Below are 72,089 nucleotides of genomic sequence, written 5' to 3'. Positions count from 1 at the left end.
ATAGGTGTGCAGGCACCAGTCCTGGAACTGCCGGCCCAGCTTGCTGTCCCTGGGCTGGCTACCGCTCGCTGACCTCAGCAGGAGCGGTGGTGGCGGCTTTGGCATGGCAGGCAGGTGGGCAGGTGAGCAAGCCCCTGTTCCGGATGGAGAGAAAGAGAGCAAGTGAGTGCTGTGCCCTGCCTGGTGTGGCGAAGGCGAGCAGGCAGGCAGGGAGGAGCCGGCTGGTGAGCAGATCGCCAAGCGTGGGGCCCCCCAAAGCACAGGGCCTGGGGCAACTGCCCCTCTTCCCGGTGACTAGGGGCAGCTCTGCAGCTCTAGACACCCTTGGATGAGACTGACAGCAAAGTCGTGTTCTTGTTACTGTAACTTGCTACAGTGAAGTTCTGTTAGTAAGTAGCAGACCTTGTTCTCCCTGTAAACCTGAGAATACCTCTGCCTCTCTTCTTTAGTAATTTGAAATTTTGCATCAGCACATGTTTTACACTAAATAAGAACTGAGCTAGGAAGAGTAAAAACTCTTCTATTTCCTGCTACCTTTGGGTTTTTGGGGTGGGGCGGGGCATGGGATGGACACGCTAGGGCCCAGATGTGACTATATTATAATATTGGAATTCACCATTGATTTCATGGGCAGCTCTCGCTTGTATCCCCTGAACCATTTAAAAATAGTTTCTCATTGTATTATTTATTATTGTATATTATTTATTAAATTTATATCCTGTCCTTCCTCCCAGTAGGAGCCCAGAGCAGCTCCTACATATACAGATAATGAGATCTATTTATCACTCCTTTCCCTAATTTTCTTTTTGCTCATTTCTCTCATAGGACGGAAAAAACAAAGCAACAGAGAAAAAGACACAGAGATATAACTGGCCACTTTCTACTCCCTTCCTTATCCTCCCAGCACCTTCTCTCTCACCTAGCCTGCCTTGCCAGGTGATCAGCAGTGTTTTGAATTCTCCTAGGCCACACCCTCCTCTTAATTGGCACCTCCCCTTATTTTTTTCCAGCCAGTTCAATGTTCCAGAGGAAGGCAATGGTAAACCACCTCTGACTACCACTTACCATGAAAACCCTATCCATAGGGTCGCCATAAGTCAGGATTGACTTGAAGGTGGTCCATTTCCATTTTCAATGTTCCATAGCTACTGAGCATGCTCAGTTCTCATTGAGCTTCTTTGTGTCTGACCCCCATATTTTCCCCCTCTAAATAATTTTGAATTGCTGCAAACCATGTATTTCCCAAAGACCTGTTGATACCTCTATCTTGTGCCTGAATGAGACTTGGGTTTTTTTTTCTTTTTGCAACATAAAGATTGGTACTCACCCCTGAATGCCACCAAGAAAGGGAAAAAGCAGAACCTGCAGCAGAATGGGTAAGTATGGACTGCTTCATTTCAGTATTCCAACCATACCTTCTCTCCCCCCATACCAACCACCAACATCCAACACTCAACATATTTTATTAGCATGATCTTGAAAGCAAACTCAATTATCAGTTTTAGACATTTGATTGCATAACAAGTGAAAAACCATGATAATTAATAAAATGTTGGCCTATGTGAAATATCAATGGGGAAGTGAAAGCTGAAAGCAGCAATTATTATAATAGGACAATGATGCCTATGGGAGCATTATGTTGGAGGTGTAAGTCAGTTAGAGGTACTTTTGCACACATGTGGTGGAATTGTGGTATTGGAGGAAAATGAACAAGGACATTAGAGAAATAACATGCACCAATTTACATATATTTACAATTATATCACTTAACAATGCAGAACTTGATAATGCAGAACACCAGGTTTCCCAAATATCTTTTGTTTTGGTTTCTCCTGCTACTGAAATTGAGGGTGCTGTCCTCCTCCCCTGCGTCCAGAAATTAAGCCATGGTTCATCTTAGCCAGGGGATGGGAACACATGCCAATCTGAAGGCTGTTCTGGGCAAATGTCTGAAGACCACATTTCAGTGGTGGCTGGGGCCAGAGGCAAAAGGGGCCAGATCAATTAATGTAAACAATATCTTAATACAGTAGTCTAGTTTCTATGGACACAAACTCCTCCCTATTCTCCAGTCAAGCAAACTAGAGGCATTATCAGGACACAGCCAGGTTATTTTCTTTCAGTGAAATCTGAAAATTGTTCCACCCTGAATCTTTTGCAAGGCAGTTTTGACCTCCTGGTTCCTCAGTGTATAGATAAGTGGGTTTAAAATGGGGGTAATGACACTATATATTAGAGTTACCATCATGTCCCTTTGAGATGCATTTCCAACAGAAGGGAGCATATAGTTAAACAACACTGGCACATAGAGCAAAGCCACCACCATCAGGTGGGATCCGCAGGTTGAGAAGGCTTTCTGTCGACCACCTCGAGATTGCACTTTGAAGAGAAGGAAGGTGATAATGTAGAAGTAGGACAGAAGTGTGATGATGAAAGGACCCATAGCAATGCAGCTGGTGACAGTACTGAGGAGCATGAGGTTGAGGTGTGTACTGCCACAGGCCAATTTCAGCAATGGCTTGATGTCACAAAAAAAGTGCTCAATGTGGTTAGGTCCACAGAAGGAGAGACGGGCAGTCGCCACTACATGCATCAGGGCATGGAAAAAGCCAGTGGACCAAGTGGCTGCTGCCAACAGCCAGCAGACCTGCTTACGCATTACTGTGGTATAACGCAAGGGGTTGCATATTGCAACATAACGGTCAAACGCCATGACTCCAAGAAGAATTCCTTCACTGCTTCCAAAGAAATGGAAAAACTGGAGCTGGGCCATGCAGCCGCCAAAAGAAATGGTATGCATTTCTGACAGAAAACCAGCTAGCATCTTCGGAACAGTGACTGTGGAACACAAGATGTCAAGGCAAGAAAGGTGCCCAAGAAAAAAGTACATGGGAGTGTGAAGCTTTGGTTCAACTATTGCAACTACAACAATAGCTCCATTCCCCACTACGGTGGCCAAATACATCAGCAGGAAGATAGCAAAGAGTGCACGCTGAAGCTCCCAGAGATTGGTAAGGCCCATCAAGATGAATTCACTCACTTCTGTTTGGTTCTCCGTCACTGAAAAGATAGCAAAATGTAATAAAGGGAGTTGAGGTCAGAGGAGAGTGTTAGTAACGTCCTCTACATGTATCAGACATCTACACCGACAGGAGATGAAACTGTACCTGCAATACTTGTATCTGTAACAAGATGCTATTAATATGTAATGCAGCATTAGTGTCTATCAGAAGATGAACTATTTCAGGGTGGGGAACCTGTCACCTTCCAGACATTTCTGGACTCCAGTTCCTATCAGTTCCATCCATTCTGGCCAATGTTCAGGAGGATAGAAGCTAGAGTCCAAAAACATCTGAACAGCCACCTCTTCTCCACTCCTCAACTATTTGAAACAACACTACTGGTCTGCATGACACTTTAAAAATATATTAGAAAGTGGGGAAGTAAGTAGCATATTGGCTCCACCAGCCTTTCCCAAACTCTGGCCCACAATACAATGACCAAACTGTATTTCCAAATGTGAGTTGACAACCTTTATAATTTGTGAAACAGAAATTGGTCAGAGGGATCTTGTAGAGTCATGCATTGGTGCTATGTTTAACTCAAATTACAAAATGAATAGGGATAAAGTGGGTGAGTTTTTTTACATGAATGAAACAAATTGTACCATTAACAATTCATCTGAATTTGCATCAGGAAGTCCCTGATGTCTCGCATCGCTATGTGGACTCAAAGTTGAAGCGTTTTTATCATGGTCACAGCAATATTGCCCACAAACAGCAGGAGAAGTTATTTCTCTTTTACTTATCCGGAAATGGTAACATTTGTTGCTGTAGCTATATAACTGCACCCACTGCTCTGAACGTTGTCAAGCTCCAGTTCATCAGAATTGGCAACTATGGCTATAGATTGCATCCAATTATGGTAGAAAATAATAAAGAAAGAGAAAGACAAAGAGCAAATCCAGAATAGATTGGGTTGCTTTCTAGCACTACAGACAGATACAGAGAGGCTGCAGCATATCCCTAGCATCTAGCCAGAATATTTTTACTTTTGCCGCAAAGAGGTGAAAAGAGGAAGTAAAATGATAAAAAAGCGGGAACAAACAATCAAACTTAAAGCAGGTTACAAAATTTGGTGAGTTTTTCTTCTGAATAAAAGTGGGGAATAGGAAAGAGATAAATGTGTTGGTTAACGAATGGCCCGGGAATGGCTGGTGGACACAGATGTTCAGTATGTGGAAGGAAAATCAGTGGAAAGCTGCTCATGAAAGAACTCTTATGTTTCTAATGATTAGTGAGATATAAATATTCAAACATACCTAGCTATGTTAAAGTAAAGAGGGAGTGCATCCAGTTCTGGCATATCTTTAGAGATTTTCCTAAACAAGTAAATAACTTCAAGTTTCCCTGTATGAAAACACCTGGATTGAGCTACCTGTTAATCCCCTCTGGAGTGGATTATTTGCCTACAAATGTTATCCCATTGGTAAAATAAAAAAAAGTTTTTGCCATTCTTAGATTCCCCATTATAGTCAATGAAGATGGATGGGGGGAGATCTTTGGATTGAACAGATCTGAATTGGAAAGAGAAGAACAGATCCAAAAGAGAATGGTCTGCTTCCCCACAGACACGAGGTGAATAATGTGGCCAATGCATGTCCACATAATCTAGCCAAAAACTTAACTCTCTCCCTTACTTTTGTTGGAAAGGGGGGAAAGGAGCAAAACATAACAGGTGTTCTGAGCTTTCTATGGACTAGTGAGATATAAATATCACTTAACACTTACCAACCATATTTTCCAGTTGATGAAATTAGCATCCAGATTTTCAACATGATCATGAATGCACAATGATATTAAAAAGCTCTAATGAGAATAGAAATCTGAGTGCCTTCTGGACACAGCATGTGCATTATTTAAGATAATTTCAGAGAAGGCAGATATTGCTGCAATAGTTTCACTGAGCCTCTGCTTAGTAACACATCTGAAGCACAGCAGAAAGTATTCTGCATATAGCTATGATAATTCCTGGCAACTGCCTCCAAAAATGGATGATAACTCCATTTCATTCATTAAACACCTCACAATGGAACAAAGGCAGCGCTATGTCCATATTCATAGTCCTCACAGAAACAGACACCAAGGCTGAACCTTTCACAGTACAATATATAGACTCACATATACTTTTCAACATCTGGTTCCATAAATAAGCAGAATGGTCCCTGTTTTCTCCTCCAGTATGCCTCTTTCTTACCAGTGTACTAGAAAATCTGGAATGATGTTCCCTGCAATCAGGATCTTCTGAAATCCTTCCTGCCTAGGATCAAAGAATGCATACAGATAGCATTGTTCAGGATCAAGACATGCTTATTCCATTCTTTGTATTTTATCACCATGAATGTTGGCCACTATAAAAATGCAGCAGTTGTGGGTTTTTTAGTCCACATATAGCTTTTCTCAAAAGCAGACTATAACCTTGAACATGTAAACTTTCATTCTGGAAAGAAAGAATGGGACAAGCACAAATCACTTGATGGCTTATATTGCGTTTGTTCAATCTGCATACACTTCCTACCTTGATGAGTCCACTTGTCCATTAAGATAAGAATAGGCATTAATTGAAGATTAGAAACATGTATGATGGAAGTTGTATGTAGCTGAATGGGACAAAAGAAACGCTGCTTGCTGTGTGAACCCCACATGACTTTGTAATGCTAAACCCTCAGCAACCCTGTGCCCAGATTATTAAAGAGTATTGATTGTCATTGGGGAAAACAAGTGCGATCATTAAGTTAGTGGCTCTTGATTGTTCATGTGGGAATTGAATCCACAAGCCTATTGTTTTAAGAATACAAACCCTTTGTGTTTTTGAGTCTACAGCTTGTGCTTTTGAGAATCAGCCAGTTACCATAATTGTTAGGCCAAAACACAGTAAGGTTCATTCAAAATGGAAATGTCAAATGTTTTGTAAAAATAGGTTATTAATTACATATCATTTATGTAATTCATAAAGCAAACATTGTAAATGAATACCAATTGCCTTTGCTTGGCTAATTTCTATTCCCAAATGCAATTGAATACATGAACTCTTGCACCTTCCATATCTGTGTCTGTGCAGAGCGGAAGTCTCCAACATTCCCCACTGGAGTCAATTATCTTAAACCAGTTGCTGGAAGCCTCAGGAGGGGAGAGTGTTCTTGCACTCGGGTCCTGCTTGTGGGCTTCCCCCAGGCACCTGGTTGGCCACTGTGAGAACAGGATGCTGGACTAGATGGGCCACTGGCCTGATCCAGCAGGCTTTTCTTATGTTCTTATCTTGATAACTGATGTCCACTTCTCACTTCTTTTCCTTGTATTTTAGCTATGAGGCTGTTGTCTTTCTGCTGAACAACAGAAGTAATTTCCCTTATTTCTAGTCAATGCTATCAATTATTAAAAGCTGCAAATTAAGCTGCTTCATTATTGAACTACTGAAATATACTTAACGTTTGCTGCCATTTCATGGCTCTGCTTTTGTAACTTAAATAGCAACTAAGACAAAGAATTTATCAGATGTGAGGCTTTTCCTGGCATCAATGTAATTGTTTGGGGAAAGTGTCATCTTTGTAATTCTTGTGGGCCAAGATGCCTGCTAAAAAGGCATTGGGGGGAAAGGACTAAAAAATAGGTTGTTGTGACACTTAGTTTATTCCATTCCTATTCAACACACAGAACAAATTAAACCAGAACTATCACTAGAAGCTAAAATGATGAAACTGAGGTTATCATACTTTGGACACATCATGAGAAGATATGATTCATTAGAAAAGATAATAATGCTTGGAAAAACAGAAGGAAGTAGAAAAAGAGGAAGGCCAAACAAGAGATGGATTGATTCCATAAAAGAAGCCACAGACCTAACTTACAAGATCTGAACAGGGTGGTTCATGACAGACCGTGAGCCTCCATCTACCCGTCTCCTGTCGTTTAGCATTGCCAGTAACCAAGATGGCGGCCACAGTTTCCCTAAGGGGATGAAGCCTCTGCCACCATCTTGGTTGATGGCACATGTGAGTGCTATGTGCGCACTTCTCTGCCATCAACCAAGATGGCGGCAAGGGCTTCAGCACCTTAGGGAAACCTCAGCCACCATCTTCATTAAGGGCAATGCTAAAAAGCAGGAGACAGTTAGGTGGGTCAAGGGAATGGTGGGCAGGTGGAAGCTCCTGCCCTGTGATCTGCAGCAGCAATCCCGCCGCAGATCATGGAATGGGAGCAGAGGGGCCCCTCAGGGGGCCCTGTAGCCCCAGGGGCCTTCAGTCAGGGCCCCACCTGGTCACCCTTTAGAACCGGCCCTATTGGAGTCCCTCTTTGAAGTGTTTTTGTTATTAAGTAGTGAGGTCAGAAGCACTGGATCCTTCCTTGGAAATGTTTTTGTTAATCCATTGGGTTCTTTATGGTGCCACTTTTAACGTGATTTATTCCCATTTATAATTTGCATAAAGGCTCACTAGATTGTCCTACATAGACAACAGAAGGACAGCTGAAGAAATATATCACATTGGCTGATTTTAAAATATCTCACACAATAGCATTGCCTGACTGACTTCCGGGAAGGGTGACTTAGCCTGTGCCTGCTTTTGAGACGGGCTCCTGCCTCAAAAGAAGCTTATTCAGATATATCAGTCAGTTTTTTCTTTTTTTTTTGACTGATTAAACTTCTCCCGGGTAGGGAGAAACGAAGAGATTAACCTCAAAGCCTATTTTTGTTGGGACGACCAGATCTCATTAATTTATGGGACGAGGTCCAGCCGACGAAGGTGGGACGGATTTTTAACAGCAAGCTCTATCTGATAAAGCGAACGTTCACCTTATCTTCTAAGAGAGAACGCACTAACAGGCAAGCACCCTTCTTTCTATATTTTTCTTTTACTTGACTTAAATTGTTGCTGTTTAAAAGAGATTTGCCAGATTGATCAGTTTTTGACATCTCACTGGGGAGCCATAACTTCTCTCTGCTACGCACTAATTAATAGCTTATCTCTGTTTTTGTTGCAAAAAGCTGTCCTGGATTTGCATTCTAAAGATATACACAGAAGAGGGATTTCTATTCCAGATTTTTATTTTGAAAAATATTATACTGTTTTGAGACTACTCTCTTTTTGGTCTATTTTATTTTGACGAATCTGTTTCTTGACGATTGCCATTAATTGTTTCGATCCTGGGAACTGCATTTTGTTTACTTAACTATTGGAGAGATAAGGCTGTCTGCTCTGTGTATACTGTGATGTCACCAAGTTTGGAGTATTAACCCAATTGTTGCTGAAATAAGAAGTGGTTTTCCTATATTTTTCTTTTAAAATGGCAATTAAGAAAGTGGCTGAAAATCTGGAAATAACTATGTTTCAGAAAATAATGGATGAGATTGAGATAATGAAAATTGAATTGAGTAAAATGAAGCAGGAGATTAAAGATATAAGGGTCCCTGTGAGAGAGGTGACCCTGGAAGGGGTCCCTGTGAGAGAGGAGACCCCGGAGATTGGAACAGGGGTCCCTGTGAGAGAGGTGACCCTGGAGACTGGAATAGGGGTCCCTGTGAGAGAGGAGATCCCGGAGATTGGAACCAACGTGGAACAGGAACAAGATTTGGAGTCTATGGACTTTAGAAATAAAATCTATTGTTTGGAACTCAATGTTATCTCTGAAGAAATGAATGAAGATTCTAGAGATAAAGTTATCAATGGCATGGATAATCTTCTGGACTGGAATGATGTGATGGAGCCCAATATAGAGAAAATCTATGGAATTAACTGCAGCCATGTGACAATGGAAAAACTTTTAAGAGATGACCCAGTGTATTTTGAAAAAAAGAACAGAGATATGATTTTACAGCAGTATTTCAGCAACCTATTCAGAATGGATGGCAAGAAAATATGTGGGATAGAGGTAATCCCCATCAGACTCTTACTATATGACTATGGCTTTGACAGCAAGATTATTATGGAATACTGATAATGGAAGATTGGATATTGAAATTACTGGACTTAACAAGACTACTGAAGATGGAAGATGGAAAATGGAACTAATAGAGATAATAGAACAATGGCTACTGAAATTATTGAACCTAACAGATTCTGATGTGATGGATTAATTGAAATGTTTATTTTGACTATGGTTATGACAATAAGATTATCATAATTAGTAATGAGATGGATTAATCGATATGCTTATCTGGAAAAAAAAATTGATAGATATATTTCTTAAAGAATTGAAACCTCTCTTTGACTTTTTGTGGAAAGAATAAAGTAATGTTTATGAGATTTGATGATTAAGTAAGATAACTACTGGAGGAAAGTGATTTTATAATATGACTTAAGAGACAGGATTGTTATATATTATAGACTTATAACTGATTTGATCTTTGACAAATGGGAAGTCAATATTTTACTCTTTATTTTTTATTTTTGTTTTTTTTTTCTTTTTTTCTTTTTGTTTAACTATTTTTGATTTTGTTTTTTGTCTTTGAATGTTTTATGATTTTGTCTTGTATGTTTTATGAAAATCTGAATAAAAATTATTGAAAAAAAAAAAAACAATAGCATTGCCTGACTGAATATGCAGATTGATTATTCAGAGCCTGGATTTGTTGCAGGGTTAATCCCTGGATTTATGTTGCTCTTAATTTATGATAAGTAGACATTTTAGATAAACACTGGAATAAAACAGGAATGTAGGAAGCTACCATATACTGAGTCAAACCATTGGTCCATCTAGCTCAATACTATACCAGAGCCAGTCCCGAGTTTCAGACAGGAGTCTTACCCTGTTGTAGCTGGAGATGTTGGAGACTGAACCAGGAATTATATGCACACAAAGCATGTGCTGTACAGTAAAGCTACTGGTTTCTATGTATGCAAGGAGTGTGAGAGACAAATACAATTTTCCAGGGGGGATTGCAGCTCATTGATGAAATAATTTGTGAGAACATTTGATGTGCATTGCCACTTTTTTTTCCCTGGACCTGTGCTATAATAGCCTGTGCTACAATGGGCTATTCATAGGAACCAATCTGCCCTTGACATTCTGTTTCTTTACTTTATTGGGTAGGTAGTATAAGTTTTGGTGTTGGTTTGTTGATTTTAAAAATGCTAAATACAAATCCAGAGATGAGTCCCACTCCAAAGAGCTGAAGTAATAGATGCAGTTGTATTAAAGGCATTTCTATATAAATTGGCTAAGGCTGTGTGCTCTAGGTGGTAGCTGAAAATGTGTAGATAGGTTTAGTAGATAGACTGAGTTTCTGGTACAAGGCAAATGGGAGGAATGGCCAGTGAGATGGGTGGAACCATGCACCTGGCCTGCTGGCAGTGGCATCACTAACACTTACTGGGAGGGAGAAGAGGGTGAGGTGGTAGGTAGGTTGGTGCTATGTGGGTGCCCTGGCAGGAGTACCAGATTGGCTCCAACAGTGCTCCTGACAAGTGATGTCCAAAAAGTGAACATACTATCTATCTTTGTGTGGGAAGATGGTGTATATTCATGCTTTTCAGGATAGCTATCTCCAGTAGATTATGAATATATTGATTTACGATAACTATATATTCATTCTACTTTTTCTGCTACATGCACAGTCTAATGAGGGAATTTATACTATAGCAGAAAACAAATGTGCCTATCCAGCTACAGTTAGACATGACTAAGCCTCATAGAAACCTATCAAACAACTTGTCCATCAATGGGACTTCAATTAACCATGATAAACAATGGAATTTGGGTAGAGGTAGATTTTGGCCACAGGTTATTAAATACTTCTATTTTTTCTTATTATTAATTGCTCCTTATTGTTCAGCTCAGGCTTCAGCAAAATAATGTAACACTTTGGGAAAAATATACAGCTCAGTAAACCAGCACTGGAGGCTAAGATAGAGAAGATCTCCACAGCCACCATATATTTTCCCTTAGTGCTCAAATAAGATGGAACAAAGGACAACCAAACACTGCAAAACACCAACATGCTGAAGGTAATGAACTTCGCTTCATTAAAACTGTCAGGTTTCCTTGCTAGGAAAGCCACAATGAAGCTGACACTGGACAGGAAACCCATGAAGCCTAGGACACAATAAAACATGGTTGTGGACCCTTCATTGCATTCTAGTACAATTTCTTCATTCATTGTGCTCGTAGCAAAACCTGGGAATGGTGGAAAGATTGCAAGCCACACAGTACAAATACTGGATTGAATCAACGAGCAGGAAACAATGATGGTGTTGGCCAGTGGTTTCCCCACCCATTTTCTTATCCTGGATCCTGGCTTGGTAGACATGAATGCTAGAACCACAGTCATGATTTTGCCAAAATACAAGAAACAGCCACGGAGATGACACCAAATGCGGTCTGTCGAAAGAGACATATCAGTTTCTCAGCTTGGCCAATGAATAACAAACAACAAAGGAAGGAGAGCAGGAGGGAGATGAGAAGAGTATAGGTCAGCTCCTGGTTGTTGGCTTCGACTATAGGAGTTTCCTTGTGCTTAATGAAGATCCAAAACACTAAAGCTGTGATGAAAGTAAAGGAGAGAGCAAAAGTAGCCAAGCTGATCCCTAATGGTTCTTCATAAGACAAGAAACTGATAATTGTAGGAATGCATGAATCCTGGTCCCTGTTAGAATAATGATCATCTGGGCACTGAAAACAGTCATTCATGTCTGGGGAAAAAAAAGAAAACGTGAGTTTCTATATATTACAGACCTAAATATAGTATATATCAGTATTACAAAGCCCTGAATGAGGGCTGCTGAATCTGAAATATAATTCTGAATCAAAATCTGAAATATAATCCTGCATCTTCTCATGTAGTTATATTTGAAAGATGGCATGCTTAGAAAGGTCCAGGTGCAAACAAGAAGTTAGGATCCAACTGACCAAGGAATCTCAACCCCTATATTTGAAAGTATATTTTCCTTTCACTATTAGAAGCCAGGAGGTACTATTACCTAAGTCTTCACTACTCACAGGAGGATAGTACCTTTATTAAGACCAATTAAAAATTTCACAAAAGAGTGAGCAAACAATTGAGTTTTCAAGTTTGCTCATTATTTTGTAACATTTAGTTGGTTCTACTACAAGTATAATCTTATTGTAATATTTGGATTTTTTTCTAATGGCCCAAATACATGTTTTGTAAACCTTGACTGGATATTCTGTAAGACTTTTCTCTCTCTTTTTGTACACAAACACACATCAGTGGTTATATCAGAATGTAGTATCTTACCAGCAGCCATCACCATGGAACTGTGGGCAAACTTTTAAACATGCTAGATCACAGCAAATATATTTGAGTTTTTATCACTCTATACACTGTTATTTCTTACCTGTTTGGTTTGAAATTTCCCCTTCTGGACATGGAAGGCAATCATAGCAGCAAAATTCTTTCCCTTCCTTCTTTGCCCTTCTATAACCCAGACAGCAGTTGTCATTACACAAAGAAAGGGGTTGTGACTGATCATAGATGAAAGGGAAGTTATCAGCAAGATTTAAAGAAAATTCTTTTAAAATGATTTAATAATCTTAGGTAGTATCTAGGGTTGCCATATTGCCCAGATAGCCGGGTTTTACCCAGATTCTATGCATGCCACCCGGTGCCCGGCTAGCCCCTTACGTGGCCCGGATTCTCAGCTTTAATTTTTTTAAAAAATTAAGTTTCTAGGTGGTCCGGTTCTCGAGATATACATAAAAACGTCAGCCACCCCCCTCAACTGTTAAATCTTTCTTTAAACAGTACTGTACTATAGCACTTTGTAGCTTTAACCCCGCCCGTTCAGCATTGCAGCCAATCAGGGATTGTGTTTCAGTTTCATTGACCTCAGGCAGTGTCTAGAAAACAAAATGGTGGTTTCACACCCACCCACCCCCGTTTATCTGAAAATCTCATAAATTGGGTAAGTATATACGTTTCAGTTTTTTTCCCTCTTGTGTGCAGGAGTCAGAGCTTGGGCAGTGTTTTGAAATCCTTCCCAATACTTGCTTTTTGTAAAAGCAATGCTAATCCCATATGCCCAAAGTAAATCCCATTTAATTCAATAGGACTTACTTTGAGTAGACATGTTATGAATGTGCTGAAAATCAATGGGACTTTGGAGTGAATGTAAAAAAGAATTGTGTTTGTGTTCTGACTCTTTCTGCCCCCTTCTCCAGTCCAATTTTAAAGCAAGTAGGCAGGGCTTACTTAGGTATTACAGTTTTTATTCTGTAGGAAAGTAATACTGATTTTTTTAAAACTAATACTGATTTTTCTGCAATGACCAACTGGTTTGACAATAAACTTTTATATGGGCTGTATGTATTTATACATCTGCAGTGTGTGCGTGTGCGTGTATGGAGTCTTTTCAACACCCCTGTGAGGTAGGATTGGAAACCAATGCAGCTCGCAACAAGAAATAAAGCCATTTAAAATCCAATGACCATAAAACAAGTATAAACAGTTGCAAAACAGCGTAAAGTGGCATGATTCGGAATTTTGGATTGTGTGAATGAAGTTGCTTATCACTTGAGGTTGCAGTTCTGTCCCTGTTAGAGTAAGCCTCACTGAATATGCTGGGACTTGCTTCTGAATAAATAAACTTAGGATTGCACTATAAATATCTTTACAGTTTGTGTAAATAATAAATATATTTGATAGTCATGCTTATATACATATTTCTTCATTTATCATATTTTTGGTTTTTGGTTAGGAATCCTGACTGGTTGTGAGATGCTTAGTTTTTTGCCTTACTCATAGGAATCTTGTTGTGGTTGGTATGGTATTACATTTAGGAAAGTGTTACTGCCTTCTGTGTTTTTTTTTCCTATTTGCATTTCACTTATCTTTAACCTCACTCCGTTACAGCCATAGAAGCAACAGCAGCATATGCAAGATAATTAACTCCCATTAGTGATAAGAACAAGAATTTATAATTATTATTTCAATTAAAACAAGAGGCTTCTCAATACTTTGAAGAGGACCAGATATTTATTTTCTTTCTGAGCCCAGGACTGGGTCTTTCATGATGCCCGGGGAGCAGGAGAGTAGTCGATAAGACAGACATCCTAGCATTGGTAATCTAATTAGCAAGGTATGTGTGGGGTTGTTGCACACTTCCAGGCCCAGTTTCATTTTGAGTATGGAGGTGGAACCTGTGTAGATGTGGTTGAGAAATTTTGAGTTAAGCAAAGCTCTGCTTTTATAAAACCTAAGAAACATACAGATACTTTGTCTGAGTGCCTGCACCAGTGGAATACTGGAGGAACTTGTAAAACTTGCTGCAACAGTATTTAGAACTGAGCATGTGGTGTGAAACTCCTTTTCCTAACATTTTGGCTTGTTTTTCTCCACTCACCACATATCTGAAATATATTGTATATGTTATGGTTAACCGTGCTGCTGCCCTGACTTACTTTATGTTTGTTGCTATTTTGTGTTTTTATTATGTTTTTATATTGATTGTGTATTTTTATTGTTTTTATTATATTTGTAAGCTGTGCTGAGCTCTGTTTTTAACAGCAAAAGGGCAGGATATAAATTCTCTTAATCAATCAATAAATACTCCATAGTGTTGGAAACTAGAGTCTAGGCATTTAAGGCTGAAAATGTTGCTTAAAAAAAAAGATTTCTCCCATCTTTCCCCAGTTTTTGGTGGTAATTCCTAGGCACAAAAACAAAACAACTGGACAATCCAAATATTAATATGCAAATATTTGCATAATATGCAAATAATATGCAAACAATTTGCATGATATGCAAATTAGCCTGCCCGGATTTGTGGAACTGGAATATGGCAACCCTAGTAGTATCTGACTCCTCACACCCTGAGCAGGATAACTCATAGTAACAACCCAAACTACTTGGGGGGGGGGAATGCCCAGGTACATTTTACCATATGTGGTGGACATGTCTGGTGACTGAGGAGTTCTGAAAAATGTTATTTCATGAGCTCCAATTCAGAATGAGACAGTTATTGATTCCAAATCCGTTTTTCATTTTTGATGATGAAGAAAAATAGATATTTTATAAGGGTCTATTAGTTTCCTTTTTTATCATGTCCCATATGGTGCTGGCCCAAACTGGAAATTAATAACAACTAATCTGATGGAGGAGTGGTACTGTCAGATTTTGCCAGTGGCCCTTATGGAAAACATATCAGTTTAATGAAATAAAAAATCCAAAGGGGGGGGACATGTTTTATGTGAAATGGTTTTGTTTAATTAAATATATTTTGGTTAAAGAACATGATTGGCTTCCTTCATCAACACATGCAACTTTATGGAGGGAATTTATAGGCTGACTGATTTTTTTAATACTTCAATTGTTGATTAATTATATGATAATTCCCTGATTATTTCAATTAATTTCATGAGTTCATGTATGATTAATTGTGCATTTGTGGAAGATTTACTGTTGTCTTCTTGCTTTGATCTTGTGTTTGCTGTAACCAAAGGAATATGTGCGTATTCAATTTTTGTCAGCTATTGTATTATTATCTTTTGTGTTAGAACTGTGTAAGTTGTTTTTGATGTTTTGTAGCAATGCATGTTTTTATTTGATTTAGAAAGTCTTAGGAAAGTGTGTGTGTGTATAATATTCAGAACTTTTCTTTGAGAGTTTGTCTTTTAGAAAATGGGTTCATGATGTCATGGTATAATGGTGTGACTTCTAGAGGAGAAAGTTGGACACTCTGGCCATTACTGAAATATTATTTAACCTTATGATAAAGATATCTGGACAGTGTCCTTTAATGCAATCTGTCAATGTTGTGTGTTTATATATTTCTGGTCCTTCATAACCTTCTGGTTTTCCTGTAAAAGATTTAGAATTTGTTTTTAATATGTTTTATTGAATTATTACAAACAGATAAGTATTTAAAATTTATCATCCCTTCCCTCCCTCCTCCCCTTATAATTACATCCCAGCAACTTTGTCTCCTATTCCTTTGCAGGTTACAAAGCAAATGCATTGAGATATGACTGTGGTTATTCATCAATATAGTTAATTCTTAATCCAAAACTCCTCTCCACAATTGTATATGAGTTGCTGGTAGGTGCATTTTTTGGCTATGCGTATTTACATAGGACCATGTTTTATTGTTGTTATGTATTTGTAATTCATATTTTTTGATTGCTGATTTATTGTATTATTTTATGTTGTACACCGCCCAGGGAGCCTTTGGCTAAGGGCGGTTTATAAATTAAATTAAATAAAAATAAATAAAATAAATAAATAAATATAGCAAAGAGCAGGGGTGACAATGGGCACCCCTGTTTCATACCTCGTTGTATGGAGAAGAGAGCTGAATCTTGGCCATTCACCCTAATCACTGCTTGGCTGTTCAAATAAAGTCTGTGTAATACATCTATAAATCCTTTGCTAAATTGCATTTTCTGCAATAGATCAAACAAATGTTTCCAGTTGACCTTATCAAATGCTTTATGCACATCAAGGGAGATGATTGCACATGGTTTACCTGAATCACATGGCCACAACAATGGCAGAAGCCCACATGCATGACTCCATTATGAGTGACTATCAATTTCAATGGGAAGCCCCATTTGTAATGAAAGCCACCACCACGAAGCTTGGTAGTAATTTCTTTGAAGTTTCTTTTTTTCTGCAGAGTCTCTGCACTTAAGAACATAAGAACATAAGAAGAGCCTGTTGGATCAGGCCAGTGGCCCATCTAGTCCAGCATCCTGTTCTCACAGTGGCCAACCAGGTGCCTGGGGGAAGCCCGCAAGAAGGACCCGAGTGCAAGAACACTCTCCCCTCCTGAGGCTTCCGGCAACTGGTTTTCAGAAGCATGCTGCCTCTGACTAGGGTGGCACAGCACAGCCATCACGGCTAGTAGCCATTGATAGCCCTGTCCTCCATGAATTTATCTAATCTTCTTTTAAAGCCGTCCAAGCTGGTGGCCATTACTGCATCTTGTGGGAGCAAATTCCATAGTTTAACTATGTGCTGAGTAAAGAAGTACTTCCTTTTGTCTGTCCTGAATCTTCCAACATTCAGCTTCTTTGAATGTCCACGAGTTCTAGTATTATGAGAGAGGGAGAAGAACTTTTCTCTATCCACTTTCTCAATGCCATGCATAATTTTATACACTTCTATCATGTCTCCTCTGACCCGCCTTTTCTCTAAACTAAAAAGCCCCAAATGCTGCAACCTTTCCTCATAAGGGAGTCGCTCCATCCCCTTGATCATTCTGGTTGCCCTCTTCTGAACCTTTTCCAACTCTATAATATCCTTTTTGAGATGAGGCCACCAGAACTGTACACAGTATTCCAAATGCGGCCGCACCATAGATTTATACAACGGCATTATGATATCGGCTGTTTTATTTTCAATACCTTTCCTAATTATCGCTAGTATGGAATTTGCCTTTTTCACAGCTGCCGCACACTGGGTCGACATTTTCAATGTGCTGTCCACTACAACCCCGAGGTCTCTCAATGAATATGAGGACCTTAGCTTCTCTGTACTGTAAATCCTGTTTATTTCCTGAGGCTTTCATGATTTCTTCTTTTACAGAGAAATGAGCCATTTTAGCTATGATATCTCTCGAGTGCTGTCCTGCTGGGGCTTTGGTGCTATTGCTCTATGAGCTGTTCTATCTCTCTTCAAGGCCTAAATCTGGGAATGAGGCTCATAGCCAGTTGAGAAAAAAGGCTTTTATATCATCCGTTCTGCTAATTCTGGAATTCCTCTTACCCATAATTTTTCTCTTTGGCTTCTGTCCTCCCAGGATTCCATCCTTAATTGTAAGTCTGTGGTGGAATTAAGTTTTTTAATGGCATTTTTCTGTCACATACCCAGTTTGAATGCAGCATCAGCCATTTTTGTGAGCTTTGTGAGTTTAGATGACATGTCTTTGATTTTGGCTTTTACCAAGGTGAACTCTTGTTTCCATTCTGCAGCTAGCTCATTCTTGAACTGCCATAGAATATCTTGCACAGGTTCCCAGTCCTCTTTGGAGAGACATGCTAATTTATGCACCCTATTGGGGCCTATATCAGATTCATCTTCGGCTGGTTCTGCTGTATCTCATGCTCCAATGTAGTTTTTTAGCAATTTTTCTCGGTCCTGATGAGGAGGTGATCATGCCCCACTATTTCTAAGCAACTTTGGGGGATTATTCTAGCAATAACAAGCTGTTTAGATGTTAAAACTGATGGCTGAGGTGGGAGACGACATGTTACACTGCCATCTTGGGTGATGATGTCACCTTCCCCCTCACAGATTTAGAATCTTGATAATTTAGTAGGCAAACCACCATGAAATGATATTTAGGGTTGTGTCAAATGTTCGTAGGCAAACAATATTGACACACAAGGTGGTATTATTCAAGTCAATAGACATGTCTAACACTCAGTCTACTCTGAGTAGGACTTAGTTGAATGCAACCCAAAAATTGTAAGTCCCCTGCTCCCGAACAGCTGAACTATTGGGGGGGGGCTGCCTCTGAAAGTCTGACAATGAGGCTGCAAAGGTGCAGAGTCAGTTTCTGTTCAGGCCCACTCATGTTGCCTCAAAGTTTTGCTGTGTGAAAATGGTTACAAACCATGCTTTAAATTGGTGAAACACAGACATAGAACTATTTTAGTGTTGGACCAGTGACACACATTTTCACATTGGGTATACTCTGAAATATATATGGAACCTACCTGGTTAAACCAGCTGGGCCATACAATGGCATCCTCTGAAATGATGAAAGCTTTGTCTAGGGGGGCTGTTGCTTCTATTGTTCCAACTTTAACTCTAAGAAATGACTGGTTTGGGAATGTAACCCAATTAATAATATCAAACCCAGTTACTAATTTCCCATTTTGGTTGAAGGAAAAACTTTCTCCAGCACTGTTGTTAAATGAGATTCTTCCCAGAAAGCTGAGAAGCTAAAAAGATAAAAGAAAGCAAAAAATGTGATCATTTTTCACTGTTGAGACCTTTGGTTGAGGGTCCCCTTAAAGGCTTTATGAAGGATAGCAGCAGCATCAGTAATAGTAGTTATTTATTAGATGTGCATGTTGTCCCATAATGTTAAGCTCTCTAGGCAACTTATGTACGAGCAGACCACCTAAATTGATTAAAATGCCTGGGTGAACAGAAAGGTTTACCCAGTGCCTAAAAGACCACAAAGATAGTGTCAGTTGAACCTCCCTGGGAATCTATTCCATAACCAGGGTCTGCTACTGAAAAGGCCCTCTCTGTGGCTACCCACTTTGCATCATTTAGTGAGAGGACTTGGAGGAGAGCCTCTGATGAGGATCTTAAGGTTTTGGAGAAGTGGTCTTTCAAGCAGCCTGATCTCGAGCCACTTAGGGCTTTAAATATTAAAACTAGCACTTTAAATTGGACCTGGAAAGAGATTTAGAGCCAGTGCAGCTAACAAAGCACAGTACCGTACATTTATTGACTTGTTCTCTGCCCTATGTGCATTGCCTTGAAATAGTGTAAACAGGAAGTTATGAAAGCATGGATAATTATTGCCATGTGGTTTCCATCCAAGTAAGATTGCACCTGGTATTATTTGTCAGAGCCACTTCAAGCCACAGAAGTCATTAATGGCAATGCTGGCTCAATAAGCACTTCCAAGCTGCAGTTGTGCTCTTTTAGGGGGAGTGCAACCCCATTTAGAACAAGCTGAACATCATTTACCTGGGTGAGTGATCTACCAACTAAAAGCACCTCCATCTTGTGTGGATTGAATCTCAGTTTGTTCACTCTCGTCCAGTTTACTGTTATATCCAAGCAGTGGCTCAGAACAGCCATAGTTCATGACCTTTTATATAGGATGACAACCAAATCACCAACAAATCACATAGCACGTTTGTGGAGACACCTATGATTTGAAGGGAGTTTTGAGGGGATATCTTGAAACATTGTAAGGATTAATAATCATTTATACATTAAAAGCATGGGTTGTATTCAATTAAGTCCTACTTAGAATAGGCCCATTGAAATGAATGAACCTATTTATTCATGTCAATGGGTCTACTCTGAGTAGGACTGTCATTGAACATCACCCCAGGTTTTTGTGCAATGGGTCAGTCAGTAGAAACAGATGTGACATGTGGTGGCTGTGGAGGGACCTGTGGGAAAAACTGCAATCTCAAGAGAATCCGTTGCACTTGTTCTGTGTGATAATGCTTCTTTCTCCCACACACACTGTGGCATGTCTTTCTCTCTATGGCACTCCATTGTTTCACTCTGATGTCCCATGAGTCCTGTGACACCCACCTTTCTTTCCCCTACCTGCTCCATTTTCAGCTCCCCAGTCTTCCAGATCACTTCCCTTTCGCAGCTATCCTCCCCACATTGCTTTTTATTTAGATAGTCAGAAGCCACTCTGAGGCATGGAAATCATATAGAAAAAGGAAGTGAGAAACATCTTAACTCCTCCAACTGCCTTCTTCTGCTCTATGGACTTTTTGGAGTGGTGGGGAGGCCTGCTCATGATGAAGCAGGCAATAAGTGGGTGGGGCCAAATGCTTTGTGGACACCATTGCACCCAAAGCACCACATTGGCAGCCCCAGGTCATGATGGATATGGACAACTTTATCTTCAAAGTGCTGAGGATTCTTCTACATCTCCCCCTAAGCCAGATTTCAAAAAGCCCCATGTCACCTTGAAAATGATGCAATAATGGAGAACTGTTTCTTTGCCTCCATCACCACCACAAAGTAGGCCTGATAATGGGCTCTCACTTGTGTTCAACTGGACTCATCATGAGTTTTTGTCCATCTGCACTTCAGTCATCTTCCTGTTTGTTCTATTGCCCTGCCCTCAGCTGAGATATATACCACACAGTCACACAGGCTCTGTTCAGTGAGACAGGGTACTTGTGAACAATAATTTCAATCACCTGAGTGTTTTTTTTCCCATTCTTTAGGGAACTAGGGCTTTGATAGGAGCACCACCATACCAGCTATAAAATATTCCAGAGTCCCTAAGAATCCATCAGTCTGGGTGAACCATGTCAATAGCTGCTCTGCATTTGCAGAAGGGTAACATCACTGACAGCCTAAATCTCAATGGGAATTGATCCAACCAAGACAAAAGTATAGTTATACCAACCTTCACTTTTGGATCACTATCTTTCTATCTATCTGAGAAAACCAAGTCTAGACTGTGTCTTGATACATGTGTTGGGTTGATGATGACATATCAGGACAGCCCCTTGGTTGTCATGGTGTCCATTAAGTCTGTCATGGGTTACCATTCCTAATTACCACATTCTACCCTAATGCCACTTGAAACATTGACACCACCATCTCTAATGCACTGAATGTCCTCTAGCTTCCCTCCAGAGAAGTTTAATTCTAATGTGAATCTAGACATTCTGTGCAGTGTTAAAAAAAAAAAGGGCAGTGTGAAATAAGTTTTTGTGCAGTTGAGCATATGGGATTTAATAAGGATCTAGGTAGTTTCTTGAAAAGGAATAGATGAAAAAAGATAAAAAAAGAAATAGAAAATGAAGATAAATGCTGGCTTCTTTCAAATCTTCATAATTTTATTCTACCATTCAGCCCTTTTTTGGTATGATGATGATGATGATAATAATAATAATAATAATAATGGTGATGATGATGATGATGTGTTGGCACTCATATCTTGATAAAAGTACTGTGGGTGCCAGCACAGAATGGTTGGCATGGGCAGTGAAAAAAGAGGTCCTGGTACTCTGTACTGATGAGTGCTGTCACACATACAAACAAAAAAGCCTTGCTATTAGTATAAAATGGGACTAATTACTTGACTAGCTTGGGTGTGGACAGTGTCCTGGCTGCTTGTGCAGTTGGAAAAAGAAGCTTAGAACAAACCCTGCCTCCAGAAATCATATTCAAAATGAGTCCTGTAGCCCTTCCTAAGAAGACAGTTTTCTACACAGGCTGGACCCTCTTGTTTCCTTCACAAATATTGTGAACTTTCATCAGTTTATCTGCTCAGAATGCTACCTGCCATGGCTGTAGATTCAACACCTCCAGCCTCCCTCCGTCTGCCATTATTCTGCGTTTGAATTTGGATGAATGCATGGTATGCAGTGCATGGGCCACAGCATAGATAGCATTGTAGATGCTATAGCTATGGCCGGTTATTTTCATTTCAAAAAGAGATGCAGGAAGACTCTCCAGCTTCTCATGGCCAGTGCAGATTTTTTTGCCTATCTCTTCTCCCATGGTGCCAGGAATCAAACAGCTGAATACTTGTTCCCAGAAATCTTTGATAAACCCATCTTCTTTTTCCAAGATTGGTTTTTTTGTTCGAAGAAATCTCTGGAATCCTAGCAGTTCCTTGGGACTTGCAAAGGACATTGAGCCGTGCATGAAGTCTATGTCCCAAAGGCGTTGCATGGGAGTTGATGTGAAATCCATCTGGCCTGTCATAATCCAGACTTTGCCTCTTGCATTCATTAACATGTCATCAATTTGGGACATCCGGAGCAACATCCTCAGGACAGTAATGGTCTCAATTTCACCATATATAACCAACACATTAGCTATGCTCCTTGTGACAATCTTGTATGTTGCAAATTGCTTTTCGACCATTTTATTGAAGTTGCTGGAAAAAGTTACTTTAAGGAACCTTTCAATGAAGTCAAAGCAGATCCCACGCAGGGAAAATGTAGGAAGCACATTCTGTACAAATCTTTCACCATTATCATCATCGTGGCAAATCAACCCAATCCAGATCCACCTGAAATGCAGCAGTAATTGAATAATTCCTTCGTATTGGTGGGCCTCATTTGGGAACATCTGGTGAAAGAAAGCTGCTTGGGTTTTGTTATCCATCACTGGAGCAGAGCCATATGTGAGCTAAAGAAAATAAAGGGGATGGGGGGAACAGAGGGAAGAGCTGGTATTAAAATGAAATGTGTGCTTGTGCTGATATACTTGTGTGGAATTCGAATAGCCAGGATGTAGAGGATTCTGGGTATCTGAAAATATGCTTTCTGCCTGTGTCTGAGTGCAGAAACTGCAGGTTGTGGGAAGGCAACTGAGAGAATAGCTAGCTAAGCAAAACATTTGTAGTTTCTTGCATGTCCTTGAAGTACCTTGTTTACGACAGCATAACCAGCTTGAAAGTGTTACACCCCTATTTAGCAAGTACTCCCTAACAACTGCCTTAGCAATTTATAGACAATCAGGGTGCTTTGAACTAAAGGGATTTCTTGTGTACTACGCATGCTCGAAATGTGAGAGTGTTCTCTCCTAAGTCTTTATTCCTTGAAAAGACTATAAGGGCCTGTACCATCTTTTAGAGAGTCAGAGAGTCGGCTGCAGTTTTTTGCTTGGCTCTCCAGCACTGTATGCTTTGAATAAACTTGCAATCTGCTTCAGTTCAAATTGCCACCCAGTGAATTCTTGCACACTTGCCATATTCTGATGCTTGTCCCCAAACGTCAACTGAAATTCAATCCAGATTTCACTTAATTGTTTATTTATTTGATACTTTATTGATTTTTTTTTTTTAAAGATCCTGTTCTTCAGCTAAAAAGGCTCCCGGAGAGCAGCTCTCAGGTAAATAAAAACCAAGACGATCCCTGCTCTCTGGCATCCAATCTAAGTTATAAAAGATGCAACACAAAAATAAAAAGGGATGAGGAGGAAGGAGAGGAAAAATCAAAGGCATGCACCAGTTTTTAAGGTTGTCATGTTTATAATCACCAGCTCAGGTACCCAGATGGAATTACTGTCACTAGTTGACAGTTGAGGGAGGACTATAAGCACCTCAACTCTCAGGACTGCTGATGGAGTAGCCTTCCTATTTCAAGCGAAATACAATCCAGATTTCATTATAAAAAATGGGTTGGAGGTTGCTGCTATACTATGGTCCTTTATTTATTTATTTATTTGTTCACTCATTCTATGTGCATGCCATTTTTCCACAAATGTGCCCAAAGTGGCTCGCAACACAAAGAAAAAAAATACATATTAATATAGCATTACAATAACAGTGGTCCTTTAGCTGTGCCGAGACATTGTTTTTGCACAAGCAGCTGGGAAACAGGCCAGCTTATATCAATTTCAACAGTTCAGCCGAAGGTGGTAAGTCCCGTTGAATGAAAAGAGACTTTCTTCTGAGTAAACATACTTTGTGTCTCCAATATTTCTTGATGCTTTCAGTAGGCTTCAGGCAAAACCACATGTATCAGCTGCATATAGCCTGTGGTGTGCACTTTAATGCCACTCTCTCTTATGGTGTAGGAGAACTGTGTCATGCACAAATGTTTGGGCACCCCCCCCCAGCACTGCTTTACTTTAATAGAATGGTGCTTTCTGTTCCTTTCTACATATTAAATTTTGCTAACTTGGGGGGGGGGTGCACACATGCTGTTAAGTAAAAAAGTCAAAATTATTTCCGAGTGCACACAAGCCCTTGGGCTCATTTAACATAGTTCTTCAGAGTCTTGCCAAAATGATGCTGGAAAATAGGAGATAGCAATCATAGTGTTACATGAAGATAGACTTCAAGTCACAAATGTAGATACACATTCAGTGGGATTTACTTCTAAGCAGATATATTTAGCATTGGGTCATCCATTGACTTTCATATTTCTTGAATCTTGTGACCCACTTCTCAGCTTCAAAAGCTTATCAAACTGTACTTTAAAATTCATATTTTGAGAGGAAGTACATTTTTCAGTGCAATACTATACACGTCTACTCAGATGTAAGCCTCATTGATTTCAGTGGGACAAGCTCTGAGGTAACTACTGTATGTCTAAGACTCTCCTTCCCTGGGCGGCGATGTTCTCTTCTTGAAGGCCCTGGGTCTCCAGTAAGCTGTCCAAAATGTTGCCTGTGGAGCACCGAAGACCTCTATTTTTTGGGGGGGAGGGGTATTGTTGAAGCAGAGTAACAGGTGATTTATTAAAAAAAGAATTAAAATTTAATTTAATTTTTTTAACAACCCTGTGTTGCTCAGTTTTAACAACAATAAAAACAACAAAATCCAGAGCTCTTCAGAAGTGCCACATTGTAAGACCTATTAGAGGACACAAAAGCTGCTTTCACACATGGGGCTCATTGCGTTAGTTTAACAAATTAAAAAGGTAGTGCTTCTGTTCTAATTTCTAAAATCCCTTTCATGCCGCAGTATCTTTTGCGTTAAGGAACAGCTGCTTTTTCAGCTGATATGCCAACCTTTTGCGCAATGGTCTTTCACATGGCTTTTTTTCATCCCTCACCTATTATACACATGCGTACTGTTCCCCACTGTGTAGAAGGTCTAAGACAGCCTTTCCCAACCAGTGTGCCTCCAGATGTTGTTGGACCACAATTCCCATCTTTCCTGCCCATTGACAATGCTGGATGAGGCTGATGGGAGTTGTGGTCCAACAGCATCTGGAGGCACACTGGGTGGGAAAGACTGGTCTAAGATCTTGTCCCATTGCCATGCAACCCCTCTCCCTTTAGGATCTGACTTTTAAAATTATTTTAGTTGTATCAACACAGGGGTGTGTGTAGGAAATGCTGCTGCTATCTGCGCCGATGCTGAAAAACCGGTACAATTTTCATCAGGAAAAAAAAAACCTGTGTGAGTAAAGAGCAGCAATGCACTGCATCCTGGAATGCCTGTCATGTGAGCAGCTGCACCTAGCGAAAAACTCCTGCAATCTTCTGGGTTCCCAGCCTTGCTATTAAATTATTTCTGGTATCATTTATCATGGGAATTTGTGCTAAACTTGCACTACATTCCACTAGAATTCCGGAGTTAGCTTGTACGTCGTGTGAAATATCAAATATAATGCGCAAATTACCAGGTAAGAAATTGTCAGAATAACGGAATAAAGTACAGTGTGAAAGCAGCGAAAGAAGCACAGGAAAATCATGTATGAAGCTGCAAAGTGTTAAACAATGTACAAGCAAGAATACAGAACACTTGAACAAATCTTTATTATTTTAAAGTGTGAAAGAGCAAAAGACAAACTGCTCCCCCCATCCACACTCATCCATGAAGCTCTCTGGGTGACTTTGGACCAGGAACTGCCTCTCAGTCTAAGCTACCTCACATGGTTGTTGCAAGAATTAAATGAGAAGAGGGATAACCATGTGCACCACTTTAACTTCCTTGAAGAATAAATGAATGAATGAATAAGGTGGAAAGGGAATTCTTTTTTCTTCTCCCACAAAAAAGCTTCTGGACCTCTTTGTATGCAATTTGGAAGGCTTAGTCTATTCTAGGGATAGGTGAGAATTTCACTGAAAATCAAAGTTGGTACAGGACTCCCCAATAATTTTTATATTCACTGTCTTTGTGAATGGATCCTGAGTGCTGCAAGCGTCCACAGTTTTTCCAAGACACTGGATTTTTTTTTTAAAACCACTTCAATATAACTACATCTTTGAAATTGATCAACTTGTCTTTGCTAACATGCATGAAACTGACCAGCCACAGTCATAGCAGACTGAGGAGGACCAGGAGGCGAAGGGGAGGGAGGGAAAGTGTGGTTGGGCAGTCAAGGAAAACTGCTTTCCTTTCTTTCCAAAGAGAAAGCAGCTCTTTTTTGCTTGCAATCCTGAAGCTGACTAGCCCCAGTAATAATAACAACAACAACAACAACAATAATAATAATAATAATAATAATAATAATAATAATAATAATAATAATTTATTTATACCCTGCCTTTTGGCCAAAGGCCCTCAAGGCGGCTTACAAAGAAAAATAAATACAGGTATAAAAATACAATATAAAAATACAATAAAAATACATAAAAGCAATACAATTTACAAAAATTTAATTAAATAACAAATAGCATTATAATAACAACTAAAATTAAATAACAAATATCATTATCATTATTGGCACCGCCAAGAAAGAGGAGGTGGTATTAGCAGGGGAGGCAGCTCCCGAGAGGCAGAAGGGTGACAGACATTTGTTACAGCGAAGCTGCTTGCTGTTTCAATGTTGTCTTCCTCTCCATGTCCTCGGGCTCGCTCAGCTGCTGCTCTCTGGGCTTCTGCTGCTGCTACTGGTGATGGTTTATGTCAGCCAGCAACTGCAGGAGCTCAGACTCCGGGACCTGGGCCTTGCCAGGAGCAGGAGGAGGAGAAGGACGTGGTGGTGGTGGCTGTTGTTGAGCAGGAGGCCCCACAACGGAAGGCTTCACGCAAGAGGCCCCGCGCCAGGCTGTTGTTGGGCAGGAGGCACCAGGCTGTTGTTGAGCAGAAGGCCCCCACTCTGGGAGGCCCCACACAGGAGGCCCCACACTGGGCTGTTGTTGAGCAGGAGGCCCTGTGCTGAGAAGCAGCAGCGAGGACCTGGGCCTTGCCTGGAGCAGGAGAAGGAGGAGGTGGAAGCAGCTGTTGTTGGAGGAGGAAGAGGCAAAGGGAGGGAGAGGGACTAGGTTGGTGGGCACTGAAAGGTGCTTCCCTTTCTGAAAGGAACGCAGTTTGTCTTCTTTGCTTTGATACCAGCAAGACCAGCCTTTTTTCCTGTGAATACACAGGGTCAAGGGTTCTTGCTTTCTCCCTTTACCCGTATCTACTCAGAGTGCTTATATGTTGAACATTAGTTCGCCTAAGCTCAGAGATTTCCAACAGCAGTCATTACAAGTAGGTGGATTATAGATAGAGACCTCACCCAAGGATTCTTGGGTCTTGGGAGGTATCAGAAAATCAGACAGCAGGATAGTCTTCTAATATGTGCTATTTATTCATAGCTTACATGCTATAACTATTAATTGCATTCTAAGTGGCCTTAGCCATCATAGCAGAAACAGAAAATAAGAATACAAATCAATAGGAAAAAGGGTTTTACTCATTTAACATCAAAGTATAAGACCTTGAAGGTACAAACTTACTGAATTAGATTACAGTATATGAAAGGACTGAGTTAGAACTCAAAGTCTTGTTACAGAGCCAAAGTTACAAAGTACATGGAAATATATGTCACAATACATCTCACCCATCAGATAACATAGATGGCATACATCATTTCTGAAGATCTTCGACCACACCTCCAGATGGAGGTGGGTGCTAAGCCTAGGTGGCTTGGTTTTTATATGCTTTCTTATTAGAGAGGGGGCATGTTCCCTTGTCCTTATAAGCTGCCTTCTCCACATGCCACCTGCTAGACACAGCAAGTGAGACCAGCTAATCCTTTTGTCAACAACTGGTTGGCTTAACTAGTCAACATAACCAGGTGTGCTCACTTGGTGTTTCTGGTGGCGATATCTCTCTCAGACCTACAAATAAACAGAACACCTTAAATGGTGTTCTGGCATATTAGATGTTTATAAACATAACAGAATGTTGGCTGCCTTCCCAGACACCTTATCTCTCTGTATTCTCCTACAAATGTTCATAGAGACTTTACACAGGAGGGAGGCAAAGACATCCTTTCAAATATCATTTTGCAACTTATGGGTACTATGATCTCAGCAAGCTATAAACTAAGCAGACCAACAGTTATAAGCATATTTTCAACCTATGTGGGGCTAGCCCCGTTACAGCTTTCTGTTGTGAAACTGACCAGCTCAGTCACAATGGACAGAGGAAGAGGCAAAGTGGGGGGTGGATGGATGGGTATCAGACAGAAAGCAACAGGCAGCAGACAAAGAATGACTTGAACAGATAACAGCCTGCTAGTTCAATAGAATGTGTTAGAACTGAAAACAAAAAAGAGGTGGCTCCCATCCCTAATCCACTCCAGAGGATCTCTTGTGCCTATAAATGTCATGTACTTTGACCAAAAGGGGAAATAGTTATTGTCATTTTTAGATTCTCCATTTTAGTGAACGGGTAACACAGAGCTTCATTTTATAACAGGTGACTCAGAATCTGAATTAAAGATTGAAACAGAGAGACCATACAGTGACTTGGACACATAGCAGAATTTTTTTACAAGCAAACACAAGGCAAATAATGGGGGTATGCACCCCATTGCATGCCACATGTGTCCTTTTCATCAAATATGATGTGGGGGCTTGGAAAGGGGACTGTCCTATGGAATGTAAGCAGTGTCCAGGTTTATATGTACCATTATCTCTTTCCTCCATCATGCAGTTCACAACAGAAAGGCAACCCTCCCTCTCATTACATTTCCCTGGATCTTTTCCTGCATGAGTTCTCTATTGTTCAATCCTACTTCAGAAACAGATTTCACATTAATACCCATATCCTAACAGAGATTAGTAGCCTGCTCAGGGTTCTCCTTAGGGCTGATTTCATATCCTGGTTCCTCAGGGTGTAGATTAAAGGGTTCAAAACAGAGGTAACTACACTGTACATGAGGGTGGCTATCATATCTCTCTGTGGTGAGTCTCCAGCAGAGGGAGGGAGGTAGTTGAACAATACTGGCACATAGAGCAAACCAACAACAGTGAGATGTGAGCTGCAGGTGGAAAAAGCCTTCCATCTTCCACTGTGTGACTTGACCTTCAGTAAGAGGAAGATGATGATGTAGAGGTAGGAAAGGAGTGTCAGAAAGAAAGGGATCATGACAATTAAGCCTGTGACCACATTCAGCAGGCTCAGATTGAGTTGTATGTTACTGCAGGCCAGTCTCAGTAGCGGCTTGATGTCACAAAAGAAATGTTCTATTATATTTGGCCCACAGAAATGAAGTTGGGATGTCATTACTGTGTGCATAAGGGCATGAAAGAACCCCATGAGCCAAGTGGTGGCCACCAGTAGAAAGCATACACGTCTGCACATGATGACAGGATAGTGCAGTGGGTTACATATGGCCACATAGCGGTCATAAGCCATGGCAGCTAGAAGAAGAGCCTCACTGCTGCCTAGGAAATGGAAGAAATGGAGCTGGGTGATGCATCCAACAAAGGAGATTCTTCGATGGGCCAACAGGAAGCCAGACAACATCTTGGGAAGGATGACTGTAGAGTAGCAAATGTCCAAGCAAGAAAGGTTACTGAGGAAGAAATACATAGGTGTGTGAAGCTGGGTCTCAGCCACTACCACACACACTATGGTACCATTACCCAGCACACTTACTAGATATAGGATCAAGAAGAGGACAAACAAGAATGTTTGTACCTCCTGCTGGTCTGTTAGGCCCATGAGTATGAAGTGAGTATTCTCTGTCTGATTCTCCATTGTTGCTGGGATAACAACAAATTAAAGAAATGCCATGTTAGAATGTCATGATTTTTTAAAAAAGAGAGAGAGAATAAAAAAGATAAAAAGATGAAAAGATAAAAATGGTTGCAACATCTGTTCTCATCTGATCACTTTGACCATACTCTCCACTATTAAATGTTGCTGAAAGTTCTTCATCTGGCTCTGAGGAGACCATAGTTGTTCTATAAATTCTGAGTTCTCAACAGTTCAAAACATAGCTGAGCAGTTACAGTTAAATTTTTAACTGTGACCATAAAATCCAAATGCCATGAATTTCAAAACTTTCCTGTAGGAAATTAATATCTTATTATGTCCCTAATAGTCCCTGTAATCAGGAATAATGTCACCACAACAGAAAAATCTGGGTTGTTTTTTCTCCTCCTTCTCTTCTTATTTTTAAGAGGGAGGTCTGCAGGCACTCATAATACACCACAGATTCCTGTTGGCAAGCCATTCATTCCATCCATAACTAATGCTAGTGCACTGCAGTGGCTAAAATAGAGGGATTTGTTTTTGAATTCAAACCTCAACTAAATTAACAGTTGAAGTCAATTTGAGAGTATATCCTCTGGCAAAGCAGCTGGTGAATGTTGAAGGACAGGAAAAAAAACTTGTCAAGATGGCTTCAGACAACCTTAGCCTAAAATCTTGGGCTCAGATATTAGAAGGCCAGATATGAGAAGGTCCCCCACTAAGTTAGCCAGGAAGTTGACAGAATAGCCTTTGGGCAAGTCTAACCTACTTCACTGGGTTGCTGTGAGATCCTGGAGAAAGGGGAGAATAGAAATGTCACAACAACTTCCCCTTCACTTTGCTCATGGCTAACTACCCAAACACATTCACCACATTTGAATTGTGCAGGAAGTCTTCACAGGCCAGAGAGTTGATGCTGTGAATAAGTGATTGTCAGAGGGAATGTTTTGGGGCATACCCCACTGTGAAGTGCACCTCTGCACATCTAAATGAGCTCATGCACAGCTCTCATTTCAGTTAGACCTTTGCAAAAAAAAACACCCTAAAATTATCCTCACAATTTGACCAAATTGTGTATGTGTATAGGGTCGCCATAACTCAGGATTGACTTGAAGGCAGTCCATTTCCATTTCAGGGGGAGGGGAGGTAAACATTTCCAGGGTTTTTTTTTTGTGTGTGTGTGTTTCCTCAGAAAATGCTCTTCTGAAACATTTCAGCTTATGTTGAATATCTGTTGTTCATACTGGTGGATGAAAGAGTAAGCTAACAGGCAGACTGGAAAGAATAGGGGTCAAAACTCACTCTCAAACTCAAACTCATTCTCAAAGTTATATTGGGTAGGTATTTTACCAAATATTCTCAATGGGGAGGACTGAAACAATTCTGGGGGAGCTCAACAACAACAGAATTGAAGACTGTCATCTAGTCCAGCATCCTCTTCTCACAGTGCCCAACCAGATGCCTATAGGAAGCCCACAAGCAGGACCTGAGTGTAACAGCACTCTCTCCACTTGTGATTCCCTACAACAGGTGTTCAGAGACATACTGCCTCTGATAGTAGAGAGTAGAACATAGCCACTCTGCCTAGTAGCACTATTATCCCCCATTAATTTGTCTTATCCTCTTTTAAAGCCATACAAGTTTTCAGCCATCACTGCATCTTGTGCCAGACATCTTAACTGCAAAGAACCTTCTCTCTTTTCCATACAAAGTTCTTCTCCGTTATGTACCTGTGAAGCTGATTTTCTCTCGTCTTCAAAGATGCAAAACTGGAAGCAAAGAATGGGATGAAGAGTCACTAGGTGCTCAAATATGAGACCAAGAGAAATATCCATATACTGTAGCGGAGCTTCAAGGCATGTCTGAAGAGCATCCCCCTTTAATCATCTTGACTCTACATATCACTCGGGAAGTACAATCTATGTCTGCTCATGGATTCTTCTAAAAATGAAATCACAAACCACTTGAGAGAACAAGGTTTTACAATAACAAGACAAATATTCCCTAGGTGAGAGGCAAAAACTCAGGATCATTTTGGATACTGGAGCTAGTAGATGAATGAACAATCAACAATGGGGTTTTCCATCAATCCCACAGGGAAGCAGATGCCCCTTTTCATTGCATTTCTCTGTAAATATCAAAGGTTTGGGGACAAGCTCTATAGGATTTTGGTTTCCTTCAGCTGGCAAGAGGCTAAAAACTTACAAAATCACTATTTCTGTATATTCCACATTTCAAAGTACTCTCTCTCTGTGTGTGCGCACGCATGTGTCAGACATTCTCTCTGTCACACGCACTCACATACACCTGCACAATAACTTCCTCTAACAGCAAACTTAGCTGGTGGGAGCCAAACAGGATTTTGCCAAACCAGGGTCACTGTACACATCTTGTCACAATATATCATAGTTCCTCAATGTAACCTTTCTCTGCTGCCACCCATTCCCTAAGAATGTATTTAAAACCTCCTAGTAGCTTAGTATAAGCAGCTTAGAGGTGAAATTGACAGCAACTCTGGAGACAGAAAGAACTATTAACAAAGCATAACACAGCCTCTGGCTCAACTTCTGATCTTCATAATCAAAGTGAAGATACCACACCAGGGCAAAATAGCTTAATATTCAGGTCTGGGCTATCCACCTTCAAAGCAGCTTTTGCTAGCTTTTGCCACATTCATTGACTTTCCAGACTGACTCATTTCTCCCAAATGACAGTTAATTGTCCTTTCTCTTCTAGTGAACACAGTCTCTCTTTTTTTTCCCCAGAACAATAAAAATGAAATTACCTAACAGAGGTCTTGGTTCTGTTTTTAAATACTAAAAGTGATTTTCTCTTTCTCCCCTTTTGGAATCTGTCACCAAGCATCTGCCACTAAACAGGCTTCCATAATCTTTTACAATCTTTTACAAAGCACAACACACAGACAGAGATATATACAAATCAGTTCCACAGCCTCCTTTCTCAACAAAGAAGAAAACATCCCTCTCTTAAAGCAAAAGCACTCTGCCCATGGTCTGGAAAACATTTAAAAATGACCCTTGGAGAAAAAGAATTGTGCACAGGGAGGCGTTGCCTGAGATTAGTGATGGACTCCACATTTTGGTGCCAGTTTGATTTTTGCTCTGTGAACTTCTTTCTGGTACTGCTTCATCAGGGATCAACGTTTGCTATTCATGATAAATACCGATTTGGGTTTTTATCCGTAAAAATAGCAATATTAATATTGCTATTTTAAAAAATATTTTTCCATAGATTTTTTTAAATATCCTCAAAACAATTGAGGAAAATATCAATTTTAATATTGATATTTTTGAGGCAATTTTTTTAAAAAAAATCTGCTTCACCCACAGAAAACCACTAGAAAAAAACCCGATCTGCAACAACAGCAAAAAAATGAATAAGTAGGACATCCAGGGTCAATTTTGAATTTTGCGAAATTTGAGCTCTTCTCTAATCACCAGTAACATATCTACTTTCTCACCTCGGTTTTAAATAAGCTATTTTAAGTAAACAGCTTTGGATCATGGAGTTCTGGGTGCACCTATCTTTAGAGATCAGCCAGTTGGCATCCAAAGATATAGCCTTCTCTGTTGTGTCCCCCCTCCCAGTCGCAAAATCCTCTCCATACAATCTACACACTCTTCCTTCTAGTTGTAATGCTTTCAAGCTTTTAAGCGGAAGCTAAAGCTATTTGTTCCCCCCTCCATGCTTTTTGAGACTGATACACTGCAGAGCTGTCTCCTGCTTACATAGCTTTTATGCCTCTTAGCGAAATATTTTGCTTTCCCCCCTAATATGCTAGGTTTTGTTTGTTTGTGTAACTTACCCTTCCTCACCACCACAGAAGGTTGGACAAGAAATGTGATTCAGTTCACATTTAAAGGCAAACTTAGCAAATACACACTTTTCAAAATAATACATGAACAGAAACATAGCCATCCATTCAAATCATTTCTACTTCTCTGAATTTTGCAATGCAGTTCTCCAGCCACGTAATGTGTACAAAAATGCATATGCTAGAGCAGTGGTTCTCAGAGTTTTCCACCAATGTATCCACTGAAAATTGCTGAGAGTCATGGTGGACCACTTAATTATTTTTCTGTCTGTTGTAGTAATTGTAATACACTGTGATAGATGCAATATGATTTTATTTCCTTGTTTGTTTCTTGTGTTGTATTTTCTTGTATTACAATTTGAATTCAGTTGAATACAGTATACAATACAAGATAACATATAAGCAATACAAATATGATTAAAAACAATATCAGTATTCAATGCACTGCACCTGCCACTCACAGCCACTGCTCCTGCTGTTCTTCTCAGACACAGTATGTGGTCTGTGGACCATAGTTTGGGAATCCTGTACTAGAACAAAGTGGACATATATTAATGAAAATAGCATACCAAATGCATTATATTAGGCAAAAGTGCTTTGTATTAGTATTTTGTATTTGTATTTTGCAAAAATGTGTGTATTAGTCAAAACTGCATAAAATGTATTTCAGGAAAAATACTATAATGCTGATGAATTTTCATATGGACTTTTTTTTAAAAAAAATGTGCAAACTGATGTGGAAATGTGGAGAACTGAACTTTAGACTGCAGAATGAGAAATTGCAAGAAACCTAAATTGACATATTCACCCATCCCTAGCACCACACATACATCAGTGCTTTCCCAAGAGGTTTCTACTGTGTCATCCCTTGCATGTCTGCTCAGAAGTAAGACTCACTGAGTTCAATTGGACTCACTCTCAGGTAAGCACGTACAGGACTGCAGCCTTACTTTCTGATATTTCTTTTCCTAATATACAACTTTCATTTTTTGTAGGGGAATGCTGAAATAAAACTTCTTAGGCAATTATACAATTCCTACTATCACTCACTGCTTGATTGATAATTACTGGAATGACTATAATCTTGAGGAGGTGAGAGACTTCAAGGGATTTCTCAAGACAGAGTGTTTTCACTTACCTGAGGGATACCAATAAACATATGCCTTATTTTTATAGAAAGCAATTGCTTCCTAAATTGGTCCAGAGTCCTGTTATTCTGCTATAAAATGTTTCTTTTTATAGTATAGTACAAAAACTCAGTAGTAGACATTTACATAAATATGTATTCTGCTGATTTCCCATCAGATAGACTGTGTTGTATGTGCATTTGGGGAGGGGGAAATAAATGTAGGAATTCATTTCAACTGAGACTGAAAAATTATGCATATCAATCCATCTCTCTCTCCCTTTCCATGTCAATTTGATTCTCTCTCCGACTAAATACATATACTTTCCTCTTTCAGACTTTCACTTTTCTTAATCCAACACATCTTTTGGCTGTCTTTTAATAATCTCCCCTCTTTTCTATTCTGCTGCCGCATTTGTCTCCTGTGTTGGATATCCAACATCATTCAAATCATATTTAAAACACAGTCACACCAGAAATATTTGTAAGAATTTATTCATTTGAAATATCTGTAATTCTGTTTAGGGAATTGAACTTTTCTCTAGAAACCTATTTTTGTGTTCGCTTCTAAGTCTTCCCCCACCCTTTCTGCCCACAAGCATTCCATACTATTCCCCCCTATCTCTTGTTTGGACAGATTTCATTCATTTTCCTCACAATTCTGCATACTTTTGGAACTGTGGAAAGCAACTTTTTTCTCTCTCGTAGCCCAGAATGTTCTCCTGGATGGTGCTGTTGTTGCTGATGATATCTCAGCCTGCTTTCAAAGTAGCATGGCAGACATGTCCTTTAGAAAGCCGCATGGACAACGTGTACTATGAAGATGGAGATATTATCATTGGTGGCATCTTGTCTAATTTCCTTGCAGAGATTAGCAAAGATGATACTTTTGAACAGCACCCTTCTCCCTACTTGCCCAATGCTTTGTAAGCACATTTACTAGCATAATTCAGTGTAATTAGCTTAGTAGTTTGAAGCCAGTATGGTGTAATGAATAAGAGAGTTGTACCAGAGAGACACCAAGGTTCAAATCACCACCCTGCAATGAAACATGTTAAGGGTTGAACCACATTTTCTTCTACTGCCCCTGTACTACGGAATGCTGTATGCAAATCAGTAGCCATCAGTTGCTTCAGAGTGACATATTCTACAGAGATCTCTTTTTTGTTGAGGCCAAAATATCAGTCCCTGTTTTTACATGTTTGAAGTCACCTAGTTTCTGTTTTTATTTGCTTTTAAATGCCTTTATGCTACTGTGTTACTGGTTTTGTGTGGTATTCTCTGTGGCAGTCCTTAAGTAGTGGAACTCCTTTCCCACCAAGGTGCATCTGGAAACCACACTGTAAAGCCTTAGGCACATGCTGAAGATGTTCCTCTCTACCCTGGCCATTGACACCTGAGACATATATATTTTAGGACTCTGTTTTGTGATTCTGGTTGTGTTAAATTGTTTTTAACACTGTATTTTAAGGTTGTTATAAGCCGCCCTGGGACTTCTGGGTGAAGGGCAGGCAATAAATGCTAATGCTAATGCTAATAATAATGCTAATGCTAATAATAATAATAATATTGTTTCAATGATATTGTTTATTGTTTCTGTGTCGTACACCAATTAGAGATTTTTTAAAAAATCAAGTGGTTTATAAATGCTCTTAAATAAATAAGTGAATAAAAATAATGTTACATTATTAAGCTTTCAATGCTTGTACCCTGACTGTTCTTTTGCCCTCAAAGTAGCTTATTACAATAATGAGCACCTTCAGGGGCATATAGAAGCCAGTGAGTGATGATTTTCAGCAGGAAACTGGTATGGGACCCTGATGTAGATCTAGAGCGATTCAAGATAGAGGCCTTGTAACTGTTATTTCTTTAAAATGAAAGTGGCCAAGGTATACACTAGAAAGAAATGTAGAGTTTGGCTCTAAGCGAAACATGGGAAGGATGCTGTCTTAGGCAAATCACATGGCTACTGTGTGATTCAATGAAATATAGTGTTTCCCATTCAAATGCACAATTATCCACTTGCAATCAATGCTAATCAAGCAAAAGATGATGTATACATCAATGCTCCAAAGTGATTATAACACAGGGTTGTGTGGGTGGGTGGATGTGGGGGCAAACCACAGTTTCTTTCAAAAAACCAGGCTTTGTTTGAAATGATGCTCAAAGTCTCAGTTATTCCCCCCTCCAATGATTTCCTGATTCACTCTGAATAAGTTAATTTGTGAATGAATTGATGGGTGCTATTGGATATTTCTCTTCAGCTGTTACAATCCAAAGTATTGTTTAAGTATGTTTAAGCCAAGTGATTTAAATGGCTTACTCAAGTCTGTGTTAGATTTTCCCATTATTAGCACTGGCATGCTATTTCAATCTAACCTGCATTCTACTGGCAATTTATGGCTGGTTTGATTACTATTTTTACTCCTTTTAAAAACAAAGTTATTAAACTGAGGTTTGGTTTAGACATACAGTCCATGTTCATCACTTGAAGGCCTAATTTTGAATGGATGATTTTTTTGTGTGTGAATGGATCACTGTAGACAGAAGTTTACTACTTCCTCCGATCAGTACAAATAGAATGCTTTCCAGAGTCAGATTGCATGTCCACCAGCTAATCCAATGTCCACCAGCTAATCATCATCATCATCATCATCATCATGTAAAGCAGAATGGGGAAGCTGTGCTTCTTCAGATGGTTTATTTTAGCTCCCATTAGCCAGAGCTAGCATAGTTTATAGTCAGGGATGATGAGAATTATAATCCAAGAACATCTGGTGGGCCACATACCTGATGTAGAGCAACAACTGATATCTCTATAGGTATAGATATACTGTAGATATACAGTAGATATAGATATAGATATAGATGTGTGGGTGGGTCAGTGGGTGTGTACATGTGTGAATCTAGCTTTATCAGACTATGTCTCTCTGATATATTATGAATGTTCTCCTGGGAAATTACTGCCATTATATTGCCAATGATTTTCCCTTTCAGACTATATCCAAAATCATTTCAGTACCTCCTGGCTTTCTTGTTTACAGTCCAAGAGATCAATAAGGATCCCACACTCTTACCGAACCTCACACTTGGAATGCATCTCTCTCAAGATTTTCTGACTGTACGGACAATTTATCTGAAAGCTATAAACTTAAACTCTGGGAAGAAAATTGTGATTCCTAACTACAGCTGTGAGAGGAGATGGCTTATGTCAATAATTGGTGGGCTGAGATCTGACTTATCCATCAGTATAGCAAATCTCCTTGGGATATATAAGATTCCTCAGGTAGGGTTGAATCAAAGCTATGGACAGCACTATAATGACATGAGATTTTGAAAACTCTTGATTTAGAGCCAATTTAAAGTAATGCAGAGATTTCCACAGCCAGTTTAGGAAGATGAAAAAGGAAGATGTGATCTGATCAAGGTTGAGGAGATGTGATCTTATGGATGCATCCTCCCTAGACATTATACTGCTCATATGAGGATAGCCTTTCCTTATAACAGTTGTAATAATGTTGGCATTGGCTCTTAGTATCTAGAGTTTCAGAACTGATATGTGTGAGATGGATTAACGTTAAGGTTAAAACCGTGGAGGTTACATTTGAATGTTCATACTAGTACTGTACAGAAAAGTTTTAACTTTTTAAACCACATTTTAAGAAAATAAATTGCGTATGACAATTATCAAAAGGAAGAGAAAATATCTGTGAAAGTCTCTGCAATGAGATGCAAGGTTTTTTGTGTGTGTGTGCTTACCTAACTCACTTTCAAAGTGGCCAAGAAATGTTTGTGAGTGTGTAATTTCCTTCATTCTGTAAATCATCTCTCAGCAGTCTGTACTCTACAATCTTCCTGGCTATCTGCTTTTCCTGAAAACCCTATGGCATCCTCAGATTGGTTTTCCTGTACATTTGGGAAAGTGGGGAGGCTGCCTATTGTATGCCTGACAGCTGCTCAGTATGTGTGTGTAGTCTTTTTAAAGGAATCAGTGAGAAAATGTTTTTTTAAGGACTTAAAGAAGAGCCATAGCTCAGTGCTATAGCATTTGCCTTGCATGCAGAAGGTCCCAAGTTCAAATCCCAGCATCTCTAGGTAGGGCTGGGAGGGACTCCTACCTGAAACCCTGGAGACCCACTGCCAATCAGTGTAGACAATATTTAGCTAACTGGAGCAATGGTCTGACTCAGTATAAGGCACCTTAGTTCCCATGATCCTGCTGAAAAATAAAATTTACAACAGCACGAGCCCCAGGTAGTTGGTAGCATGCCTTCCTGGCTTCCAGGCTCCAATTAAAGGCCAGGGAAGAAGTAACAAGAAAGATCCCCCCAGTGGGGCCTTTTTCAGAGTAGAAAGCACAGGCAGCTGGGCAGCCTATTATTTCTTTAACAAAAAGAAAAATGCACCCCACCCACTGCCACCTCACAACCATATGCTACGATCAGCCTCACACCAGTTATAAAGAAATTCTTTTTTTAAAGTTTTAAACACAGACAAATTGAAGTGCCCTGAGAAAGAGGCAGAAAAGCAGTAGCCTCTTTTGCAGAGGAAGAAAATGTTCAAGAAATTAGAGGGCAGTGTTTTGACACAACACTGCATGATCTCTGAAAGTAGAAACTCGTGTAGAAGAACAGCCCCAAGACCCTGAGGGAGGAAGAGGACCTTAGAAGAATGAAAGGGTCTTGAGGTGCATTGGCATGCATCAATGAGAGATGTCACCAATATTGACAATACTGACAATATTGAAAAATGTTTGAAGGGAAACAGTGAGGAGAATCTCTCCCTTTTGCTACGCAGGTTGAGTTTTGGATCTCATGCTTTGATGGGTCAAAACAACTTTATCTGGGATTGGGACAGAGTGTGGAATGATGGGCTGAAACAATGCAGGAAGGCTTTTTTCTGTTTTGAAACTGTTCCTTTCATGAATACCTTTAAGATTTAGTGATGTGACAATATCTAACACTGCAGTGCCAACCCCACTTACCTGTGAATAATCCTTAATGAATTCAATAGGATTTACTTCTGAGTAGACATGGCTAAGAGTGTGCTGGAAGATGGCAAACATTTTAATGTGAACTGCATAAGTGTAGCCTTCGTCCTTGGGATTATACATATGACTAAATATGGGAAACCAATATCTTCCTTGATCAGCTGTGGCTCTTTGGACTGACTTGATTGATAAATTCCAGTTCCCTTCTTTCTGCCTTCAAGTTTCAGGTGAATCATCACAGTTCATTGGCATGAACAAATGTGTGTGTGTGTTAAGTGGGTACTGCTTAAGTGTAGCTGGTGGATGTGGAATTCTACAAATGAATAGACTTCAGAAATGGGAGAAATCAACCTGTTCTTCTTCCTAGATCAGCTATGGCTCCTTTGACTCTGCTTTGAGTGACAAGTCCCAGTTTCCTTTTTTCTACCGCACTGTCCCAAGTGAATTGTCCCAGTTCATTGGTGTGAGCCATTTACTGGCACATTTTGGCTGGAAGTGGGTTGGCTTAATCGCTGCAGATGATGAAAGTGGCAGAAATTTCCTCCAAATTATTTCCCAAGAAATGAGCAAAGCCAATTCCTGTATTGAGTCCATCACTCTTTTGCCGGTCTACAGTTATCTTGATCCAGAATCTGTCAATAGATTAGCCACATGGTTTTCCAAACTGTCATCCAACATAATGGTTGTTCACGGAGAGACTGACAAGCTATTCTTGATCAATGTGGTTGTGACAGAAAAACAGATTTGTGGAAAGGTTTGGATCACAACCACAGTGTGGGACTTCACCTCTCATTATGCCAGAAAACCCTGGAACTTAACAACATTCAATGGGGCTCTCTCCTTTGTAGTGCATAAGCGTGAGATTCCAGGCTTCCAGGACTTTCTTAGCAGAGTTAGTCCTGACCAATATCAAAATGATTTTTATCTGGATCACTTCTGGTCCCAGGTATTCAAGTGCTCATGGCCATCATACATATTGGATACATCCTGGCATAGGTGTAAGGGGACTGAGAAGCTGAAGAATGTCAGCACTGATCTGTTTGCTATGAACACGTCCAGCCTTAGCTACAGTATGTTCAATGCTGTTTATGCTATCGCTCACACTTTACATGAAATCTACTCTCTCCAATCAGCAAATAATAGAAATGCTAGAATGCAGCATTTTGATATTCAAGTATGGCAGGTAAGTGTCACGACTAGAACACTGTTATAAGAACAAACTCCTAAAATAATAGTGATCTTTTTTACATGATCAAACTTTAAAAATAACAGTAATAACAAAAGCAGGAAGAATTTGATTAGACTAGTCAAATTCTCCTTTGGGTAAGAGGGCCATCACACATCCCTATTCATTTTTTTAAAAAAAATTGATTGGATGAGATCCTCTTTTACCCACTGCTTGTGTAAACTGAAATTGTTTCTCTATGCACATGTTCAGTAACAGCCCCTAAGACTTCATGGAGTGCCAGTCTGGAGGGTTCCTAGTCTTTGAGAGCATTTTAAAGGTAGATGAGGGTGTGCTGCCTGGAAAGAAAGCCCCCTTGTGTTAGCAGAAATAACCTTATGTAATTCTAGCTGTTTTCACACTGCGCTTTATTCCTTTATTCTGACGATTTCTTACCTGGTAATTTGTGCATTATATTTAACTTTTCACATGATGCACAATCTAGCTGTGGAATTCTAGTGGAATGCAGTGCAAGTTTAGATGAAATTTCCATGATAAATGATACCAGAAATAATCAGTTAGCAAGGCTGGAAACCCAGAATATTGCTAGAGTTTTTTGCTAGCTGCAGCAGCTTATGTGACAGACATTCCAGCATGCAGTGCATTCCCACCCTTTAGTCATGCGGTGTTTTTGTTTTTTTCCCTGATGAAAATTTTACTGGTATTCCGGCATCAGAGTAGATAGCAGCAGCATTTCCTACACACACCCCTGTGTCAATACAACTAAAATAATTTTAAAAGTCAGATCTTAAAGGGAGAGGGCTTGCATGGCAATGGGATGAGATCTTAGACTTCCTGCAAAGTGGGGGACAATGCACATGTGTATAATGGGTGAGGGATGAAAACAAGACGTTCACTGCAGCTGTGTGAAAGACCGTTGAGTGAAATGCCGGTATGTCAGCTGAAAGAACTGCTGTTCCTTAATGCTACGGGTGCTGCAGTGTGAAATAGATTTTAGAAATCAGGACAGAAGGGCTACCTTTTAATCTGTTAAACTAAGGCAATCATCCCCATGTGCGAAAGCAGCCTCTGTGTCCAGCACAATGTGGGTCCCACCAAAGGACCTATTTATTGAGCATCACTTTAATCCTGATTTGCTTGCACAAAGTTTATGCACTGGTTGGATTATATCCAGTCTTTGTTGAGCATTCTTTCCCTATTTGTTTGCCCTGATCTCATCCTTATTTACTTGCATGGTGTTTATACATCTTGTGTTAAACCACAAAAAGTCAGATTCCTTTTTTTTTTTAACAATTGATTTGTTGTGCTAGGGCAACAGTGCCTTTTAATCCACTTGAATTGCGTAAACCTGAAGTTCCAGGATGCACTTGCATCTCTCCCACAAAATAACAACAGTCTGGAGGCACCTACTGTTTCCTTTGATGTCTCCAAAGTGATGTAAGGTGTTACACTCATGGGATGAGTCGACAGGTGGATATATAAATAGGGATGTAGTCATCCAGGGTCTCGGGGGGTCTCAGACCCCTTACTGTTATGGGAGCCAGGTCCCAATAGGGTTCCTATATCTCCAGCATGAAAGAGGAGTGTGTTAGCCACTAAGAAGAGTCATCTAACTTGTTTCTTTGTTGTTTCCTGCTGATTGGAGTTAATCAGAGTGAAAGGAGTTCCTATTAGTTCATACTTCAAAAAGCCAAGTTGGGGAGAGTGAGAATTTTGTAACTGCAGAAGAAGAAACAATGAATTCTGATGATAGCATTCCATCTAATGATCATCCAGTTTGGTAGCAGCAGAAGATAAATTTGTAGACATTCAAGCAATATCTCTGACAGTGAGAAAGGATAGTCAAACAGTGACAGTGAAAGAGAAGCAAAAATCAGTATTCAAACTTGGCCAGCCTATTCTATAATATTAGAAGGTTGCATAATCTTAGAAGGGGATGTGGCTGTGACTATTATGAAAGGACCTTGCACTTCTGAATTTGCCACTACATTACTGTATATAAACTAATATCAGGGCTGTGATGACCTTGTGTATGAATTTTTTGTTTTGTTTTAATGCACCTCCACATTTTCTTTCAAATTTAGTTACATTCCTTCTTGAAGACTATCCGGTTTAATAACAGTGCTGGTGAAGAGATATCATTTGATGAGAATGGTGATTTGCGTTCTGGATATGATATTTTAAACTGGGCTATATTGCCAAATAATACCCCAGTCACTACCTATGTTGGAAGTATTGAACCTCATGTTGCAATGGATTACAACATCATTATCAATAATAAAGCTATAGTGTGGAATAGCAGATATAACCAGGTCAGGAACATGACTTCTCTATTCCATTTTAATAAATACTTCTAATATTCAGCAAACTGACTTAGGTTTCAGTGTATAATGTTAATGTAAAGAAAAGTTCCTAAAATAATAAATTAATTTATTTTGATGCAATTCATCCATTTATTTCTTTTATTTTTGTCTCTCACTTTTTACTACAGAGATGAAAGATGAGAGAGAGAGAGAGAGAGAGAGAGAGAGAGAGAGAGAGAGAGAGAGTTCAGTTCTAAGCTCAAGATTTATGCCCATTTCACACCTATTACTAAGAGTATATACAGTATATTGCAAAGGAAATGTCATGACTTCTAGTCTGAAAAAGTCATGTAAAATTAAAAAGGCATCCATGTATTGAATGAGTAGATTATATTAATTCAATAGAGAGAGGAGACCCTTGATCTTAACATCTCATGGTCCTGAAGTAAAAGAAGGGTGTCTGAGGAACGTGTTTCCAAAGCAAAAATTTCTTTGCTCTGTGTGTGTGCTTCATAAAATGAAGGCAACAAAATGGTACGTAACATTTAGCATAAGTAAAATTTGAAGCATAACAGGACAAAAAAAATCTGACTCCAAACACCTGACACTGGATTTGAACTCTTGGAGACTGTCGAAGGAAAATTGTTCTTTGGGCTGTACTGTACAGATCAATGCAAACAACATTTCTGAGTGAGAAATAAAGGCAAATTCTCTAGAAGGGTTATTTTGAGCAGGATTGGAAATAACATGGTCAGAGGTATAATGACACCACACATATGAAGCCCCACTTACCTGCGCAGCATGGATAAGCGGGACACAGTTGCAAGGAGGGAGCGATGCTGCCGTGGCCATCTTCATTAAGAGCAATGTCGCACATCACAGTGTTATGCGTGCATGACGTGCGGCAGGGAGGGTAGGGGCCATGGGCCTATTTAAGGCCAGGCCACCCCTCCTACCTCCTCTTTCAGTGAGCGATGCCCACCCCACCCTCCCTCTCTTATAGTGTGTTCAATGGTCGCTTCGGGACCAAGTACGAATTTTTACCCTGCCTACCCTTGTTTGGCGGGCAGGTTTTTTGCCTACTCCACACTGTGAGAGTGGGATGGAATTGGGTTAGGGGGCATTCTGATTAATAGGTGAATTTGGCTAATTTGGCTATTTTGTTATGGTCGAAGTTTAATTGCCCTAGGAGGGCAGTTTATAATTGGGGCACTGGTATGGGAAGGTGCAGAAAGGGTAATAGGTAAGGACAGCTCGGTGGGCCCCTTAGGCACCTTTGGAGGTGATTGGCGGTTCCAGAGGCCTGTCTGTCAGACCTTTTCGGCTTGAGGGCAGGATATGGCCAACTTAACTCATCCACCCGAGGGTTGTGCGGCCCCGGGGGGTGGTGACCTGAGAAGGCCCCCGTACTCACCTACTGGGTGTGGCTGGCAGAAGGGGTAAGCAGATGGGGCTTGCCCTTGTCCCCAGCAGGGGCTGGTCGCCCGTCAGCTGTATGGCAAGATGCTTCCTTATAGATAGTTCCGCACCTAGGTTTCCCTCTGCAGGTCACTTTAAAAGGTGTTTTTGTATAGTTTAATAAAGTGGCCCTTGTTCAACCCAAGCTGATGTGTCCTTGTCTTATTTTGCCCCTTCACTTGCAAAATGTTATGACATTTGCTACTGCAAGATGTGATGAGGGCTATATAAGAATATGGCTTACGGAGTGGAGGCAAGGACTTACAAACCTAACTGAACAAATTAATATCATTAACATTGATGGAAGCTAAGTCTACAAATGGCTAATAGCAAGTGACAAAGATTTCAAAATACTCTGAACATATGTAAACCAGTTGCAAGGGCACAAATTAGTGTTGCCTTCAAGCCTCTGCTGTGTGATTACAGGATGTCCTCTGATTAAACAGTATGACTGACTAGATTGACCTTTAGGATCCATCTGCCTTACACCTTTAAAGCAGCATCATACTACTTTGAACAATTGTGGTTTCCTTCACAGAATCCCCAGAGCTCTAATTTGGTGTGAGAGTTATTAGGAGACCTCTATACCCCTCACAGAGCTACAGGGCCCAGAGTTCCCTAAGAAGAGTGATTAATTGTTAAACCACACAGGAAACGCTAGCTCTGTAAGGGGAATAGGAGTCTCCTAACAACTCCCAGCACCCTTAACTAGGGCTGGGTGAGAAATTCAATTCAGTTTGCCTTTCAAGCAGAATCTACCAAATTTGCACTTTCCAAAACAATATGAGGACTGAAAAATAGCCATCCTTCAACATTCACACTTCTCTGAATTTTGCAATGCAATTTGCCAAACAGGTTACAAATATGCATATATTTGGGGGAAGTGTGTATAAAAATGAATATATAAGTGAAAATAACATATAAAACACATTAGATGAGGTGAAATTGCTTAAAAATGCATACATTAGCCAAAAGTGTCTACAAAAATGTGTTTATTAGGTGAAATACACACTGAAATACTGGAAAATTTTCATGAGGGCTTTCTTTCTTTTTAATAAAAATTCTCAGATTGCTGTAAGAATTCAGAGACCTGAATTTAAGACTGGAAAAATTAGAAAGTAAGAGAACAAAAATTGACAGATCTTTCCATACCACAGTTCCCAGGATTTGTTGGGGGAAGCCACAACTGAATAAAGTGGGATGATTCTGCATTAAATGCATGGTGCAGATTGGGCCTAGCTCAGTAAGTATTTTTATTGTCTTTATGTGTGTGTGTGTGTAATTTTCATGAGTATAACTGATGGTTCTACACATAGACCCCAAGTTCTGTGTGCAGTGAAAGTTGCCATCCTGGATACAGAAGAAAGACTGTAGATGGGAAATTATCCTGCTGCTTTGATTGTGTCCGGTGCACAGGAGGACAGATCTCTAGTCAGAAAGGTATGTGTCCTTTGTGTAAACTATTGACTTCCAAAGGTACATCTTTAGGGTATTATCAAGGGAGATGTGACAGCCTTTTCAATGCCTCAGATGAAAGAAACCAGGTCCACTCCCCTATTTCAATTATTCCCTCATGGGGACTAGCTGTCCCACCTCACCTGCCTGTTGTAACCTCTCCTAGGTTATTGACAGCCCATGAGGTGACTGTCCACAATAGGAGCAGTAATATAAATGCTAAGAGTGTATGTACCAATATATCTTTCTCTGTGAGTTCTGTATGGGTTCCAGCATTATTTTTAAAAATTGTTAAATCACAGCATTAACAAACCAGACAGTATGGTAAAGCAAACGGGAAAACTTGTATTTTTAAACTAAGGACTTATTTAGGACAAGCTGGTATAGCTGGCACATATGCATGATGGTTACACTGTTACAGATTTACCTTGTCCTTGAACCCTAAGTGTTAGTGTTTCTTATTTAACCCTTTTCCTTTCCTAGCACCTCACAACATCTCGGCTCTAATCTCCACCCTAACCTCCACTTAACAGCTTCTCATCTCTCCTGCTCAACTGACAGGAACTTTTACACACAACCCTTCTGAACATTCCACCTGCAGAATTGGCTAATGATAGAATAGGGCAGAACCTAAGCCTGACCATCACAGGAGATCTTCTAATTAATGTCAAACATTTGCAGTTCATTGCGCCTCCAAAGTAATTTCAGTTCTTTCTGATCTCTTGACATCTCTGTCCAGTGTGTGTTACAGGCACACATCTCAAATTCACACATTACTGCTGAAACATTGTTTGGTGTATATGTGCCAATGTGTTTTCAAAATATTTAAATGATCCTCGTAGGAAAGATATTTCCGTACATCCACAAGAACCTCTCAGATCAGAGAAAGACATTTTATCATCCAGCGGACGGCCTAGTGAAGGCCCTTTCTGCACTATATATTTAAAGCTATATCATACAACTGTGGTGTGGTGTGGAAGCCAGTATCGTGTAATGGTTAGGGTGTTGGACTGTGACCTGGGAGGCCAGGGTTCAAATCTCCACTCAGCCATGAAGCTCACTGGTGGACCTTGGGCCAATCACTTTCTCTCAGCCTAACCTACCTCCCAGGGTTGTTGTGAGGTTAAAATGGGGAGGAGGAGAACCACATACACTGCCTTGAGCTCCTTGGAGGAAAGGTGGGATATAAATGTAATAATAAATAATAAAGGTGCTGAGAGTTGTTAGGAAACCTCTATTCCTCTCACAGAGCTACAATTCCTAGTATTATGGGCTGTCCCCATGTATTTAGTGTATTTAACGATTTTCCCTCTAAGAGTCTATTATTAATATATTAATGCATTAATATGTATTAATCCTAATGTATGGAATACCATATATTCATGTATGTGGACCTCAATATAGTACAGTAGAAGCCTCAAGTTTAAAAAGAGCCTTCCCCCTCTTTCTGCTCCCCTCCCCTTTTGAATGTTCTGGGAAGACAGCCAGCTTACATGCTGTTCTATAAACAGATGTTGATAAGATAGTAGCTGGCAGTAGCTGCCTTACATGAACACTCTGGATATGTACTACCTGCTGATAACTAATTTACCAACTAGTTAGATAGTTACAAGCTTATCTGCTGCCATCTGAGATGGAGCTCAAGAGATGGAAATCATGCAGCTGTTAAGCAAGGCCATGGCCTTGAAACACTCCAATAAAAGAGGAGACTTTAAACACCAAGCTACCAGTGTTTCTTAGCCTGGTTAAAGAGACCTGCTGTTGCTGAGGTCTGCCTCCAACAAGGGTGACATAATTCCATTTCTTTCTGGATAAGAAACAGAAATGTATTGAAATGTATTTCAATTTCTGTTGAAATGCACTATTATAGAGATGTACCTATATGGATGCGATATATATCTATACTCATCATAACATAACATACATTGATTTGATTATGACTCAAAGGTCACTGTATGCATTACTAGTAAAGATGTGTACTTTTTAAAGAATAAATATTATGAGAATTATAAAGACAATCTGCTGTTGAACTCCCAGTTATTTTCCTGATATCTCCTAAGCCCCAAAAAGTCTTGGGTGGGAGTTTCGACCATTTCCTGCCTATTCAGATGACTACTATTGGAGATAGTGTAAGCTTAGGTGAACACAACATCTGACATATAAGGACTCTTAACAGCTAATGGACAATGGGTAGAATGTAAGAACCCTCCATCCTGTGCACTGAAAGGGACCATCTTGCCAGTTTTACTGGCATGCTGGGTATTGCAGCTCTGTGAGGGCAATGCTCACTATAATTGTTCAGCCTTTTTAATATGCCTTTTACTTAGGATTGCCTACCTTATATTTTCTTTTTGATAGTGAAAAAGTCAGCATGAATAATTTTTTCTATGTATTTCAGATATGGATCGTTGTGACAAATGTCCACAAGACCAATATCCAAATGGCCAACACAATAAATGCATGCCAAAGGTCATTACATTCCTTTCATATAAAGAGCCGTTGGGCTCCATTTTGGCTTCCACATCCTGTTTTCTTTCTCTCCTCACAATTTTGATTCTAGGAATATTTATTAAACACTGGGACACACCAATAGTGAAGGCCAACAACCGTGATCTCACCTTCATTCTCCTTGTCTCCCTCTTGTTCTGCTTCATTTGCTCCTTGATATTCATTGGGAAGCCCAGAAAGGTGACCTGCCTTCTCCAGCAAGTATGTTTCGGCATTGTATTCTCAGTTGCAGTTTCTTCCCTCTTGGCAAAAACAATCACTGTAATTTTGGCCTTTCTGGCTAGAAATCCAAGGAACTGTATGAGGAAATGGATAGGGAAAAGACTAGCAAACTCTATTGTTCTCTTATGCTCCCTTATTCAGGTTGGCATCTGTAGTGTCTGGCTTGGAACATCTCCCCCGTTCCCAGATGTTGACAAGACATCTAAGCATGGCCTAATCATGCTTGTGTGCAATGAAGGTTCTGATTTCATGTTCTTCATTGTACTGGGCTACATGGGCTTCTTGGCCATAACCAGCTTCACTGTGGCTTTTTTGGCCAGGAAGTTGCCTGATGGTTTTAATGAAACAAAATTTATCACCTTTAGCATGCTGATATTTTGCTGTGTTTGGTTGTCTTTTGTGCCAACTTATTTGAGCAACAAGGGGAAGTTTATGGTAGCAGTGGAAATTTTTGCCATCTTGACTTCTAGTTCTGCTTTATTGGGTTTTATTTTTTTCCCCAAATGCTACATTATTGTACTCAGACCTGAGAGGAACAAAAAGGTGTACCTACTTTCAAAATCGAATTCTCGTCTCAAACGATGTCAATGTGAATCTTGAACTTACCAAGATAGGTTCTGGTAGGGTCCAAATCTTCAATAAAGTGTGCATTGCCTATGGTGATGATTGAGGGGATACATGATTATTAATGTATTTGCGTTTAGTGACACCAATGAGTCAGTTGCTGGGATATTAAGTATCATTTTGCTTGTGTAAAACAACTAACACAAAAAAATAACATCAAGGTACTTCTAGTCCTGTCTAAGACTAAGTGTATATAATTCATTTAACTATCATGTCTTGTCTCATGGATGTCATTGCCTAGAACTCAGAGGAGACAGCCAACTCCATAGTGACTTATCACCAACTTGGAAATCAGACCAGGTTTCTGATTCTGGTGTTTCAGATCCAACATAACATGAGGCTGGTGGTCATACACTTGGGGTTGGTGGTCCAGATCATGAGCCAAGACCTCACAGATGCTATTCCTCAGCCTGAGTTGTCAGAAAAAATCAGGTGCTTCCTGATATCAAACCTGCCCTCTCATTGCAAGTCACATACCCAGAAGTTATATTTTATTTATTTATTTATTGTTTGATTTATATCCCACCCTTCCTCCCAGCAGGAGCCCAGGGCAGCAAACAAGAGCACTAAAAATACTCTAAAATGTCATAAAAACAGACTTTAAAATACATTAAAACAAAACATATTTAAAAACATTTTTTAAAAGCTTTCAAGACATCTTTTAGAAAGTGAATGAATGAATTTTATTATTACGGTCACAGACCAGATATTAAAAAAAAGATACATAAAAAGGCAAACATACAGGATGGAGGATTTGGATGTTTAGGATACAGAGCTACCATAGTTCCAAGAGCCCAATTCTTTAAAGAGCAGGTTAACAACATTTTTGCCTAATTTGCATTGAAATAAGGAGAAACTTTGCAACATTAGTAGTGATATAAGATGACACATCACCAAGACAGGTCAACACCAGATTGGTGGAATTGCCCTTAGGCAAAGCTGTTACCAAAGGGGAAATTAGCCTTCTCCTGTATTCTTTATATAGCTCACAGGATAGAAGAACATGTTCTACAGACTCCACTGCACCATCTCCACAGAGGCATAACCGTTCACTACCAGGAATCTTATTGAAATGGCCCTCCAACAGTGCCGAAGGGAGTACGTTAAATCAAACAAAAGTAAAAAAGTTACAAACATATTGCTTAAAAAAATATTAGAAAGCAGTTCCAACACAGGCAGAGACTGGGATAAGGTCTCAAGTTAAAAAGGCTTGTTGAAAGAGGAAGGTCTTCAATAGGCACCAAAAAATTAACAGAGATCGCACCTGTCTAATATTTAAGGGGAGGGAATTCCACAGGGTAGGTGCTGCCACACTAAAGGTCCATTTCCTATGTTGTGTGGAACAGACCTCCTGATAAGATGGTATCTGAGGAGGCCCTCATCTGCAGAGCGCAGTGATCAACTGGGTATATAAGAGATAAGACGGTCTTTCAGGTATCATGGTCCCAAGCTGTATAGGGCTTTGTACACCAAGCCTAGAACCTTGAACTTGGCCCAGTAGAAAATGGGGAGCCAGTGCAATCCTTTCAGTAGTGGAGTGACATGTTGGCTATATCCTGCCCCAGTGAGTAGTCTCGCCACCACATTTTGCACCTGCTGCAGCTTCCGGACCAACCTCAAGGATAGCCCAACATAGAGAGCATTACAGTAATCTAGCCTAGAGGTTACTAGTGTGTGGACAACAGTGGTCAGGTTATCCTGGTCCAAAAACAGCTGCAGCTCTCTTACCAGCAGAAGCTGGAAAAAGGCACTCCTAGCCACTGAGGTCACTTGGGCTTCTAGCGACAAAGATGGATCCAGGAGCACCCCCAGACTATGGACCTGCTCTTTCAGAGGGAGTACAACCCCATCTAAAGCAGGCAACTGACCAGTTATCTGAACTCACCAATTATCTAACCCACAGCACCTCTGTCTTGCTAGGATTCAGACTCAGCTTATTGGCCCTCATCCAGCCCACCATCAAGTCCAGGCAGTGGTCCAGGGCTTGCATGGCCTCTCCCGATTCAGATGTTACAGAGGAATAGCGCTGGGTATCATCAGCCTACCGCTGACACCTTTCCCCAAATCTCCTGATGACAGCTCCCAAAGGCTTCATATAGATGTTAAACAGCATGGGGGACAAGATGGCACCCTGCAGCACCACACAGCACAACTGTCAGGGGGCCAAAATATAAGCACCCAATGCTATTCTCTGAAAACAACCTTGGAGATAGGATTGGAACCATTCTCAAACAGTGCCTCCAATATCCATCTCACCAAGTTGGCCCAGAAGGATACTATGTTCAATGGTATCAAAAGCCACTGAGAGATAAAGTAAGAATAACAGGGTTGCACTTCCCCTGTCATTCTCCCAATAAAGGTCATCCATCAGGGTGACCAAGGCCAATTCAGTCCCATAAACACGGCCTGAACTCAGACTGGAATGGGTCAAGATAATCTGTTTCATCCAAGAGTACTTGCAATTGCTGCACCACAACCTTCAATCACCTTCCCTTGTCAAAGATTATCAATTCCTCGGCACAGTCATTAACCAAACTGGAGACAATAGTCAAGAAATCAGAAAAAGGCTAGGACTGGGGAGGGCAGCTATGAGAGAACTAGAAAAGGTCCTCACATGCAAAGATGTATCACTGAACACTAAAGTCAGGATCATTCAGACCATGGCATTCCCCATTTCTATGTGTGGATGTGAAAGTTGGACAGTGAAAGAAGTGGATAATAGAAAAATCAAGTCATTTGAAATGTGGTGTTGGAGGAGAGCTTTGTGCATACCATGGACTGCTAAAAAGACAAATAATTGGATGTTAGAACAAAGTAAACCAGAACTATCATTAGAAGCTAAAATGATGAAACTGAGGTTATCATACTCTAGACACATAATGAGAAGACATGATTCACTAGAAAAGACATTAATTCTGGGAAAAACAGAAAGGAGTAGATGCAAAGGACCAAGGAGGTGGATGGAGAGGTCCCAGACCCTCTTGTGGACTGGAGTGGCCTCTCAGCTACATGATTTTCCTTGTAGCTCCTAGTCACCCTCCTCCATAGAAATGCATGGAGTGGCTGGACCCCCCTTGGCTGGATCACTGCTCCCAGGAGTAAAGCTGTGGGGTAGTAATTAACACCTGCAGTTATTGATTCTCCATTTTGCAATGCTCTATGGACTAGCAGACTCCACTTAAAAAATAAGGTTTGTTGTTTTCAAAAGATTCACCACACAACTGCTAACACTTCTATAATAAACCCTGTGTAATTCAGAGTCAAGACTGCAGTAGATGAAAAGCAGGGATGCTGCCAGTCTATTTCCTAGCTCAACTGAGGTCTGGGAGAAAACATATTGTACATTGTACATGAAGCAACATTAGAACTTTGACTCACATTTTTTATGGCCACTAATTTGATTGGTGCTCCAGATAATCTGAAGGACTGGGAGTGGGTTACACTGGAGTCCTGAGCTGTTAGTGTTAAGTTAAAAGATCTTTTGGTCCTACTGGACAATTATATTTTTGAAAAATGAAATGTGGACACCAAAGAGTACCAAGGGCATTTTTTACCCTTATAGCAGGGGTACTCTATATTATGCTGAAATCTGTTCAGGAGTTAAAAATTGGATTTTAGTTGTAGCTAGATAAGATACATGGCTTGCTGACATAATGAATATGCTTCTGCTTCTCTTGTTACTTTTACCACTTGACACCATATACACAGCTTTGACAAGTATCTGTGCTTCAAACAATGACAACATTGCCATCACTGAGTATTATCAAATAGAGGACTTTATCATTGGTGGCATTTTTTCAATGCATACTTCTGTAACTGACTTAGAAATCTTTCAAAAACCACCCTTTTTCTTTAATATTATCAAGTTCAGGTAAGAATGTCTCTCCCCACCTCATATGTGAATTATACAAAATTCTCATGTAAACTATGTTCATGTAAATAAATAGGCATTTGCTGTATATCATAAGACTCAATACCAAGATGATGTGATGTCCTCCTATGCTTCACCTCTGGTAAAATATAATTTAATTAATTGTAGTTCATATAGAGAATATGTTCAAACCCACCTGGAAATGCCACATTTCCTATGCAAAAATAAGACCACTGATTGTAGGATATAGTGATTCCTTTTGTGAATTTATATATGAACGAAGATCAGTAAAGAAAAAATGTACCTTTTTCATTGTATTTATTGTATTTACCAACAAAAAGGTGAATAGTGATTAAGATATGGGTTTGCAATCAAATAAAATGTGTATTCAAATTAGAAGCTTATCACTTTAATATCTGGTTTTCTACTTAACAAGCAAATAACAGGTGAAAAGACAGGTCTGCTTCTCTTTTTAAGTAAATGGGCTTACATTACATTATTTAATTATTTTTACAACACTCAATGCAATTCACATTGTAGGATTCATCCTAAGAACTACCAGCATATTCTGGCCTTTGTGTTTGCTGTGGGAGAGATCAACAAGAATTCTAAACTGTTGCCCAACATTACGCTGGGTTTTCGCATAACTGACAATTACTGCATGGGAATATTGTCTTATTTAACCACACTGCAGTTCCTAACTACACAAAAGAGGATGGACACTAATTACAAGTGTGGCACACAAGGAAAACTGTTGGCCATTGTTGGGGGACTTGGCTCAGAAACTTCCATTCAAATATCAAACATCATCAGTATCTACAAGCTGCCACAGGTAGGGATGTTGTGATGGTCAGCTTCTAACCTTCCAGGGGCAAACTGCTGGTTAAATTAACAGTGAAATATATAGTCTGGCACCTGGTAACTGCATGTTGAATTAAATGAATGCTGGGTTACACATACCTTGATATTTTTATACCAAGGCATTTTTATAACATTCTTTGGATTGACAATCTGGTCTGAGGATGAAATTAATTATGTGAGAATAATAACAAAAAACTCACTAAATTCAGAATGTTCAGACACTCTTCACAGCTGTATTTGGCTGTATTTGGTCTGTGTAATAATTATTACCTGGATAGACCTTATCAGTTATCACCCGAAAATGATAGGGCTATAGCTCAGTGGTAGAGCATCTGCCTTGCATTCAGAAGGTCCCAGTTCAATCCCCAACATTTCCAGGTAGGACTGGCAGAGACTCCTGCCTGAAACCCTGGAGGCCTGCTACCAGTCAGTGTTGTCAATTCTGAGCCATATAGACCAATGGTCTGATTCAGCATAAGGCAGCTTCCTATGTTCCTATAAGGTTCATATGTTAGCATATGCAGCGTTGAAATCATTTGAACAAGTTAGTCATCCCTGTCTAATTAATTTAAGAAGTTAATATCTTAAAATGGGAGTTATTCTTTCTAGTAAGCGGTACAGATAAACATCTCAATGTGATGCTTTAGATGTGTCATTTGTTCTCTTCTCAGCTCAGTTATGGCTCATTTGATCCAGTGCTGAGCGACAAAACCCAGTTCCCTTTCTTCTATCAGATGGTCCCAAATGAATCATTACAGTATAAAGGAATAATCCAGTTACTCCTTCATTTCACATGGAGGTGGATAGGCCTGGTTGCTCCAGATGATGATGCTGGAGAAACGTTTGTCCAGACACTGAAGGTATTGTTGCTTGAGTATGGCATTTGTGCTGCATTTACTCAAAGAATTTTGACAACATTCACTGCCACTGAAACAGAAATCCAGATGGAATTGCATAAAATTGAAAATACATTCTCTCAAACCAATGCCAATGTAGTTGCTGTATATGGGGATTCCCAGGCTTTACTTACATTAACCATGTGGATAGATTTCCATTACCGATATGAAGAAATGGCTCTTGTAGGGAAAGTGTGGATCATGACTGCCCAGTGGGATTTTACTGCTATAAACTCTCGGGGTTTGTGGTTTCTAAAACCTTTCCATGGTGCTTTGTCTTTCACAATTCACACAAATGATGTGCCAGGATTCCAGGACTTTCTTCACACCCTGAATCCTCTGCATCCTAATGGTGACATCTTCCTTCAGGCCTTCTGTAGGCAGGCATTCAACCATGGGTATCAAAATTCTGATCTGAACTTAGACAATGGTACAATAAGTTGCACAGGGACAGAAAAGATGGAGTCCTTGCCAGGACCTGTGTTTGAAATGGTCATGACTGGCCAGAGCTATAGTACCTACAATGCGATTCATTTTGTGGCACGAGCTTTCCATGAAATGTATTCACCCAATTCCATGTACACAGAGTTCGGAAGAAAAGAACAGTTGAAGCTATGGAAAATGCAACAATGGGAGGTAATTTCTCCAGTGGCTTTGTTTTTTAAAGAGGTAACCGGTGGTGAGGATCAATTTTCTCAATAAAAATATCCTATAAGCGTTCTACGCTATTATTTATTGTTGTGTCTGTGTTGGGATTGCTTTTTAATATGTTTTTAAAACTTTTTTTAAAAAATATACGTTTTTAACCTTTTTTAAAAAAAGATGTTTTGAAAGCTTTTTTTAAAAAAAAGTTTTTTAAAAATGTTTTGTTTTAATGTATGTTCAAGTCTGGTTTTATGATGTTTTAGAGTGTTTTTAGTGCTTTTGTTTGCTGCCCTGGGCTCCTGTTGGGAGGAAGGATAAAAATCAAATAATAAATAAAAATAAATTGTGCTTATCTGATCATTGTGTTTGTAGTCACATTAGATATTTTAGAGGTTTCCTGGTATTCTCACTTTATAGCTGTGGAATAAAGATGGGGGAAAAGACTTATTACACAGCTGACCACTGGCTCACTTTGGTTAACAAGTGTACCAACATACACATACGTACATTTACACTGAGATGTGCAATTTCTTTCAGATTCAAAATTGACTACCCTTAAATATTAAACAGGCACCATCTGTGTTAACTTTTCAGTGCCTATTGAAGCCTTTCCTCTTTCAACAAGCATTTAAGTTCTTATCTCAGTCTGCTTCTGTGTTGGATTGTTTTTAATATGTTTTTAAAACTTTTTTTTAAACAATATGTTTTTAAACTTTTTTAAAAGATGTTTTGAAAGCTTTTTAAAAAACTTTTTAAAATATGTTTTGTTTTAATGTATTTTAAAGTCTGTTTTTATGATGTTTAAAGTGTTTTTAGTGCTTTTGTTTGATGCCCTGGGCTTCTGCTAGGAGGAAGGGTAGGCTATAAATAAAATAATAAATAACTTTGCTACTTTTTATATGCCATTCATCCATGCATATGTTCTCTGCTCGTGGTACATGATCATTTATTTCATTCTCTTTTCCTTTATTAGTAAACACTATGCTAGGTTCTTCCAATGGCTATATCATCCACATGGAATATGTTGGGACAGTTGGGCTCATAGCAAAATCAGTATTGAAGGGATTAAATGGCTTTACATTTAATCATTAGATTAGATATGGTTTAGGTCTCTTGAAACACAAACTTCTGACATTCGGTGACTTTCATTAAGTGTCTGCTAATAATGATCACATGAGCAATACATAATTTTTCAAGTGTGATTATAGCCACATGTCTTAGTTTGCATATCATACCACAAGGACTTTAATACACTTGAGGCAAGCGACCCTTTCTGATACCCTTTTGATGTCTTTTTCTTTAAATGTTGTTTCACCATGTTTTGAAAACCAACAGGTATAATATAAGATGTATTTCAAGACTCATCCTACCATATTTCTCTAACTCAGTTGTAGCTAATAGGGAGATACATTATACCATCCCATTTTATCATCACAGCTACTCTACGAGGTATGTGAGACTCTCAGACATTGGTTAAGCATAATTCTTCAGTAGACTGCATCTCTTTGTTAATGCAGTGTAAGAAACGGTTTAACAAATTGTTTAGAATACACTTATGACAAAGGATTTTAGCTTGCATATTGCAGGGGTTCTAATACAGTTGTTTTGTTTGTTTAAAGGATTTCTTAAAGCATCTTATCCCATTTAAAGAAGCTTATCCCATAGCAGGTTATATTAACTTCTCTAAAAATACATATGAAACAAACCAACAGGCTAAACTCAACAAGCTGAACAACAGATCAGCAGATTCTCCCAAATGTTTGGGCAAATGCATAGTGCCAGCCATGTCTGACAGAATAAAGAGTTCCACGATTGAGGCACCAATACTGTAATAGTCCTCTCCTGCATTGCTACGTAAGGCGTTTCTGTCATCTGTGGTGCAGGCAAGAAGGGCCTCCCACATGGATTTTTATGTGGGGTCAGGCCCAGAGCTTGGAAGATTACTTTTAAAAAGTAATAAATTACAGTTACAATTACTCGGCCCAAAAAGTAGTAACTACTGTTACAATCACAATTGCTCTGAAAGTAACTGATTACTTTACTTTTTCTTAAAAGTAACCACTACAATTACATTTCAGTTACTTTTTTAAAAAAAATAACTACAGGGTGCTGGCCTTGGCTGTTGCACATCTAAGTAGCCTAAAACTACATTAAAAATAAACACACACATACAGAGGTAGTAGAATAATACTTTTTATCCATGATAGCAATGGTGGTCTCTCCGCTGGTAAGGGAGGTGGGGAGGGAGGCAGAGGCCACTACTCAGACCTTTGCATGTCAAACCAAGTGCAACCCCCCACTCAGCCAGCAAGCATAATCTCTCTCACTTAACCACCTCCTGGACCCTGCCCTGCCACCAACTAAGGGACACTCACCCAAGCAAACATTTTTCCATGAGACGAAAAAAAAAATTAAAATACTGCAAATGCAGCACAGTAGCCAGGGTGGTGGAGGCCACTTTGTGCACCAAGTGCAAATACACACACACACACGTTGTCATCTTTCACCTCCACAGTTCTTTATCTCCATTCTGCTGCTGCCTTCTTCTCCTTTATCCATGTTCTTGCTCTCCAGCTCGTTTTCCCCTCCACTTCATTCTTCACCACCACTGTCCATTTTTTAAAAACAATCGTTTTCTCCACTCCACCCTGTCTCACTCTCCACCTCCTCCCTTATCGCCTCCTACCCACCCACAGAGCATGAGGGAAGAGAGACGCTGCAGAAAAGCCCAGTTTGAGGCACATAATTTTGATCCACAAATCAGAGGAGGAGAAGACTTCCCCTGCTCCCCCCCTCAAGTAATGCCCAAAAGTAATGCTGGAAACATTACAATTACTCCACAAAAGTAATAAAATTACTGCTAGTTTTATAACGATCAAAATGTAAAGGAATTACCCATTTGTTCCTCAAAAAAGTAATGAATTACAAGTAACTCGTTACTTGTAATGAATTACAGGTAATTCATTACTTGTAACAAATTACTTCCAAGCTCTGGTCAGACCTATAAGGGATAAGGCACACCATCAACTAAATTGGTCCAAAGCTATATAAGGCTAATACAGTTGTGCAGACAACACAGTTTGTTTAACTCTGATGCTGCTTCTTTTCATCCAGTTGCATCATATTTTGAGGAACATGAGGTTTAACAACAGTGCTGGGGATGAGGTGTTTTTAAATGAGAACCAAGAGTCTGCTAGTGGATATGACATTGTGAATTGCATTGTCTTCCCCAATGGATCCTTCATCCAGGTAAAAGTTGGAAAGATGGACCACCAGAGTTGGGTAGGCCAGCAGTTCACTATTAAAGATGACAGAATCACATGGAACAGCTGGTTCAATCAGGTTAGTTCTTTTAATTCTGCCCTTTTAAAATCTGTACAAGGTTGGATGTAGAAAAAACTATCTTCTTACTGTACAAAAACTGGGGGGGGGCTATGACTCATCTTCAGGATCAATCCACACTGCAAAAGGAAACAAAAATAGAAATGAGAGCATTTCCCCTGGTCCACAACTGTATTCTCAGCTTTGCCTTGGATTCCGCTTCTCCCAAAGTTCGGAAAACAACACAGAAAACAACTATACCTTATGGGTATAGTGTGTGCTGATAATGTTCAATACCTGGTTTCCTTTCACAGGATTTGAAGTTCAGAATGTTAGGAGGGCACTGTTTTGGCTCCTCGTGGCATACATGAATGTTGATACACTAAACAGGAGGCCAACAAAGTCCCCAAAGACTTTTAGGAAATAACTTTTTCCTTATTTAATCTGAAGCAACCCATAGAGGAACATTAGTCATACTTTCTGTACCAAAAAACTTGCTTTTTTAGCTCCATCACTGTATGGCAATAACGTCCATGTGCACCTTGTTTGTTATTTTATTGAGAACAAAACCATACATTAAGAAAAATATATAGATGTTTTAAAATTAATTTCAGAACTGGAGGAATATATAGCTCACTTCATCTTTTAATTGCTTAAGTTCTTTTGTCCCTTTTCATTACCCATGCAAACATGTACATTTATACAATCCTGTAAACAATCCAATTTTGTTGTGATTTTCATATGACATTTGTCCATGAGATTATTTGGGGAAGGGGGGCTATTAAATACTGACAGAATATATTGTTATATATGCATACCCTATTTTGGGGGGTGAGGGGGACTGCCAGAACCAAGCTGTATTTTTTCAGATTTTTTTTCTGAGATTTTTCTTAACATTATTTTCTTACCCCCGAAAGCCTAACAATATTCTCCAGCATATTTTGTAGTGTCCAATATTCATTCCCCCCAAAAAAGCCCTGTCGCAATGCTTTATTCAAGCCAGGGCAGCCACTTGCAGTAGCTGCAGAAAATAAAAGTATAAAACAAAAACAGAGAAAAAAATAAAAAAGCTGGGCTGCTGCCACAACTAATGGCCACAGGAAACTGTTGGGAAATATCCAGTGAAATAGTCCCTTCAGTTCAGCTGGAGCTTCCATACCAAGCCCACATGCATTGATTCAATCTAGAATGAAATACCAGACAATTCAAAACTCCAAAATCCTGGGAGAAATTTGGATGAGAAGAATTCTCAAAAAATCTGTCCCTAAACGTAAGAGTTAACTCCCCTTTTCCCCCTCTGTTTAGATGCTGCCCCATTCTGTATGCTGTGACAGCTGCCACTCTGGATCCAGCAGGAGAGTTCGGGAGGGAGAGCCAGTTTGTTGCTATGATTGCACTCCATGCTCAGAAGGGACCATTTCCAACCGGATAGGTAGGAAAGACTGAGTACTTACTCTTTCCTTCAATGGGGAATGATGCTCAGACATAAAATGGGTCGCATGAGCTCTGTCACCACTATTTGGTTTTAGAGTTGTTCTTGATCGTAACACAAGCAGAAAAGAAAATATAAATGCCAAACAAGTTTCTGAGGATCTCATAATCTAACTCTAAATGGATAACATTTCTGCAAATTCAAAACAGAACTGTTTGAGACTTCTATTTTTTTAACCATTAATGTATTTCTGGTAATAATATTGATTGGTTTATTTTAAAACATTGATATACTGCCTTTTCAAATAAAATTGCTTCAAGGTGAATTACACATTACAATAAGAGATTATCAGGTGTAACAGAATAAAATCCCGCCCCCTCAAAAAAATAAAGCTCCCAAAGAACAATTGTAGAATTATAGTTCATAGTTCAAACACAGATATTTAAAAATCAGCTTTTTTGGGGGAAAGGGGAAAATATGATAGACTAAATCCAGCTGCTTGATCCAACTTCCAAAGAGCCATATGCACAGATTTTATGTATTGTTGTTTGTTTACATGTGCATAGTCAGACTTGGTGTGGAGAAATGGTACATATTTATTTGTTTATTTTTGTGCTTTGGAAAAGATCTCTGAAGCCTCTGTTGATGCAACTGTTAAAGTTTGGGGCCTTGTGTTGTTCATGAAGCAGACCTGTTCAGCAGTAGCTGCTTGGTGAGAGATTCTGAGAGAGAAGAGAAAGATAATCATTTATAGTGTTTATAGATGTGACCTGAATCAGGTACATTCATTTCAATTCGTCTGTGAAACAAGAGAATCTTATTGGCTGAAAGTTCTACTAGATGAAGAAATGGCAATTAATGATCATTTGAGAAAGTCAGCTGATGAGAGAAATGTGTGGCAAGAACCAGAGAAAACCAAGGGGAAAGTGGATAGCGGAGGCCTGAACACTAAGCTATTTATCCCCAGAGTATTAACATTACTTTGCTGGTGAAGATCAGAAAAATGGATCCAGTAACTCGGTTCAGCTAAGAGGGTGCTCTGTGTAAAGGTCTAACCAAAAGAAAGTCACACAAGTAGGTTTTTAAAATCAGCTAAACTGTCCAAGCAGCCAGATGTACAACTGGAGGATCTTTGGGGTCAGAGGCAGACTGTAGACAGCAGCTGGGGACAAATTTGCTGGGATGAAAGTTTAGAAAATTTGGCCTGAGGTGAAAGACTTTTAGAGCTTGGTGTCAGCAACCAGATTTCTTGTAAGACCACAAAGTAAATACAGTCGCAGCTCGCTATAACACAAGGGGCGGGGGACAAAGTATGCATTCACATTATAGGGGTTCCACATTATAATGAAAACTGCAGTATTGTACTTGGGCACATTGTCATACCTGCTGTATATCCACATTCGTGGTACAGGCAACCACGTTACAATGAGCTTCCACTGCTGTATCAGAGTTCCCTTGTGTACATAATATCACTTCATTAAAAATCTTCATTAATAGTTCATTCAGCCTCCAGGATTGGTGCCAATCTCAAACCTAAGTCTTCTGTACCAAGATTACTAGAGATTTTGAAAGCATTCTAAGGGAATTGGTAGCAACAATAAAGGGTCACATTGAGCAAATCTTAAGTTACATTGCCAAGAATTCCATAGACCTTGAAAAATTAAAGAAGTACAAATATCTAAACTTTTATTATAAAGAGTGGGATTAAGGGAACTGTTCCCTGTACATGTTAACTGTGAAACCAATCCCTGAAGCATCTAAAGATGAAAAGGAACTTTGTGAATTCCAATGAAAAATGATCTGATTTGCAGTTCTTGGATGGTAAACAGGCAGGTCCACAGCACAATCCTAACAAGGTCTACTCAGAACTAAGTCCTATTGAATTCAATGGGGCTTATTGAAAAGACATTTTAAATAGATACCAAAAGACTTATAATTTTATCCTAGCTTTACTGGGGGATATTATCCAAATCATCCAATTATATTGAGTGGTTATAATTAATGTGTCTTTATATGTATGCATGTCATACTGATTATTTTCAAACGTAGAATAAGAATATTTAAAATAAATGAATATTTCCATTATTTGAAGATGCTGATCATTGTGTCAAATGCCCAGACAAGAAGTATTCCAACCGAGAACGGGATCAATGCATCCCAAGATCTATACACTACCTCTCTTATGAAGAACCCTTGGGAATGGCTTCAGCTACCTGTTCCCTAGCTTTGTCTTTTGTCACAGCTTTGATATTGAGAATATTTATTAAGCATCAGGACACTCCAACTGTCAAAGCCAACAATCGAGATATCACCTACATTCTCCTTGTCTCTCTCCTGCTTTGTTTCCTCTGCTCCTTGCTCTTTATTGGCCAACCCAGGAAAGTGACCTGCCTTCTACAGCAAACAGTATTTGGGATCATCTTCTCCGCTACTGTTTCTTCTGTGCTGGCCAAAACCATCACAGTGATTCTGGTTTTCAAGGCCACACAGCCAGGAAGCAAAATGAGGAAATGGCTGAGGAAAAGAGTGTCCAACTCCATTATACTTTGTGGTTCCCTTGGTCAACTGGCAATCTGTACTGTCTGGTTAGCAACAAATCCTCCCTTTCCAAACATAGACATGCATTCACAGCATAGGCAGATCATAGTCCAGTGTGATGAAGGATCCACCACCATGTTTTATTGCATGCTCAGCTACATGGGTCTTTTAGCAGTTGTCAGTTTTATTGCAGCTTTCCTAGCACGGAATCTGCCTGATAGGTTTAATGAAGCTAAGTTTATCACTTTCAGCATGTTGGTGTTTTGCAGTGTTTGGGCCTGCTTTGTTCCCACGTATCTGAGCACCAAAGGGAAATACATGGTAGCTGCGGAGATTTTTTGCATTTTGGCCTCTGGTGCAGGTTTACTCAGCTGTATCTTTTTTCCAAAATGCTATATTATAATATTAAGGTCTGATCTTAACTCTGAAGGCTATCTTGCATGGAACTTAGTTAAATCTAAATCCTAGGACATTTTTGCATTGCTAGTCACCATGGTGTTGTGTGTGGGTAAAAACAATCAAATCAGCCATCCTTTTGTGCTGTCTTGTACCATCTTTCATCTGTGGTCCATGGCCGAGGACGTCTCCCTCATTCCTAGCTTTTGATATGCATTTCCAAAGTGCAAGCATCATATTAGAATACACTGAAGGGTCTGTCACCCTGTTTTACTCTGACTTGGCTTATATGACCATCCTTTCTGACATCAGTTTCCTTTTGGACTTCTAAGCCAGGAGGCTACATGATAGTTATAATGAAACCAAGTATATCACCTTCACATTTTTGATGTTTGCACTGTTTAGATATCCTTTATTTCCATCTTTCTCAATACCAAAGGGAATACATAATAGCCATGGAGATATTCTCTGTTTTAGCTTCTGGTGCTAGGTTATTGGGTTGTATCTTTTCCCCCAAGTGCTACATCATCACCTTGCATCCCCACCTGAATGCTAAAGAGCAGCTAATGTAGAGGAAGAAATCAAGAGTCTTATGGTATGTCCTTTAGTCCTGGGCACACTTCTGGCTTGACAGATCTACTTTGTTTTTTACTACTCACAGAACTGGTTCACATCCTTCAGATCAGCAATTTCATTTAGTTGGGAAAGCTGGTTTGTTGTTGCTATTGTTAAACTATTGGGAGTCAGTCAGAAACTCTTGCCAATCTATTTTAAATTGCCCAGAGATGTACCGGTAGATCTTGATTACAAGTGGTTCCATTCCTTTCTCTCCGATAGGTACCAACAGGTAGCGTTGGGGGAGGAGGTATCAGACCCTTGGCCTCTCAATTGTGGAGTGCCACAGGGTTCTATCCTCTCTCCCATGCTATTTAACATCTATATAAAGCCGCTGGGGACAATCATTAGGAGATTTGGGCTGCAGTGTCATCAATATGTGAATGACACTCAGCTCTATCTCTCGTTTAAATCTTCACCAGAGTTGGCTGTGGAGACCTTGTCCAAGTGCCTGGAATCCGTGAGTGGATGGATGGGAAGGAACAAGCTGAAGTTGAACCCTGATAAGACCGAGGTACTACTTGTGGGGGACAAGAGAAGGTTGGGCGACATTGACCTGACGTTTAACGGGGTGAGTCTACCCCTAAAGGACCAGGTCCGCAGCCTTGGGGTTGTGCTTGATTCCAGGCTGTCCATGGAGGCTCAGATTTCGGCAGTGAGCCGGGCAGCCTGGTACCAACTACACCTCATACGAAGGCTGCAACCCTACCTTCCTGTTCACCAGCTCCCACTAGTGGTACACGCCCTGGTTACCTCTCGTTTGGACTACTGTAATGCGCTCTACGTGGGGATACCCTTGAAAACTGTCCGGAAATTACAACTGATACAAAATGCAGCGGCTCGACTACTTACGAATAGTCGCCGCCGAGATCACATCACACCAGTGTTGTTCGACCTACACTGGCTACCAGTTGTTTTCCGAGCCCAATTCAAGGTGTTGGTATTGACCTTTAAATCCCTACACGGTTCCGGCCCAGTTTATCTCACGGAGCGCCTTCAACGCCACCAATTATGCCGCCCGACAAGATCGGCCACACAGGGCCTTCTCTCAATCCCGCCAACAAAAACAGCCAGATTGGCGGGTACAAGAGAGAAGGCATTCTCAGTGGCGGCCCCCACTCCTTGGAACTCCCTCCCACAAGATCTCCAGCACGCCTCTTCTTTAAATGTGTTTCGGAAAGCCTTAAAGACCTGGCTCTTTCAGCAGGCTTTCGGGGTATCTGGGGAGGATTAATTGTTATAACTGAAATGCCTCCTGCCCAGTTTTAATACTGTTGCTGCAGATGTGTTGTTTTTATATTGTATTACTGTATTTTATCAATTGTATTTTAACAATTTTGTAAGTCACCTAGAGTGGCCATTGGCCAGATAGGCGACGAAGAAATTAAATTTATTATTATTATTATTATTATTATTATTGATCTGCCTTCTGCCCACCCCTGCTTAGTATTCCTGTTCTTTGAGCTGTTTTCAGTCCTTAATCTTAATGACAATGGTAGCCAATATGGCAGTTTGCTAGACAGCTGTGGTGTAACTGTACAGGAATGGGCATTCCTGGCCAGAGCTTGGCCACTGAGAGAAGAGGGTGCTGGACTAGATAGATCTTGGGCCTCATCCAGCAGGGCTCTTCTTACATTCTTATATGGTGAACGTGGGTTATGCCACAGTCAGTGTATCATGCAAGTTATCAGTTACTTTGCACATAGTTCCCAGTTGATATCAGCAGGGTCACTGGCCCTGAGACAATAAATATTCACCAACGGTGCACTTGCATGCTATTGGCTGAGGCACCCCTCCTCCACTGGCAGCTCCCGTCACTGAAGGGTGTCACATTCACATCATACATTTATTCCACTATTATTCCACATCAAACAGTGGCTTCCTTCAAATAATCCTGGGAAGTGTAGTTTGTGATGGGTTGCTGGGAGACCCCTCTTGTCCTCACAGAACTGCAATTGCTAGAGTGTGTTATGGGCTGTCCCCATATATATATATTTATGAAGGCAGAAGCTGAAATGTTTTGTTAATACAATAAAAACCTCTGTTTGGTTTATCACAATTACGTTCATATATATTTTTAGGTGATTAACGGAATCCTTATAGGGATCCAGAGCAAGCTTGAGTGAAGTTCTGTATGTTGCTTTCAAAACTGTCTTTTATATATAATGATATATATATGATGCTTAGAGATGTTGCTCAGAGATGGAATTTAGGGATGGAGCTCAAACAGCTGTGATACCACAAGATAATTTTTATATAAAGCCACACATCACCAATCCAGGGTCTCATCATTGTCACTCCAAACGCTGTATCACCTGTGTGTACCTCAGGGAGACAGCCACTTTTACAAGCACTAGGACAGGCTGGACGTATTACATTAAACAGAACATCACCTGCAGGTCCTGCAATATAGTTTACATCATCGAGTGCAAAAGACCAGGATGCAATATCCAATATGTAGGAAAGACCACAACTGACCTACGCACGCACTTCAGGAACCACAAGTTGGCAATCTTGACAAAAAAAGTGGAGCGACCAGTTGCAAAGCATTTTAACATCGAGGGTCACAGCCTGTTGGACTTTTCCATAACAGCGATAGAGATGCCAGCAGATCCAGCAGCATTGACCAAAAGGGAGAACTTTTGGATTTACTCTCTGGACACATTGGCACCACATGGCCTGAACCTGGAGGACAGTACCACCACTACTTAGCTTCTGCAAGTGAAGCCCCTCTGAGCATTCCATCCTCAAAGCTCTATAACTGCTACCTTGGTAACAGCATTTGTATGTTGGCAGCTGATGAAGGCGGAAGCTGAAACGTTTTGTTAATATAATAAAAACCTCTGTTTGGTTAATCACAATTACGTTTGTTTATATATATATATAGTCCTTATGTATGGGATATAACCCTTTCTTATAATGTGCAGCTACAAATATTTTTCCTCTATCCCCCCTCCCCCCATTTATGGGCTGCAGCCAACACTCACATTATTCTGTAAACATAAGATAACACACAGTCCAGGTAGTGGACAGTGAGAGTTACCTTATTTGGAGAGCCTGGAAAATGTGCCTGCCTCCCATCTAGTTCAGCTAGTTAAGTTTGTTATCAGAGATGGTGGATGGGAATGATGCTTAGAGATGTTGCTCAGAGATGGAATTTAGGGATGGAGCTCAAACAGCTGTGATACCACAAGATAACCTTGAACACTCATGTAAGAGGAGGAGTGTTTGAACAGTAATTTATCAGTGTTTTTGTAGCACTGTTCGAAGCAAGAATCCTGTATCCGATCCATCCATGTCCTCTGATGTTGTTTCTGTCTTCCCAACTATTCTGTAACTCTTTGAGCTTGGATTCAGTCTTTTCCAACATTGTAGCCTAATTATATAGCCACAAGAGTGGCTGTACACAATAGTCAGAATGGATTTTTTGCATTCCGCAATGTTAAATTGAAAATGCCCCCCATGCCATGCTGATGCTTCCCATAAGCTCATTTCAAAACAAAACACAACGTATAGTCCTGAGCTCAAACATGCTTGCTTAACAACCCTCTAAATATTCATGGCAATGCACAAAACAGTCAGTGAGAAAAGAGAGTTCAAAATATAAAGAGAGAGAGAGAAAAAACCAAACCCCTTTTGGACTTTTTTCTGTCAGAGTTCTCATAATCTGTTGAAATTAATTAAAAATCAGCCATGTTCACTGAGTACATCCTATTACTGACCTTGCCCCATACTCTGGTCTTCATCTTCTGCAGTTTAAAAGTGGGGGGGAAAAAGAAGCCTGGCTGATTTTTAATTAATTTAAGAAATTTTATATTGAACTCAAAGATAACATTGGGCATGCTCAGTAAGAACCAACTATGGGTGGTTTCACACTGCACTTTATTCCGTTATTCTGATGATTTCTTACCTGGTAATTTGCAAATTATATTTGAGCTTTCACACGACATACCGGGTAGCTCCGGAATTCTGGTGGAATGTAGTGCAAGTGTAGCGCTAATTTCTGCAATAAATGATACCAGAAATAATCCGTTAGCAAGGCTGGGAACCCGGAAGATAGCGGGAGTGTTTTGCTAGCTGCTGCTGCTCACGTAACAGGCATCCCAGCATGCAGTGCGTTCCCACCCTTTAGTCGTGTAGGTTTGTTTGTTTTTTTGCCTGACGAACGTTGTACCGGTATTCCAGCATCAGAGCAGATAGCAGCAGCATTTTCCACACACAACCGGCCTTAATACAACTAAAACAATTTAAAAAGTCAGATCCTAAAGGGAGAGGGCTTGCATGGTGACAGGACAAGATGTTAGACCTCCTACACAGTGTGGAATAGTGTGCATGGGTGAGGGACGAAGACAAGCTGTGTGAAAGACAGTCGTGCCAAATGCCGCTATATCTGCTGAAAAAGTACTGTTCCTTATTGCAAGAGGTACTGCAGTGTGAAAGGGATTTTAGAAATTGGGACAGAAGCACTACCTTTTTAATCCGTTAAACTAGCACTATTAGCCCCATGTGTGAAATCAGCCTGTCAGTGTTCTAAAAGCCAGACTCCCAGCTGCTGGGCTTGGCTAGTCAGGGGGCCACCAGACTTTGATTTCACATGGCACAGTCATGGCTTCCCCCAAAGAATACTGGGAAGTGTAGTTTGTGAAAGGTACTGAGAAGAGACTCCTATTCTCCTGACAAAGCTCCAGTGGCCAGAGCGGTTTAACAGTCAGCCACTCTGATTGAAGCTCTGAGGGAAATAGTGCCTCTCCTAGCAAATATCATCACCCTTCACTAACTACACCTCCAAGGATTCTTTGGGAGAAGCCATGGCTATCTAAAGGGAAATAAAAGTCTGGTGTGAATGTGGCCAGGGACAGCTTTGGTTTAAATTTGGGGGGGGGGATGCTACATGTGCCTGCTGTAGACTAAAAAGGTGGGGGAAACCCAGAAAAAGAATGATAGTGTTCACAATCAGCGTCGTAACTAGACAGGTGCAACAGGTGCACAGGCACAGGATGAAGGCGGCCCTGAAATGGAACTGACCCAAAAAATTGTGAAATATAATAATATTTTCAAATTTTAAATTTTGCCGCCATGCTCTGCTGTGCGGTTCAGATGTTGGTAAACCGAGTGCGTCGAGTGGGCCCAGGCAGCCCATTGCGTTATTTAGCGGTTTAGCGATTGGTCATTGCATCGCTCAGTCCCTGGATGCCCTCGACGCCCTCTGCTCACCAACATCTGAATGACTGAATCGCAGGACTGATTGACGTATCACACATGCGACAGGAGCAAATGTTTATGTTATATTGTGGTTTATGCCGCTTTTTACCCAACGACCACAGCTGAAAATATTGTTGACGCTGTTTGTTAACTAGACTGACTTCAACTTGTGATTCGATAACAAACAAATTACTTTGTTTTCACGTTTATGTGTTATTGTGAAAACAGGTAGGTAAGCTTTATTAAATAATAAAATCTCAAAAATACGTTCGTATATTTTAAGGTTAAGGTGGCGAATCATCTATTTGAATTTAGCGGTATTACATTATTTTGCTACAATTCTACACCAGGGTAGATATTTTAATTTATTAAATTTATATTGTACAAAAAATAAATTAAAAATTAAATACGTATGTAACAAGGAAAAAATGATGTGGCATGAAATATTTAAAATAATAGTAGATGCTATTCTATTCTGTGCCAAAAATAATATAGCTCTTAGAGGTTCGAATGAAATAATTGAAGATCCAAATTGTGGAATTTTTTAAAATAGAATTGAATTTGCTAGCCATTATAATACTACTTTAAAAGAACATATTGAAAAACATAAAAAAGGTTTATCAAACCCGGAAGCTGTATCAAATGCAAAAAGTTTGCTGTTACAAATTAATTATAGATTTATCTGTACTCTTTCTGTGTGGAACAAACAAATAAAGCATTACAACGAAAAGATGTATCAATAGACCATGCAACAAACCTAATTGATGGACTATGAGAATAACGTTCCTGCATTTTTGCTGGGGCAGGTTTGCTGCCACCCTATTATGGGAAGACTCAGGAAGGTTTGAGAATGTTGGTAATTGGTCAGGTGGGGCATCCTGACCAATTAGGCGAGGGATTGAGCAGCTATATATAGACTGCTCCTCCCTAAAAACGCACCTTTTTTGCCTTGCGGCACGTGGTGAAAAGGGCTCTCTGGCTGTTCCTGAGTGGTTTACTTAGTTTTGAGTCGTCGTTGGATTGCTTTGCTGTTCAGGTTCCTGTTTTCGATCCGCATATCCTCAGTAGTCCTCACGGAGTGCGGGTGTGGGTGGGGGTCTCCCCCCCTTTTTGTCTTCTCCCGCGTTTGGCTGGGGGGCGGGGGTTGGGTCAATTTGCCTCTCTCCCTCTGGCCCCGAGATATAGTGCATTTTGGCCCACAGCAGCTTCTCTTTTAGCAGTGGTTTGTGCCGGTCCCAATTCCCCCATCTCAGCTGGGCAGTGGGCGTCAAGCTGCCAGTTCCGCTCGCCTTTCTGGGAGGCTCATAGGGCAGATCCGCGCTTGCTTGTGGCTGCTGGCGTTGCTTCCTACTGGGCATGCGTGCTAGGCCACTTCTCACGGCTTGTTTGCGGCAGCGGGAGTTGTACCGCTGTGCTTGCTCCCTGCGCTTCGTTGTATTGCCACCCCACCATCCATTGATTGGTGCGGCGTGCAACCCTCCCCACCGTCTCCAGGACCCTGATGGGTTGCTGGGGGTTGCAGTAGACCTGTGTAGGCACCTTTCCTGTGCATCAGCTGGGAGGCGGCTGCCGGGCGGCGGCTTATTGGTGCACCTATTTTGTTAGTGCCCTGAGCTGAGCGTGCCTGGGCCTTTATTTTGAATTTCCCGCCTCGCTGCGCCTTATTTCTCCAGCGTTTGGATTCAGCTGGGAGGTATCAGTTGCAGTGAGGCCTGAGGGGTGGTATTAATCATTTAGGCTTCCTGGTGGCATTGCAGCCTTAACTGAACTTTATATCAATTGGCATGTGAGCCTCCCCCAATATTTCATTTGATTCTTGATTTTATTGGATTTTATTTTATTGCCATTCACGTTTGATATTAAATCTTCATTGTTTAAAATACTTACTACCCCCCCTAATTTCCCCTCTGCTTTTAATTAATTTAATTCATTAAGCCATATACATAATTAATTAGAATTAAGTGATATTGTTTCAATATAAATAAATAAATTTAAATTCGATATCAATATATAATAATTATAAACATTTTGATTTGATTCGATCATTATACTTTAACCCCCACCCCCCAATTTAATTTCATTGTGGCTTAATTGCTTTGGCCACTTGGGTTGTGCCTGCAATTAATTTCTTCTTATTTTAAGGTCGTGCTCGATTCAGTTTCTGGGTTACTTTCTTAAAGGCAATTGGTTTGAATTGCATATTGCTAATAATTGTTGTTGTTGTTGTTGTTATTAATATTGTTAAGTTTAGCTGGAATTCAACATGCCACCTAAGAAGGTACAGCAAAAGAGAGGGGTTTGAGTGGTGAAGCAGGCGACTAAGCGCCCCCCCTCACAGCAAGAGTGCCTGTCCTCCAAGGATGAAGAATATATGGGGACCATTCGTGCTTTGGTTGCAAGAGTGGAGGCCCTTGAGGGGGAGCGCAGGCGTCCTTCAGAGCCAGGGGCTGGGCCTAGTACCACCCCTTCAGGCAAGAAGTCGGACCGCTTGGCTGCTAAGGCAACTAAATCAGGCATTCTTTCTGATTTGGTTGCCAGAAT

At 40.1% G+C, this 72,089-nt stretch overlaps 3 protein-coding genes across 3 annotated transcripts; 2 read left to right on the top strand and 1 right to left on the bottom strand.

The window, feature by feature from the left end:
* Window positions 1-2,119: 2,119 nt before the first annotated feature.
* Window positions 2,120-3,049, bottom strand: LOC133367956 (olfactory receptor 12D1-like). Its single transcript, XM_061592042.1, has one exon. The coding sequence runs from the start codon at window positions 3,020-3,022 to the stop codon at window positions 2,120-2,122; it is 903 nt and encodes a 300-aa protein (XP_061448026.1). The 5' UTR covers window positions 3,023-3,049.
* Window positions 3,050-35,826: 32,777 nt separating this feature from the next.
* On the top strand, window positions 35,827-49,747 carry LOC133367955 (vomeronasal type-2 receptor 26-like). Its single transcript, XM_061592041.1, has 6 exons — window positions 35,827-35,951; window positions 38,023-38,311; window positions 40,383-41,198; window positions 43,286-43,513; window positions 46,279-46,402; window positions 48,816-49,747. Exons 1-6 carry the CDS (start codon window positions 35,827-35,829, stop codon window positions 49,745-49,747), a joined length of 2,514 nt encoding a protein of 837 aa, XP_061448025.1.
* A 3,677-nt stretch (window positions 49,748-53,424) lies between these two features.
* Window positions 53,425-63,803, top strand: LOC133367954 (vomeronasal type-2 receptor 26-like). Its single transcript, XM_061592040.1, has 6 exons — window positions 53,425-53,642; window positions 54,183-54,474; window positions 55,175-56,035; window positions 59,159-59,386; window positions 60,671-60,797; window positions 62,890-63,803. Exons 1-6 carry the CDS (start codon window positions 53,425-53,427, stop codon window positions 63,801-63,803), a joined length of 2,640 nt encoding a protein of 879 aa, XP_061448024.1.
* The last annotated feature ends 8,286 nt before the right edge of the window (window positions 63,804-72,089 follow it).

This window comes from Rhineura floridana, chromosome 11, assembly GCF_030035675.1.
Source record: "Rhineura floridana isolate rRhiFlo1 chromosome 11, rRhiFlo1.hap2, whole genome shotgun sequence".
NCBI classification, from domain to species: Eukaryota; Metazoa; Chordata; class Lepidosauria; order Squamata; family Rhineuridae; genus Rhineura; species Rhineura floridana.
Note: the sequence above shows the minus strand (reverse complement) of the source record. Positions and strands in the feature narration are given on the sequence as shown.

Excerpts from the sequence above, each read along its gene's own strand:
- LOC133367954 (XM_061592040.1), top strand. The coding sequence starts at position 53,425 with ATGAATATGCTTCTGCTTCTCTTGTTACTTTTACCACTTGACACCATA. Across the intron at positions 53,643-54,182 it reads TTTAATATTATCAAGTTCAG|GATTCATCCTAAGAACTACC; the intron begins GTAAGAATGTCT and ends TTCACATTGTAG. Across the intron at positions 54,475-55,174 it reads GTATCTACAAGCTGCCACAG|CTCAGTTATGGCTCATTTGA; the intron begins GTAGGGATGTTG and ends TTCTCTTCTCAG.
- LOC133367955 (XM_061592041.1), top strand. The coding sequence starts at position 35,827 with ATGGACAACGTGTACTATGAAGATGGAGATATTATCATTGGTGGCATC. Across the intron at positions 38,312-40,382 it reads GGATATATAAGATTCCTCAG|ATCAGCTATGGCTCCTTTGA; the intron begins GTAGGGTTGAAT and ends TCTTCTTCCTAG. Across the intron at positions 41,199-43,285 it reads TTGATATTCAAGTATGGCAG|TTACATTCCTTCTTGAAGAC; the intron begins GTAAGTGTCACG and ends TTTCAAATTTAG.
- LOC133367956 (XM_061592042.1), bottom strand. The coding sequence starts at position 3,022 with ATGGGCCTTACCAATCTCTGGGAGCTTCAGCGTGCACTCTTTGCTATC.